Genomic DNA, 71,052 nt, shown 5'->3' on the forward strand with positions numbered 1-71,052 from the left:
CAAGTGAGGAGAGAGAAAATAAGTGTAGGGCAAAAATTCGGGTTTTAGGATATTTAAATAGGCTAATCCTATTGGGCTTAGGAAAAGGAAAGAATTCAATAATTAAAACAATAGGCTAATCCTATTGGGCTTAGGAAAAGGATTCAAAATTAAACTTTGATGACTAACAAGATGGGCTTGTTAGGACTTTAGTCATCAAAATTCCTTTCCCTTTTTATTTCTTTTGGGCTTTGATTCCATTAAGTTTCTTTTCAATATACTTTTAATAATTAAACTCTTATTTAAAACCGCTTAATTAAAATTTACAAACTTTATTAAGCTTAGAAAAATATTTTTAGTTGACTTTTAAAATAGTCAACCCTTTTTAAAAGTCAAATCATTTTCCAAACTCATTTGGATTTAATATAATTACATAAATAACTTAATATATTTATGAAAATCCTTTAAAAATGTGGGGGATTACAGTCTACCCCCTTAAAAGAAGTTTCGTCCCGAAACTTAACACAAAACCCTCTTGTTTTCGAAAGTCTGAACTCATCATTTCGAAAATCTTTGAGAAAATATAGTGCCTCTAGTGCACTTTCCCATTTTTAAACACTTGTGTTACGTACGAACACTTTTCTTATGCGGAGACTCTACTTCTTTTGCACTAACATGTGCAAATTGCCCAACATAGGCATACATATACATGAAAATGTCATAAAAATAGACAAAAAGCGCGAAATTTATCGCATTCTACCCCCTTAAAGAAAACGAGTTACGCCCTCGTAACTCACCTCAAGGAATAGGTCTGGATACTTTTTCTTCATATCCTCTTCGGCTTCCCACGTTGCCTCTTCTGACTCGTGGTTAGACCAAAGAACTTTGACAATATGCACATCCTTGTTACGCGTACTACGCACTTTCCTGTCGAGAATCTTGACAGGTCTTTCCTCATAAGTGAGGCTACTATCTATCTGCACTCGTTCAGGCTCTAACACATGGCGCTCATCAGGGATATAGCGCTTCAATTGGGATATGTGAAACACATCGTGCATCTTTTCAAACTCCATTGGCAATGCCAATCTATAAGCTACTTTCCCAATGCGCTCCAAAATTTCATATGGGCCTACATATTTGCACTCAGCTTGCCCTTTTTCCCAAATCGCATAACGCCTTTGGTGGGTGATACTTTTAGGAATACTTTATCACCTACAGCGAACTCATCTTCGCGCCGCTTTAAGTCTGCGTAACTCTTCTGCCTATCTTGCGCAGCTTGAATTCTAGCCTGAATCAATCTAACGTTCTTGACGGTCTCCTCAATGAATTCTGTCCCCAAAACTACATTCTCACTATAGTCGTTCCAGCAAATGGGACTTCTACACTTCCGACCATATAACGCCTCAAAAGGTGCCATCTTGATACTCGCATGGTAACTATTATTGTAAGAGAACTCAATCAAATCTAATTGGTCCTCCCAACTTCCTTGAAAATCTATAGCACAAGCTCGCAACATGTCTTCCATAGTTTGGTTAGTCCGCTCAGTCTGACCATCGGTCGCAGGGTGAAAGGCGGTACTCATCTTTAATGTTGTCCCAAGGTTTGCTTGTCCTTCTTCCAAAACTTAGATAGAAATCTAGAGTCACGGTCTGAAATAATGTCCTTTGGGACTCCGTGCAATCTCACTACATGCTTGATATAGGTTGTAGCGAGTTGCTTCTTCTTCCATGTCTCCTTAATAGGTATGAAAATAGCGGACTTGGTCAGTCTATCCACTATAACCCAAATGGTATCATTTCCACTCCTCGACTTGGGTAAGGCAGTCACAAAGTCCATAGAAATCGAATCCCACTTCCATCCAGGAACCTCTAGTGGTTGGACTGTCCCCATGGGCCTCTTATGGTCTATCTTCACTTTCTGACAGGTTAGACACTTAGACACATACTCGGCTACCTCTCGTTTCATGTTCGGCCACCAGTATATCACCTTAAGATCCTTATACAACTTGTCACCCCCAGGGTGCACAGAATAGGAGTGTTATGTCCCTCATCCATAAGACGTCTCTTTAGATCGTTACACTTCTGTGGTACACACCACCGTCCCTTAAACCTTAGACTCCCATCCTCATGAATCTTGAAGTCTCCTCTTACCTTGCTTCATTTTCTCTTTTATCTTATCTAGATGCTCATCCCCAACTTGACCCTCAATGATCTCATCGAAAATTGACACTCCCAAAGAAAGATTACTGAGTCTAGCCTCACTTTCCCCAGGATTTAAAATTTCTAGGTTCAACCTTTGCATATCTCTACACAACTCCTCAGGAACTATCAAAGTACTCAGGCTATGACTCGATTTCCTACTCAAGGCGTCAGCCACCACATTGGCTTTCCCTTCATGATACTGGATGTCTAGATCGTAATCCTTAATCAACTCTAGCCATCTCCTTTGTCTCATATTCAAGTCTTTTTGGGTAAATATGTATTTCAAGCTCTTATGGTCTGTGAATATCTTGCAGTTGCCCCATAAAGATAATGTCTCCAAATCTTCAATGCAAATACATGGCAGCTAACTCTAGATCATGGGTAGGGTAATTAGCCTCATAGGTTTCAGTTGACGCGATGCATAAGCTATTACCTTCCCATTCTGTTGCAATACACAACCCAAACCATTCTTCGAAGCATCACTATAGACCTCAAATCCCTCATTCCCATCAGGTAGGGTTAAGACAGGTGCAGTGGTTAAACGATCTTTCAAGATCTGGAAGGCTTCCTCACACTTCTCATTCCACTCAAACTTGGTCTCCTTTTTCATTAAATTCGTCATAGGTCTCGCTATCTTTGAGAAATCCCTCACAAATCTCCTATAATAGCCAGCTAAACCCAAGAAACTTCTAATGTCAGTCACACTCTTTGGAGTTGGCCACTCACTCACAGCTTGAATCTTAGCAGGATCTACAGATACTCCTTCCTTAGACACAAAATGACCCAAGAATGCTACTTTCTCCAAACGAAATTCACACTTAGAGAACTTGGCATATATTGGTTCTTCCTCAAGGTTTCTAAGATAATCCTCAAATGTTCATCGTGTTCGGTTTCATTCCTCGAATAAATCAAAATGTCATCGATGAAAACCACTACGAACTTATCTAAAAACTCATGAAAGATTCTATTCATCAAATCCATAAATATAGCAGGAGCATTGGTTAACCCAAATGGCATTACAGTGAACTCGTAGTGACCATAACGCGTTCTAAAGCAGTCTTAGGTACATCCTTATCAGCTACCCTCAACTGGTGATATCCTGAACGTAAGTCAATCTTCGAGAAACACTAGCTCCGTTCAATTGATCGAATAGGTCATCTATTCTAGGCAAAGGGTACTTGTTCTTGATGGTAACATTATTCAACTCCCTATATCATACATAACTCATACTCCCATCCTTTTTCTTCACGAACAAAACAGGAGCTCCCCAAGGCGATGCACTAGGTCTGATATAACCCTTATCCAAAAGTTCTTGCAATTGCGTCTTTAACTCACTCATCTCAGGAGGTGCCATTCTATAAGGTGCCTTAGATATAGGTGCAGTTCCAGGAACTAAGTCTATGGTAAACTCGACAGCTCTTGCAGGCGGCATACCTGAAATTTCACTCGGAAACGTCCATAAACTCATTCACTATTGGAACATCCTCAAGTTTTAACTCAGCTTCTTTACTCACATCTTGCACACTACAGAAAAACAGCTCACACCCCTTTCTCATCAACTTCTGCACTTGTAGAGCAGAGATCACCCCAAAGTTTTTAGGTTTCCCAAATCGTCTATATGAGGTAAATTTTCCCGAAGGGTTTCTCAACACTACTTTCTGGACTTCACAATCGATCCTGGCCTTGTAATGACTCAACCAGTTCATCCCAAGAATCACATCTAAATCTCCTAAGTTAAACTCGATAAATCGGATGGAAAGACACTCCCTCCTATCTTCAAAGGTAAGTTCTTAAAACAACTTAGTACACTTAACGACTTCCCCAGTAGGAATACTAACAGACAATCAATTGACTCATACTCCACCAATCCCAGACTCTTTAAAACAGAAGGCGAAATAAAAGAATAAGTAGCCCCCGAATCGAATAACGTTTTAACGAAAACTGAGTTGATAGAGAAATTACCAGTTACCACATCCGCAGATCTCTCTGCCTCGTTATGACTCATCACGAACACTTTTCCTGCAGGTTTGTTCTGGGTAGATTATCATTGGTATAGGCCTACTATGGTTTCCTTGGTTATTCTGACCTCCAGGCTTAGGACCCTGGTTCCCTATTTGATTAGACCCTGGCTAGCCTGATTACCTTCCCTGATTCTCAATCCTTTCCATGCTTGGCGTAGCACTCAACTCTCTTGACCCTTCTTCTGGCAGTAATGACAATCACCAGTCTCCTTACAGTCCCCCAGGATGGTTTTTGTGCACTTCTTACAATGGTAACCCCTTCAGGTCTACCCTGACTACGTTATCCTGGTTGTTCTTCCTTGGAAATTCCCATTCCCATTCCGGTTTTTCTTAAAGTTCTTTGGTTTCCCCAGTACTAACCTCCTTTCTCTTTCACCAACTATTCCAGCCTTCTTATCCTTCTCGATTGCAACCCATAAATATGAGAAGCTCTCCCATACACACATCTAAGATGTAAAGGTTCACCCCCTAACCCAACTGGATCTCATCAGTCAACCCCTGTTCGAACCTCTGAGCCTTAAGCTCTCAGTAGCTACAACCTCAGGTGCAAACCTAGACAAGGCTATGAACTTACTATAGTATTCAGAAATGGTCATACTACCCATTCTAAGGTTGATGAACTCTTGGGCTTTCTGCTTCCTCATGAAGGCAGGGTAAAACTTTCCTCTCAGCACAATCACAAAGGCTTCCCAATTGAATCCCTCAGCAGCACTCAATCTAGCCCCTTTTCTCTCCACCACAAGTCAGCCTCATCTTTAGGTATAAAACAGCTTGTCCTACTCTCATGTCAGCAGGGCAATTCACTACCTCAAACAACTTTTCAAATTCCCTAATCCAGTTTTCTAGGAAAGTAGGGTCAGCTTGTCCCTTAAAGTAAGGTGGTTTCACTTTGGACAGTCTTTCAAACATTTCTCCAGCAGTCTCTGGACGTTCAACCTTGTCCTGGTTCAGTTTCTCCGCCAAGAGGCGAATAGCGTCAGCTAGTTCAGTGTTGTTAGCCATTCTACTTCGGGACCTGAAAGTAATATAACTCTACTCAGGCTCCAGGAACTAGTATAGACATCTAAGCAAGACAATACTTGACTTGATCACTAAGGATCGCATCACATACAATTTCACTAAGTTTCAACATGGAATGTTCACTAATATTCATACAGTTGTTCACGTAAGTAAATTCATAGTCACATGAATTTAGGCAAGAAAAATTGAAATCACATAATGAAAATAAAAAAAATATTCCCCATTACGTGTCCAAAATAAATTTTTACTCCTTGAACTAAACAAACTAAAATTTATTCTTCCATAGAAGGGAAAAGAAAAATGTGAAATAAAATAACACACTAGTATATATATATTTCCTAAAATGCTAATCCTATAAACACCTTTTGTTTGTTGGCATATACCCAACCTTATTCTTTTAACTAAAACCTTATATACCTCTATATATATATAAAAAAAAATCTATAAGTTTATAACTTATGGCACTACACTGCCATCCTTGTCCTTATCTTCCTTATATTGTTGAGGTACAAAGTCTTCATCACTAACTTCGTCCTCTTCGTCAGTCTCATAGTAGTCAACGAATTTCCTCTTGATCTTAGACTGCCTAGTAGGTATGGTGTCCAAGTCTTCCTCAGGTTCAGATTCCACCCTCATACATGCATCATATATGTCTTCTCTGGTAGTTCCTCTAGCATGATCCATTTCTATGATGACTTCATCATCCCTAGCATAGTGTCTCCTCAAGATGCGACGCATTATCCAATGCAGTTCTTCATATTCTCTATGGTCAATGGGTGGATGATGGTCGTCGTCTTCATCGTCAGTCAGGACGATAGGGTTAAAGTAGTTTCCTAATTTGCAGCCATAATAGTAGAGCTACATCACAATAACCCAAAAGGTTTAGCACTCTTCCTTAACGTATTCCCACCAAGAATCAAAGAATAAGAAAACAAAGCATGTAAAATAACACTTTAATAGGCAAAAGGATATAACAATTAGCAGGAAAGAAAACATTCATGCATCGTTAGTAGGGAAGAAAAATAATAATGCACTTATTTGCAGGGAAGAAAATTTATAATGATGCTGAACTAAATTTTCAATGCAGCATATAATATTTTTATCCTATATGCCCTTCCTATACTACCCATTCTCACAATGTCATGTTGTAAACCCTTAAAGGTATGAAAATAATGCAGGCACTTTTTATAATAACATTACTTTTGTGCCTAAATAAATTTTCTAAAAAAAAATTTCGAACTCGAATACTTTCGGAAAAAGAATTTTACTCGACAATATTTTTTTTTTTTTTTTTTTTTATTCGGCTCATAGAAAATTTCCGAAAAAAACGAAAACGAAAACGAAAAAATTTCGAACCCCGACTTTCGGAAAACGAATTTCGAACCTAATTTCCGAAAAATTTCGGTTTTAAAAAAAAATTTGATCCTCAAAATATTTGTGTTCATCTTTCGAAATGAAACGTAGGAGCAATACTAAGGTTTCCTTCAAATAATCAATAAGCTAGGTAACTTAAGAAGCTAAAGTCACTTAATAAGCTAGTTAGTTAGGCGCCTATAAGTCTTAAACTAACCTAAAGCTCCCAGATACCACTTTGTAACACCCCGATAATTCTCTCTTTCTAGAAAATACTTTATATATAAAACTTAGAGAATTACCCAGGCATTATCGCCCGTGTGAAAACGTTTCGGCTTACTCAGAATTTTGCAGCGGAAAACATCTAAAAAAACAAACTTTATTAACTTATGAAATAAGAGTCAAACAATGTTTGAACTGAAACACACCAACTCAAAGCTAAAGTCTGAAATATAAACTCCTAGAAACAACTTAAATACTACTATCTCAAAAGCCTCTCCATTCCAGATTCCCCAATGTATGCATCTTCGAACCTGTAATGTCAATGCTTATTGACTCTGCTCCCCCGAAGGATCACCACAGGATCAATAGGCAAAGCCATGATCACAACACAAACAAGCACGTAATCAGCAAAGCTGAGTACTACATATCAGACAAAAAAATCCTAAACATGATACTACACATAAATTTGCAGGGATAAATAATAACTAATAAATAATACTCTGCAGACGACTTTTCTGAACTAAACTTAAATTAACTTTTTATCACTTTAATGGAATAGTTATTAGACGAGTTGTCCTGCCAATAAAAATGAAATGGGGCGCGACTCCGCATTTCAGAGTGACCTGCGATATCGAGGAACCTTTGAATAAAAAGGGATGGTGATCAACCCATCCTAGAAAAGCTATGGCACGCTCACCATAACCCCAACCCTTATGTCCAACTCTAGACGTGCACTAGTCTAAAGTCTATAACTTATTCTCGTTTCACTTTACGTTGCATTCTTTTTAATACTTGTGATGACACCACAACAATCCAAATAATACACAATTCACAATCACACAATCACAACAAAATTCTTTTTATCTTTAGATTAACAAGAGTTCACAACTTATCAATCAAGACTCCTTTTATTTCTTTTTATCCTTTGTTGAACCCAGCCAACAGAAATCCGTACCTTTACATAGGTATAAACCAAACTTACCAAATAAGATCCTCGGTTCTTATAAGATAAATTATAAACTCAAAGAATCCATGATTCCAATTTACTTACATTAATTCACTCACGAATTAATACCAAACCAAACTTATTGCTTGCATCAAACTTCCATACAAACAAGTCATACTTAAACATATTCTTAGTTTACATGTAGCATCAAGCAAATAACATGTAAAGCCATCTCAGTAAATCATATATATGAACTACAAGGTCCTATACATGATACTACAAATTAAAAACATCCCTAGAGCATGTTTCTAACCATTTAGCACGTAGACTATGTACGTACCTCGTATAAACGTACGGTAGGCCACTTTTAAGCACTAAAAGTCCCCTACAGTGAATTCTCCGCTAAAAAACCAAGAAATCGAAATAAATACTTGTACTAAAAAAAATACAGCAACTTTAAAATTTCCCAAACTCTTAAACTTCTTTAAAAATCGCTTTTATAATTTAAACTCTCACTATTTTTAATCCTAGCATAGATAAACTATTTAGTGATTAAAACTATTAAAAACCTTAAAATATTAACTTTCTGAATTTCCAGCAACTATAAAATTTTCTAAACCTTCTGAAAATATTTTAAATGAATTAAAAATCGTATTCCAATCAAAATCATATTCATACTCTAAATATGCGATTTCTAGTGATTTAAAACCCTAAAAATACATCTTTATGATTAAAACTAAAAATAATAATCTGAAAATTTTCTTTTATACATATGACTCGAAACATACATATTTCATAATAAAAATAATAATCAAATCGAAATCATGCAAATAATAATAAAATAATAATAAAAATTGACTTTAATGGAATTTAAAGGAGAAGTAAGAAAAAACCAAAATAAGAGGAGGAAGGTGGGCCGAGGCTGGGACAGCAGCTAGGCCGGCGGAAGTCACTTTTTGGCTCCAAGAAAAGGTTTGTGACGTTTCTTGTTCAAAAGAACGTTACTTAGCGAGAAGAAACGATTTTTGAGAGAAAAGATGAAATCAGCACAAGAGGAGGAGGAGAGAGAAAAAGTCGAGTGAGAGAGAGAGAATTTGAAACTCACGTGCAGAGGAGAGAGAAAATAAGTGTAGGGCAAAAATTCGGGTTTTAGGATATTTAAATAGGCTAATCCTATTGGGCTTAGGAAAAGGAAAGAATTCAATAATTAAACAATAGGCTAATCCTATTGGGCTTAGGAAAAGGATTTCAACAATTAAACTTTGATGACTAACAAGATGGGCTTGTTAGGACTTTAGTCATCAAATTCTTTCCCTTTTTATTTCATTTGGGCTTTTGATTCCATTAAGTTTCTTTTCGAATATACGTTTAATAATTAACTCTTATTTAAAACTCGCTTAATTAAAATTTTACAAACTTTATTAAGCTTAGAAAAATATTTTTGTTGACTTTTAAAATAGTCAACCCTTTTTAAAAGTCAAATCATTTTCCAAACTCCTTTGGATTTCATATAATTACATAAATAACTTAATATATTTATGAAAAATCCTTTAAAAATGTGGGGGATTACAGGGATAGCCCGTGGGATGTCATGGTCAGGGGGAACCCACCAACGGTTTTCGACGTTAGCTGGGAGGTCCCAAACGAAGTCGGGCCTATATGACAGTAAGGTCGCCCCCCACAAGCCAGATGCAGTTTTCCTTTTTATAGTTGCGAGAAATTTCATCTGCTGCAAGCTGGCACCATCCAATCTGTTGGACTGGCCAACAGTAGGCATGCTGGTTCCAAGCGGGCCAAGTCATCGGTCAAGTCAAGGTAAGATGCTAGCCGGGTGACCATGCCTCCACAAAGAATCTCCCAGTCACCGTTGTACCCCTGAATTTCCTGCAGTCGGTTGAGGAGGAGAGCAGCAAAGTTAATGCGGGCTCTATGGTGAGCCCCATCAGTGGCCAACCAGAGAACCAGCAGCTCGTCCTTCCGCAACTGCCCGACTTCCTGTTTAGGAAAGATGGTGTAAACCAACATCCTATGGAAGTAGCGGAGAGCAAGGTGGATGATCTCCGACGCTTTGGACGAGTTCGTTCGAAACGAAGTCGTACCGTTGGTGATCTTTGCCCACCACTCTTGCTCATTGTACCCCTGCCAGATGACGCCCAAAGGGGCATCGCAGGGGGCTTGAGGGTCCATCCCAAACGCCTCACAGAATTCGTCAAAAGACAGTGCTCTAGCTTGATTAAACATGCGAAATTGAATAGTTAGAGCACCTGTCACATTACTTACGTTCAACGTACTCAAAAACTCGAGAGTGAGTTGTTCGTAAGTAGGTTCACGAATACCGAGGAAGTCCGATAACCGACATTACTGCCATCTCCCTTATCATCGACTCGATGTTAAGGTAGTTGCAGGTAGTGAGGTCATAGAACTTAGTGGGACGAAACGTGCGCTCAGAAAGTTGTTGGAAAATTTGTTTATGAGCGGGGTTGGAAACTTTAGAGCATAAAGGGGAGGGGGATGCGAGCTAGATGAAGGTCCTTGGGAAGAAGACCCCGTCTTTGCTCGCTTAGATGGATGAGCCTTCACCACCACTTCTTCCCATGGTGAAAAGAATATTTGTTTGGCAAAAAGGGAAGGAGAAGTGATGATCTGCTGCAAAGACACAACCACAAAGCGGACTCTCTACACAAAGAAACACGCAAAAGAAAAAAACAAAAACACACAAAAAGAAAATCAAACCACACAAAAGGAAAACACACAAAAAAAAAAGAAAAATAAAACTAAGCCTAAGATCTACCAGCTAGCCATCCACAATTAGTAGCAACAAAGTTGCTAGCAATCAAGAATTTCACCACTCAAAGAGACTTTCAAGCCAATTTCGCCAAACCAACCACAATTATGCACATAAAGCAACACCTCACAATTTCAGCAATGTAGTTCTCACAAAGTAAGAATATTATGAATTTATCACAAACCACAAAATTGCATAGGTTCACCACATCACCAAACACAAAATGACAAAAGTTCATGAACAATCAAAAGAAATTAGGAAAAAAGAAGCATGCAATCTAAAAGAAAACACACTAGAAGTCCAATTTAGTAGATTATTGATGAAAAAGCAAAGATTAGAAGGGAGTTACCAACATGGAGATGAAAATCCCCAATTTTGAAACCCTAGAAATCGAATCCTTGCAAAACCCCCAATTTTTGTGCTTTGAATGTTGTAGAGAAGATGGTGATGAAGATTTTGGTGAGATTTGCCCTTGAAAGTCGCCGGAAAAGGGTGTAAAGTCGCCGGAATAGAGAGGAGGAAGAGAGAGAAAGTGAGTGAGTGTGAGAGAGAGTTTGAAAATATGAGGAAAAGAGGAGAGAGAGGCCCAAAAATAATGTGCCCAGCCGGTTTGGTGCGGGCGCACCTCGACCTGGTGCGGGCGCACCAACCGAAAATTTTTTCAAAAAATACAATCGGTGCGGGCGCACCAACAAGAGGTGCGGGCGCACCTCCCCCTTCTGTTTTTTTCCAAGAGATGTCGTAGGCTTTGGTGCGGGCGCACCACGTCGAGGTGCGGGCGCACCAAAGTCTACTGTAATTTGTCAATTTCAGTCGACAGAAGTGGTGCGGGCGCACCTGGTGTGTGTGCGGGCGCACCAGTTTCTTTCAAAAAAATTTTTTTAAAAGGTGCGGGCGCACATGGACTAGGTGCGGGCGCACCAAAGGCTTCTGTTTTTTCTGAAAATCGTTTGCAAAATTTGGTGCGGGCGCACCAAAGTTTTTTTCTCGAAAATTTTTCTCATGTGCGGGCGCACATTGATCAGGTGCGGGAGCACCTAACCCGTCTGATTTGTACATATTTCTTCTCCAAAACACTCAATTTACTCAACTTCTCATAAAAATTCAGATGTTCCAATGTACCTCTCATGGCTGACTGATAAATCAAAAGCGTAACTGACAAAGGAAAAATAAAAGAAATGAAGAGGGGAAAGAAGAGAAACGGGTTGCCTCCCGTGTAGCGCTTGTTTTAAGTCATTAGCTTGACTAAAAAGGATACATTCATCATGAGAGTCGCTCAGGTGAGCGAAGAATCAAGCAACCAATGGAGCCAACAGCATGCGAATCATGGTAGAGCTTTAATCGTTGACCGTTCACCCAGAATGGACCGTTCTCACCCATAACCTCATAAGCCCCATAAGGAGTAGTCTTCAACACGGAGAAGGGACCCGACCACTTTGACTTTAACTTTCCGGGGAAAAGCTTTAGTCTTGAGTTGAACAACAAGACTTTGTCCCCAACCCGGAAATCTCGTTGTTGAATCCGGTTGTCGTGCCATTTCTTCGTTTGCTCTTTGTATAGTCTAGAACTCTCATAAGCGTCAAAACGAAATTCCTCCAGTTCTACTAGCCTTTCTTTTCGAGCTTCTCCCGCCAAGTGTAGATCCATGTTGAGCTCCTTAACTGCCCACCAAGCCTTGTGCTCAAGCTCAACCGGCAAATGACATGCCTTGCCATACACAAGGCGATAGGGAGTGGTGCCTATGGGCGTCTTGAAAGCCGTGCGAAGAGCCCAAAGAGCGTCATCAAGTTTCAAAGACCAATCCTTTCGTGTCCTATTGACCACAGCTCAAGAACATTTTTAACCTCTCGATTCGAAACCTCAACTTGGCCTTGTGTTTGGGGGTGATAAGGAAGACCTACTTTGTGATTCACCCCGTATTTCTTCAATAATGCTTCTAATTGCTTTTTGGCGAAGTGTGAATCACCATCACTGATCAACACACGGGGCACCCCAAATCGAGGGAAGATGATCTTCTTCAGAAGCTTGGTGACTACCTTATGGTCATTGGTGGGAGAGGCAATGGCTTCCACCATTTGGTCACGTAGTCGACCGCAACAAGAATATATACATTCCCACAGGAAGGAACGAATGGGCCCATAAAATCGACCCCCAGACATCAAACGGCTCAACCTCAAGAATGTTCTGTTGAGGCATCTCGTGTCGCTTTGTGATGCCACCACTCCGTTGACATCTATCACAAGCCACCACAAATGTTCGGGCATCCTTATGCAATGTTGGCCAGAACATACCACATTGGAGCACCTTAGCAACAGTTTTGCTTGCTCCACCATGTCCTCCACATGCCAAAGTATGGCAATGATGCAAAACCGAGGCCATCTCATGATTAGGAAACACCTCCTAAACATGCCATCAGCACACTTCTTAAAAAGGAGCGGGTCATCCCAGTAGAACCTCGAAACTTCTTTAAAGAACCGCTTCCTTTGTTGGGAAGTAAAACCATGAGGTTCAATCCCACAAGCCAGATAATTTGCATAATCAGCGAACCATGGAACCTCATTGTTCAGAATGGCGAACAAGGCTTCTTCTCTCAAATCGTCCTCGATAGGAATCTCCTCCAGATTGTCAGGAGGGAGGCGTGAAAGATGGTCAGCTACCACATTCTCCGTCCCCTTCTTCTCTTTCATCTCAAAATCAAACTCCTGAAGAAGCAACACCCACTAATGAGCCTAGGCTTAGCATCCTTCTTACTCATCAAATACCGGACCGCAGAATGATCCGTATACACCACGCCTTATTACATGTCAAGTAGGAACGGAACTTGTCAAAAGCAAATACCACGGCCAACATTTCCTTTTCCGTAGTTGCATAGTTCCGTTGAGCATCATCCAGAGTCCTACTTGCATAGGCTATCACATGTAGCCTCCCTTCCTTGCGTTGCCCAAGAACAACTCCCACTGAAAAGTCACTAGCATCGCACATTAGTTCAAAAGGCAAGCTCCAATCCGGAGCTTGCACAATGGGGGCAGAAGTAAGGGCTTTCTTAAGAGTTTCAAAAGCCTTAGTACAAGACTCATCAAACGCAAAATCAACATCTTTCTGAAGTAGATTCGTCAATGGTTTGGCTATTTGAGAGAAATCCTTGATGAAACGTCGGTAAAAACCAGCATGTCCAAGGAAAGCGCGAACTCCCGTCACCGAGTTCGGTGGCGGAAGCTTCTCAATAACCGAAACCTTTGCCGGATCTACTTCAATACCCTTTTTCGACACTTTATGCCCAAGTACAATGCCTTCCTCGACCATAAAGTGACACTTTCCCAATTCAGTACAAGGTTCGTCTCTTGACACCTTTTTAACACAAATTCAAGATTAACCAGACATGTGTCAAAAGACGAACCACACACACTAAAGTCGTCCATGAAGACTTCAATGGAATCTTCTAGCATGTCAGAGAAGATTGCTGTCATACACCTTGAAAAGTGGATGGGGCATTACACAAACCAAAGGGCATCCTTCGATATGCAAATGTCCCATACGGACAAGTAAAGGTGGTTTTCTCTTGGTCATCCGGATGAATGGGGATTTGAAAGAATCCGGAATAACCATCAGAAAACAGAAGTGTGAATGACGAGCAAGCCTCTCCAACATTTGGTCAATGAAGGGAAGGGGGAAATGATCTTTCCGGGTGGATTTGTTCAGTTTTTTGTAATCAATACAGACTCTCCACCCAGTGACAGTCCTAGTTGAGATTGTTTCTCCTTTCTCATTCTCAACTATAGTCATGCCTCCTTTTTTTGGAACCACGTGAATCGGGCTCACCCACTTGCTATCTGAGATAGCATAAATGATTCCCGCGTCACGTAGTTTCAAGATCTCCTTTTTACAACCTCTTTGAGGTTGGGATTGAGCCTTCTCTGATGCTCGATGGAGGAGGCATTACTATCGATGAGATGGATACGATGCATAGCAAGAGAAGGGCTTATCCCCTTAAGGTCATCAATCGAATACCCAATGACATCTTTATATTTTTGCAAAATTCCAATCAGTTTTGATATAGAAATGTCATCAAGACTCGAATTGACAATAACAGGATAAGTACATGCATCATCAAGAAAAACATATCTAAGAGAGGAGGGAAGGGGTTTGAACTCTACCTTGGGAGGAGGCTTAGAACACTCCTCTTTTCAGTGGATGATGCAGCTAGAACCTCAAACGCCTCATCTTGCGTGTTCTTTCCATGTCCAAGTTAAGGGTGTCGGTAAGTGAGCATACAAATCGTCCCAGAATCATCCACACTCATGGTGTCCTCACCTCATCTTCCACTAGGCTTACCCGGCAAATTTTCTCCATCATAGGCTCTTCAGTGTCTTAGAGAACTCGAAACCACCCGCTCATTAGCTACCTCAACCGTGATTGTGTCGTTTTTGCAGTTTATCACGGCACCCAAAGTCTTCAGAGCTTCTCTTCCCAGAATAAGAGGAGTCTCAGGATCTTCCTCCATATCCATCACCACAAAGTCGCATGGTACAAACACATGCCCAACTTGAATCGGTATATCCTCCAACTCACCACAAGGGACTCTCACAGTGCGGTCGCCAATTGAATCGTTTTGCGCGTAGGATGAAGAGGAAATTTCAGGTGCTTTGCAATAGAAAGGGGTTCAAATTGACACTGGTCCCAGATCGGCCAGTGCACCCTTAGGTTCTAAGTCACCTATCTTCACTGGCAAGGTGAAACTCCCGGGATCTCTTTGCTTCTTGGGCATAGTTCGTTGCACAAGAGCACTCACTTGGTAAGGTAGGGAGATAAGCTCATCTTCAAGTTTTCGCTTATTGGAGAGGATCTCTTTCAAGAATTAGCATAAGCTGGCATTTGAGACATAGCCTCAAGGAATGGAATGTTGATTTGCAGGCTCTTCATCACATTCGAAATTTAGTGAACTTGTCACTCAACTTTCTCTCTACCAACCTTGAGGATAGGGAACCGGAGGCACATAGGATTTGGTTGGTGGAGGTGATGGCAATGTGTTTTTGTCACCAACTTGAACATGTGACTCATCTTTCCTCAACGTCCTCTTTCTCAGTTTCCTCAGCTCCACCTCCTTCTCAACAACCTCAGCTTCTCCATCCTGCTCTAACTCCCCATTCGGCATCTTAGGACCCGCATAACTTGTTCCCGACCTCAAATGAATGGCTTTGGCTTGATGGAGGTTGGGGTTAGGAATGGGTTGGCCTGGAAGTTGATTTGTGGGGGTGGAGGGATTCTTTTCAGCTACTTGGGCAATTTGGGTTTCAAGCATTTTGTTGTGGGCTTGTAGCTCTTGAAACCTTTGCTCATGGTTTTGGAGAATTTGGTTCATGGATTGGAGTTGTTGGAGAATTTGGAGAGAGGTGGATCGGAAGATGGTGTAGGTTCGGGATTTTGTTTGGGGAAAGGAAGTTGGAGGGAGGTTTTGGGTTGTTGGTCCTTTGATGTGGAGCTTGGTATGTGTTGGACCCTTGTGAGGAGGAACCACCTTGGTTATAGTTTTGGTTTTGGTTATACCCTTGCGCAAACCCTTGGTTGTGAGCTTGGTTGTACCCTTGTTGAGGTTGATTCCATCCTTGTTGAGGTTGGTTGAATCCTTGGGTGTAGTTTTGTTGAGGTTGTCTCCAACCTCCTTGTTGATTGTTCCTATACCCTTGATTCCTTGATATCCATCTCCTCTTGAATTATTGCCGCCACATGCTCCGAATGGGTACCTCCACAATAAGAAGTATCATGGTTAGTACCACCACAAATATCACAAGAAAAAGAGTTTACCTGTGAAGGAGTAGACGATGCAAGATTGATCTTGGAGAGCTTCTTATCGAGTTGGTCCATCTTAGCTTGAATTTGATCCATGGGGTCAATTTCAAACTTTCCGCTCTTCTTAGGTTGAGCACCTCTTCGTCTTCCACCCCATGAGTAGTTCTTGATCACCTCCTCAATTGTGGACTCAAGTTGTTCTTGCGGGATCTTAGATAGTTGACCTCCCGCTCCAGCATCAAGTTGGCCCGTGAAATCGGATCAAGACCATCATAGAAGAATCGCATGAGTAGATTCTTGTTGAACTCATGGTGTGGGCTGAACGGATCATCTCCTTGAACCGCTCCCAAGCTTCGGCAAGTGTCTCATCGTTCTCTTGCTCAAATGAGGAGATCTTCCTCCTTATGTCCGCAGTCTTCCACTCCGGGAAGTATTTCTTCAAGAATGCCATCGTGACTTCTTCCCATGTAGTGAGGGAATTAGCAGGCAAGCTCTTGAGCCATGACTTTGCTTTTCCGGTAAGAGAGGACCGGAACAGGTGCATCTTGATGTAGTCAGGAGAGACATCATTAGTTGTTATCATGGCACAGATCTCGAGACCTGTCGAGATGGTCTAGAGGATCTTCATCTGACCCCCACAAAACTGCTCTGCTTTCACCATCCGAGTATACTGAGGGTGAATGCTGAAATTTGTAGTGGTGGTAGGGAGTCGAATTCCACCTTGAAGAACATAGGAACCCGGATTTCCGAAATCCCTAAACAGTTGTGGATTTTCTTCACCCATTTCTATTCAACTTCACTTGATGTACTTGAGATTGGTGAAGAAGGCTCGGAACCCAAAGTCAGATTTCCCAAATTCTTCCGAAGCTTTCGCAACGTACGGTCGATTTCAAGATCTAGAGGCAATGTGGGTGAACCGTGAGTTCTTCTTCTCATGTAACACAACAAAGCTAAGCAGAGGATTAGCAAATAACAACCACAGTTAAAAAGAAAATAAAAGAAAAATCAACTAAGCAAACTAAACTAAAATATACTTCAATCAATAGCACAGATTCCCCGGCAACGGCGCCATTTTGATAAGAGGTTTTTAGTGTGTCGTTAAGGCACTAAGAACCGCTTTCCAAACAATATTTTAATCCTAACAAGCAATACTAAGGAATAGTAAGGGCAAGTCAAGGGTCGATCCACAGGGAAAATGGGATTGATTAGAGTCTATCTAGTCTAGACTACCTAATTGAAAGGTATTTGGGGTTTGAAAGATGTTTGGTAAAATTAAGACTATCTACACTAGAACAACAATATCACGAGTTTAAATATCAAATAAAAGACACTAGAGTTAAGGTTACTAGTATGAATAAGAACGGATGATGATTGTTAATGCGATTGCGAAGCAACAAGACGATTATGCAAGGTTTAGTTTCCCTCTAAATTACTTGAGTCCTCTCTCGAATGGTCCTCAAGAGTAATCATCAATCAATCAACTAAATCCTCTCTCGAATGGTCTTTAGTTAATTGATTAAGGATTCAGATAAGTTTGGAAAACCCTAATGAAGGATCCCCTTAATTTCCATCCAATATCTTGGTATAGAAATTAAGTTGATTCTTGGGGATGATAAAAGAGTTCAAAATCCGGTTTAAGAACGTTTGAAATCAAAATACCAAAGTATAGATGTGATCAATATCTATCCTAAGGTCTCAAAACACCAAGATCAATGCATAATTTTCTCTAAATAATCACAATCACATCAACATCATATTTAAACCCTAATTCATACTTTCACCCTAACCCTAGATTATGAAACTACTCACTAATCATGGAGTTAAAGCAATTAAACAATGAATCTATGACTAATCTAAGTTAAACATGATTAAGAAATGATTAAACTAATAGAAATCGCAATTATTAAACTAGAAATGAAGATCTTAAATAATATGAGAACATAAACAACACCAAAGAATGAAATAAAAACTAAAACTTTGAATTGAATTGAATAAAAAGTACCTTGAATGTAAATCGAATCACAAAACTATGATCTCTAATCTCAATTACCAATGAAAACTCAAGTGTTTTCTCTCTAATACAAAACCCTAAAAAGTTGTGTGAAAGATAGAATAAAGCGTAATCCCCAACTCCTCTCGAAAAGAGGGTTTAATGATCGATTGTTTTTTTCCGGATCGTGAGGTGCGGGCGCACCAAAAGGAGGTGCGGGCGCACCTTGCTCAGGTGCGGGCGCACCTGAGTCTTCTGCCTCAGGGTGGACTCTCTTCGTCAAAGGTGCGGGCGCACCAGATGAAGGTGCGGGCGCACCAGATGAAGGTGCGGGCGCACCAGATGAAGGTGCGGCGCACAATGAAGGTGCGGGCGCACCAATGTAGTCTGTTTTGTGCTCCAGAATTGGTCGATGGTGCGGGCGCACCAGTGGCTTGTGCGGGCGCACCATCGTGTGCGGGGCATACCAAGCGCACCTCAGGCTACCTTTCAGCCTCTAGCTCAATCCCTTATGCCATGTCTCGCATTTCTCGACCCCGAAGAGGGCAATACCTGCAATAGAAACACGAACAAACATGGTGAAAGCATATGTGCTAGAAATTCGATCGAAATAGATCGAAAATCTAGCAAAATGTCACTATGACCAAGTATGATCACGTGAATGAAATAGAAGGGAAAAGTGAGGAGAAAGAAGGAAGAAAAGGAGGAAAAGGGAGCTAAAACAAGCCAAAAGAAGGTCATAAAGTGCGTTAGAAACGCACTTATCAGTGGTGGTCAGGGGCGGATTTACAGGGGGTACAGTGGGTACAGCTGTACCCCCATTCACCAAAAAAACAAATTAAAGAAAAATAAAAGCTAAAAGGAAAAAAAAAAGTTACTGTATCCGTCGTTTGAGGTGACAACGCGTCCCTTTGTTTCTCAGTTTCTCCTCTACTCTCTCTCTCCTCTGGGCTTCTTTCTAACGTTCTTTTTTTCTTGCACTGGTTTTCTTGCATTGGCATTATGAAAATATGTTATCTTAGCCTTCTTTTTAAGGAGTGATTTCCTCTAATTTAACAAATTCTTTATTTCTTTTTTTTATGTTTGCCGGACGCACTGCCGCCAGCCGGATCCCCGAGGAGGAGCACGGCGGTCTTCCGAATGCCCGGAACGAACCACATATAAGGCCAGAACCACAAGTTCATCAATTCTAGGTATATTTTCCCGAATTTTTTTTCCGTTAATTTATAGACTTTCAAATTTAATTAATGGAACTTGGAGTGTGAATGGAAGTTCTGAAATTAAAATCAGATGTGAGTTGATATTTTGAATTAATATCAGAAATTATGAAAGGGAAATTAGATGTTGTGTAGTTATGAAATATGAAAATTGAGATTTCTTGAATTAAAGTTGGAGATTATAAATAGTGATTTTGAAATAGAGGTTGTGAAGCGAACTTAGTTGAATTCGGAATGAGATGTTATGTCTTGTGGAATGTAATTTGAAATTAAGGACTTTGGAATTAATATCTAATATTGTGTTTACTTTATACTAGATTTGGAAGATGAAAAATAAAAGTTTAGAACGTTTTTTTTTTTGAAGTGTGGTGGAGGAAAATCACAGAAGTTGAATTTTTAGTCATAGATTAACTCTAGCATTGTACTTTGTTTTATTTGATTTTATCTTATTTGTACCCCCATCCCGTAATTTCTGGATACGCCACTGGTGGTGGTGGTCGTGTTCAGTGGCTTTGTGGTTGTTGCGGTGGGTTGGTGGTGGTCGGTTGGCTGGTGGTCGTGTGAGGTGGTTTGGTAGTCACATACGATGGAATGGGATGGTGGTGGTGGTCGTGTTTTGTGGTTGTTGCGATGGGCTGGCTGGTGGTTGTGTGAGGTGGTGTCGGTGAAACGAGGTGGTGGTAGGATGGTGCTAGTGACAGTAGGTGGTGGTTTGGTGGAATGGGGGTGGTTAATGTTGGTCAAGGTGGGTATTGGAGAGATAGGAGGGTGAAGTTTTTGTAGATTAATGTTGGTTAGGTAATATTAAGGGGGATTTGATAAGTTTTAGTATGGGTATATGTGTGTAATTTCACACCCTAAATCTTTACCAAAAATAAAAAGAAGGAAATTGTTGCATTTAATTTGAAACATCCATTTTTAGAAATTGTTGCATTTAATTTGATACGGAGGAAGTATTGATTATCAAGAATAATTAATATTTATTAAAAAATACAATTAATTATCAAGAATAATTAATTGAGAATGAAAGTGGGCCGAAAAATTAATTATCATAAAGAATTAATTGGGCTCTTAAAACTGAGCTTGGAATAATTAAATAGACTTCATATTCTTAAAACCATTTGGACTTAGTTTTTGAGATCACTCTTCCATTGGACCTTACCAATTATTACGACGATTTATTTCATCATGCATACTAAAATAGAAGACATGATTATGTGTTTAAGGCATATTTATAGAGCTTTGAATCAGTCGTCTATAAGACTATAACAAGTTGCTTATAATTGGTAACTTGGTAAGTACGTTTTGCCTCTACTTTGTATTCTTTTGTCAATGGGCAAGAAGGAAAATTTATGTGCAACTTCGTATTTCCCCCTGATTTCAAGGGGGTTTGTTAATTATCGCTCCAAAATTACTTAAAATCGCCACAAATCTATTTTTTAGGACAATTTTACCCTTTCCTCTTTTACACACCACCAACCACCCCCACCACCCCCACCACCACCCCTACCTTTCCACTGTCACCTGTGACCCTCCACCGCCGTCACCTGTGTCCCTCTACCGCCGTCACCTACTTCCGCCAACCACCACCATCACCCACAAACGATTTCTGCGAAAAATTTTTAGGCTTGGGCGAACGTCCGCGGTGGACGTTCGCCCCATGGACGAGGCGTTTGGCCTGGACGTTCCGGCCATGGGGCGAACGTCCACCGCGGACGTTCGCCCAAGCCTAAAAAAATTTCGCAGAAATCGTTTGTGGGTCAACGGAGTCGGTCTTGGTCTCAGGTCGTCGGGAGTGGTGGACCTACGAGGCTGTCGAAATTCCGAGTACAGCGCACAGTAGGAGTGGCCGGCGATGAAGGAGAGAGAGAAGTCAGGGGTTAAGGGCTCGAGAAGGAGAGAGAGAGAACTCAGAGTTAAGGGTATGTCGTGGCAGGATCGGAGGTGGAGTGGTGGTTGCGGCAGTCTGTTAGGAGGTGGGTGGTGGTGGTAGTGGTGGGTGGTGATGATCTAAGGAAGAAAGAGAGAGAGGTTATAAAGGTAATTACAACTATTTTTAGGTGATTTTAAGTAAATGTTGGGCGATGTATAGAAGTTCAGGATTTAAAGTGATCCAATTTGGTCAGTAAAGAGGGGCAATACAACAACAACAACAACAAAATGACTTGGGATCGACGAACCTAAGTCATCATATAACCTCATTTTCTTGACAATATTATGACGGCAATAGAGAAAAAGACGGTTTTAACCAAAATTAGATAGTACTAGTAAAGCATATTACACAAGGAGAAATCTTAAACAACACAAAAATGGAGGCGTGAAAGATTCTTAAAAAACAAAGGGAGTATATATAGAAAAAATTACTTGTTTACATATTCCATAACCAATTTTCTGAATTTTCCATGAACGGTAGACGACCATGCAACATTTCATCAAAATCAACCGTAGATAAGCCATGGCCACCAATACCATCAACCACGCGGCTACTACAAACAACATGATTGCCTCCATCACTAACACCACCACAACTTTCAAGTCGTAGAACATCACTCCTCGGAGTAGAACGTGGCTTACGCTTCGTCGTCGAAGCGTAAGAAGGATCTTCAATCCATGCAAGTGAAGTGTTTTTTGCCGTTAAGCTTTGTACCGTAGTTTTGAACTGTTTAGGCTCAACTATGACATGACGAGTTTGAATGAGTGTTACCTTCATAGGCTCAACTTCTTTACCTCTATTATCCATAACACAAATTTTCTATTATGTGGTATACGAATGCTTGATTAGCTTCTTTTGTAATTTTGAAGTCTTTTTTTGTTGAGTATACGACTAGATATTTGCTATACCAATATAATTTTGAGGAGCTGGGGTTTTCATAACTTGGGGCTTAAAATGAGAGAAGATGTTGAAGATGCTACTTTATTGACCAAAATTAGTAATTAATGAAGACGAAATAGTCAATGATTTACGAAAAACAGTCCTTTATGGGTCAACTTCTTAGCACCCGCTCTAGCAAGTTGGAAGAGCTTCTAAATAAAACTGAAATTTCAAGGAATATTACGATATTGCGCAAGTGGTGTGAAACTCTCAAACTTATTAATGATGAGATGACAAATTAAACTCAATCGTTTTCATTTTGCAAAAATATATATGTTGTGATGCATAGAAACGTTAATGCATATAAACTTGGCAAAATTGACGTCAACATCACACACTATGGCGTGGTTGCACTAAACACCACAAACTATGACGCGATTGCATCCAACACAACCAACTTTGATTAATAGACAGAATACATAAAACTATTGGATTGGGTGCCGTTAGTGTCTTAAAGACGCCGGAGCTATTATTTCTTGTTGACGGCGGAGAATCCATCTTAATTTTCCTTTTCTATTTTTTTTTTCCTTTTCCTTTCATTTATCCTATTTTTTCATTGATTATAAGCCTCGGTTACATCAACATATGTCGAGAAAAGTGAGCTTCAGCGTCATATATGACATTAACTGCACCCAGACCAGTAGTTCATGGTGTTTTGGCTACTAGTCAAATTTAATGATGTTGGATGCACCAACGCTATAATTTATTATCGACCAATTTTGCATATAAAGTTTAGTTTTCAACTATTAAATACTATAAGCAAATTTGTCAAAATGTATATCATTATTTTGTAAAAAAACTACTATAATTTTTTTTATAAGAAACTACCTTATATAGTATTTTTATTTATTTATATAGCCCACTACTTTATATTGGATTTTGGATGGTTAACCTATTTTCCAGTGTTGACTCTTATGTGACTTGCACATGACGATAATTTTTCCTGTTTTGTCTTATTCCCTCATCTCTAAGACCCTAAAAAAAAATAGTGATATATTGGCCTAAATTATAATAGAGTGATTATTACAACATTTTCGATGCACAATATGAATAAATGACTTATAATTCTTTTGTTTTAACACCAAATTGATAACACATATAGATCGATCATAAAAATTATCACCTTCACCTGAAAACACAACAATTTCTTACCAATTGATAAAAGTTGGTCTGGGAGTGGGCACCTCAATCAAGGTATTGCTTGATCAAGTTACTCGCTAGTTCACTTTTAGAAAAATAATAATGTAAAAGTTGCTCCCTGGCCTCCAACCCACTCAATTCCTTATTACATTTAAAACTTAGATGATAAGTTGCTGGTTAATTATTAAATGTTATATTGTTCAAAATTTAGATGTGATATGAGTTACTTAAGTATTACTTTATATAAAGGAGAGGTGATGGAAGAGTAAAAAAGTATAAATAATAGCTAGTGAGTAATATTCAAAAATAAAAGTATATGGTCGAGCAAATGAATATATATGTTTAAAGAGCTAGTAATGTAGAACAAAGGATATGTAATTGTTTATAAATAATTATTCTTCCATTTCTATAAGTGTTACATTTACTTTTTACGTAATTCAATGTGCTTATCTATCATTCATATATATTAAATTGCGCACAAATAAAGATATAAAATGTTGATATATATTTTAAAAGTATATATTGAGACAAATTTAGCTAACAAGATCCCACTTGATACACTATGTTTTTCCTTACATAACAGCGAGCAAATAGAATCAAATTAATTAGTTGGTAAATAATATCAATTTACTCAACGTAATACTTACGTAAAAATGGAGTAACTATACATTAAGGAAAATACAGCATGTTGCATAATAAGATTTCTTTTCATACATTATTAATATAAGAATAATATCGGCGAAATGGAGCATAAGAATAAGCGTATGCATGTAGTAGCTAGTTGTTTATTACATCGTTTTGAGCCCAATTTTTTAACTCTTCCATGAGAGGTAATCCTCGTAACATCTCATCAAGATCAGCCGTCGACAAGCAAGTGAAGCCACCATCAACGTCGCCACTACAATCAACATAATCATTGTTTACATGGTTAACGCTGCCATCACTAGGTTGTCGTTGTGGTTGCAGCTCTAGCCCTGGATCTACCTTACGCTTGTTCCCGCTTAGAGAACAAGCGTAAGAAGGTCCTTCAACCCATGCAACAGAAGAGTTCTTTCCTGTTAAACTTTGCACCATAGACTTGAAGTCCTTAGCCTCAACTATAACATTACGGGTTCCAATAAACGTTACCTTTGTAGGCTTAACATTGTTACCCTTTTCATCCATATTGTATTATTGTATTAGTAATTGTTCTCTTGTTTGTCTTTGTAAATCTAATCTTTTATTGTTGTTGGTTTTTGCTTTCTTTGCGAAGTTTGAGGAGATGAAATATATACTTATATGGATTGGTGATCGGCTATCAATTATTGCGCACGTACGTTTGTGCGGGTCTGACTTAACATGAAATCAGCTACGTACGCACGCACGCCGATAAAGAGACGAAGTTGGAGTTGACCAACATCATAAAATCATGCAAAAACTAAGGTGTTCATGATTGACGAGGTGATGCGCTTGTTGGTCAGTTTCTTACAAGTTGAAGAAAGTTCAAGAGCTTCTAAACAAAATTGAAATTTCAAGGAATACGATTTTGCGCAAGTGGTATCAAACTCTCAAACTTATTAATGATACGACGGCAAACTCAATATTTTTCAATTTGCCATATTTGTTAGTAGTTGACTTGTCTATGTAGCGATGTATAGAAATGTACGCAATAATGCATGTAAAATTTAGTTTTCAACTTTTAAATACTATAAGGAAAATTTGTCAAAATTCATCTAGTCATATCAACTCAATATTTTTTGTTGTCGTAAATTACCTTATATATATTTTTTATTGCAAACTGGAGTACTACCTTATATTGGATTCTGGACTATTGATAACCTATTTTGCGGTGACCTGAACATTTTGTCCTATTCCCTCCTCTCTAAAACCCTATGAAAAGAATATTGATATTATTGGCATTCATTATAATAAAGTGATTAAGTTGCAACATTTTCAATGAACGATGTGAATAAATTTAAATGACTTATGATTCCTTTTTTTTACACAAATTAAAATTAACAACACATCTAAATTGATCTTAAATTCGTAATAATTCTAACCTTCATCACATGAAAAAAAATTTAACAATTTTGCACCACCTGACAAAAGTTTGGGACACAACAACTCAGGCCGGCATTGCTCAAGTCAGTCACTAATTTTTTTTTTTTTTTTGCTAAGTAATTGATAGAATGTATTAACACCAAAACTCATTTACATCCAAAACCCATTTAGGAGGAAATAACCAACTAGGCTGGACCCCTCCCTCTTAAACAAGCAACAAACTGATTACACCCCAACAAACAGCAAAAAACAACAAACAAAACAACAACTACAGAGAATAGAACCAATTAAGATCATTCCTCGATTCATTCAGTCACTAGTTTAGTTTTAGAAGATAATCTAAAACTAGCTTCCTTCATGCCACTTTAATCCTTATTACACTTATTAAGAAACTTAGTTCAATCACATAATAAGTTGTTTCATTATCAAATGCTATACTTCCTCCGCTTTTTAGAGAATGTAACATTTGCCTAGTACACGCTATCTAATACACTACTTTAACCCTTAAAATCTTTAATTTTGTATAAATAAAAATTTAAATAGTTGATATTATGAAAGTATGAATTGAGACGAATCAAATTAAATAAGACCCCACTTTACTATATATTTTTTTTCTTGTACATTTGTGATAGAATTAATATTAGATAAGGTTGATAGATGGACATTGGTGACGATGTAAATGTTGCATCCTTTAAAGTATGTAGGATGTATCATTCAATTAGTTTTAGATGTGATATGAGTTAATGGAGTATTACTTTCTTTAGAGGAGAGAATGGAAATTAGAAAGATTTAAACAATAATTAATGATTAATATCGAAAAATAGAAGTGTAAAGAATAATGTGATCTAGCAAATGAATATAAAAATCTAATAAAAGAGTAATGTAGAACGAAGTAACTATATTTATTTTATAAATATATATTTTGACAACTACAAAATTTTACATAATAACATTTCTTTTCATACATTAATAAAACAATATGGTCAAAATCTGGCATAAAGACAATGTATGCATGTAGAAGCTACGTGTTTACATCACTCATGAGCCCAATTATGTAACTCTTCCATGAGAGGCAATCCTCGTAACATTTCATCAAGATCATCCGTCGACAAGCAAGTGAAGCCACCATCAATGTCGCCGCTACAATCAACAAAATCATTCCCTCTATGGCTAACGCCGCCATCACCAGGTTGTCGTTGTGGTTGCAGCTCTAGCCCTGGATCTACCTTACGTTTCTTCCCACTTACAGAAAAAGCGTAAGAAGGCCCTTTAACCCATACAACAGAAGAGTTCTTTCCCGTTAAGCTTTGCACCATAGCCTTGAAGTCCTTAGCTTCAACTATAACATTACGGGTTCCAATAAACGTCACCTTTGTAGGCTTGACATTGTTACCGTTTTCATCCATATTGTATTGTATTAATAATTGTCTCTTAGCTTGTTTGTCTTTAATTTCTTTGTAAAACTAATCTTTATTGTTGTTGTTTTTTCTTTGGTTACCAAGTTTGAGGAGATGAGATATATATATATATATATGAATTGGTGGCAGGCTATCAATTATTGCGCACGTACGTTTGTGCGGGTCTGATTTATCATGAAATAAGCTAGTAAAGAGATGAAGTTGGAGTTGACCAACATAAGAAAATCATGCAAAACTAAGGTGTTCATGATTGACGAGATAACTGCTTTGTTGGTCAGTTTCTAACAAGTAGAAGAAACGTTGAAAAAGCCAGCCTTTTCGGCTTTTCCTAGCAACAAGTTGCACAAAGGCTTGAAAGGTACGACCGTACGAATATAGAGCCAAAACAAACTCCATATATATTGTCATTATTTCAACAACGAAGTAATCCTACTATGTAGGATTCAACTAACATCTAGTTAACTATGACTAACTGAACTTAACAATAGCATTCCAATTTTCAATATTTATATTTGGTCAGCATTATTTAGTTTACTATAATATGTCAGAACAAACGCTATTTGACCACCGGACTATCACAATAAACTCAACACATGCGATATCATTAAAATAAATTAGTCATGTCGTTGAGAAAACAATAATATTAAATATACAAATATTTCATGAGAATGCAATCTCATATTTAGGTTTTATCTTTTGTTTTAATTTTATATTATGTTTTCTATCTTTTCACATGGTACAACCGTGCAAGAATAAAAGGTTAGGGCACTTCTTTTAAGGAAATAACCTTAAAAAATCAATTGAGAAGAGTGAAATGATCTAAGGTAGGATCAACAATGTCAATCTTGGCAATAGAAATGGTGTAACCTTTATTTAAGAGATAGCTAGTTTGCTAATTTGTTGGTTTCTTAAAGATTGTGGTGAATGAACCAAACATTATTCAACAACGACCGGATGTCATCAATGAGAGTTTTAATAATATATGGACAAGAACAGGCCTTGGAGTTTCGAGACACAACCTGAGAGGTTTGGATGTTATAAAGTTGATCGAGCTACAAGGAACAAAGGAACCAATGACAGAGACCATATAGTGGGCTTGCCTGTTAAAATATCAACGCCATGGTCCAAAAATCCAAACTAAATGAATGTGAGGCTGTGAGCTACGGTGAGTTGTGGTCCATCCAAGCATTGTGAGGAGTAATAAGAGTGAAATAAGACTAATTCGTAATTCCCGCTAGTTTGCAAGACATACCAGCTCAGAGGTTGTGTACAATTCTAAACATCCTACAAGATAACAGGCCTAAAGATCCATTGCAACCACAAGTGAATGCTCCAACATATTTGTTGGGATAAGGAATCGAGGATTCGAACCTTGGGGCCCTGGAATTCGGGATGGTACTCCACTAAACTACCACCTTTCCCTCTGAGCGGAATAAATTTTATGCCAGTAAGAAAACAATACTATACATTCAAAAATAAACAAAATATCATTTTTATCTAACCTTGTAAGGAAATCCATTGGCATTTGTCTTCCAATAACAGTAGTAGTTAAATTTATGACAAAATCATGAGGCAAAAAGTATTAAATGTCTAATACTTCCTTCTTTAGGCACTTATATATAAGCTCTTTATTAGAGGAAACATAATCTTGATGCGACAAGTTAATTCACTTCAGCTACTTTCTCAACTATATATGTTTGCAAATTATAGCTTGATGATAATGACCAAACATAGTACTCTAAAGAGTTTGTCTTGTAAAAGACCGCCTACTTTTAATTAAAATTAGTCAATGATAAACTCAATATTAGAAAGAGAATTAGCCCAATAGTGACTAGATTAATTTCTTTTGGTAACTAGTTTAATCCATTTAGTGATTAGGTCTACTTTTATATTGAAATTAGACCGTGTCTTTTAATAATTTTTGAATACTAAAGATTATCAATTGCGAAGAAAAAAGAGCTATGGATCTTATGTCCCACATTACATCTTATCTCGCATTTTTAAGATATCTCATTATATTATTTAAGGTACTTGTGATTATATATTGACGACATAGCAAGGTTAAAAGGTAGTGAAACACAAGTAAGACATTATATGAGGCATATGATCTCGTCCGAAAAACAATATGCATGTTTGATTAAGATATCATAAAAATTATATAGACAAAAATTGCAAAACATTGAAACGATCATATCTTATAAAACAAATGGAGTAAAAACAATTACAAGTATATGTAAGTATGTAATGACAAGTCCACAATTAATTTCCTACCAACATCATGTGACAATATGCATCTGTTCATAAACTCAAAGCTTGCTATGCACAAAGAAGTTAAAAACTTTTAAAACAAAGAAAACTTACTTGGTGAGATCGTACCATCATCCACTCAGTATATTTTCATTAGCCCGCAAAACTCCCACATCAAAAGGCCAAACGCAGTCAATTAATATCATCAAGTTACAGCAGAAAAGAGTCAAAAGACCACTGCACTGATCTGTACATTTGTACATGAGGTACCTCCCTAACATTTTGGTTACAAAAATAGGAGCAGTCAGCAGAGCAAACAAAAGGAGAGCCTCGAGCCTCTGCGAAGAAGATGGATCCTACTCAAGTAAATTACTTAAATACTGTCTATCTCATACTGTGATCAGACATATATATATCTCTACTTGATTGTTATGTAGCGATTGGTACCATGTTTTGACCAGTGGTCCTTCATATCCACAGGAATAGAGAAATCAAAACCTTCCAATGCCAGCCGACTCAGCAACTTAGAGAACACACTTCCGCTCATTTTCCGACCACCCAGACGAGCATAACGCTTGTTTGGAGCAGGTGGGAGAGGATAAACCGATATGGTGGTCGTGCAACAAGATGACTGCCAACCCCCGGTCCCCCATTTGTAACACTGCCGGAAAATTCCAGTACATGAGCAACCAGGAGCTGGCATAATAGAGTCATCATAATCAACTCGGTTTAAGCCCAAACTTTCACCATATAAGTTGTTCCTCACCTTCAAGTGATCAGAAGTCTGTTTCTCTCTCCTTGACTTCGATGCACATCCCTTGCTCTCTTTCATCTTCTTTGGCTGTGGTGACTTGTTACATCCAGAAGCAACTGCAGTTCTACAAAAAGCATCAAGAAAATGCATTTCATGCGTGACATAAGATTGATCAGCCAGCCTATTGGTTCCATGTTGAACTCCACAACTTAAGGGTTGTTGCTTCATAGAATTTTGAAGGGCATTCAAAACATTATCTCTTTCCATTACAGCATCATCACGTTCTTTGATAGCCAAATTTCTCTGTGAAATTGCTGTTTCTCGCTCTTCCAAGGCCCTTCTTTTTTCATGCAAAGCTCTGTTCATTTCTTCAATTGCATCATCTCTCTCAGCTATGATGTTCAAAAGCTTTCTGTTCATATGCAAAGCATTCTGCTCCTTGGCCTGATGCTGGTACGCCACCATATTCCACTAGAACAAAACACGATAGCAACATCATTTTGCATAATTTTAATTCATTCAACTCCTGTATCAAGGAGGGAAGATTTATAAACAAGAGAAATCTCACGCTATCTACATTATAATTTCTTACCGGACAACTCTCCCTGATATTATCACACTTATGCCTTGCACCTCCTCGATGCCCCCCAACATCCATAGCGTATCAAAGTTGATCCTAACCAGAAGTAGAGTTTGTTTCGAGCAAGAAACTAAACTGAAATTGCAGGTTACTGGTATACATATATCTAAGAAAAACACACACAGTAAAAGGTGACTTAGCTTCAAATACAATATTATTAGTACACGAAAAAAGAGCACCACAAATTATGCTGAATAGCCTAAAAAAGTTAAACCCTTATGGTGAGGAATCAATAATTTAATTTCCACAGTTAGGTGTGCAAGCATTATTTATCTACGCACATCTTACTCAATCATGCTTCTATAAGGCATGCCATTCTTTACTGAAGTGATAAAGGTCGTTCACTCGTGCTTCATCAGTTTAACAGCTCATGCTCATCTGATAAGCACCTTACAGCTCTCTTAGCTGAGTTTTTGGTAAAGCAAATCATGAGGCAACAATATTATGGATTGTCACCATGCAGAACTTTAGCTCCAATCTACTGTAGACTCCGAAATACAAAGGCGGTGATAAAATGAACGCAGAATCTTGAGTCCCTTATGTCAACCTTGATCCCTAGACTTTGCTGGCACAAGCAATAAATGTCGTATAATTTTGAGACAAGGAGGAAGAATAAGGCAACAAATATGGCTTCATGGTAAGATACAGAGCTCATGCTGATTGCTGACTTTGCATAACGATTTTTTTTTTGTCTAAAGGTACACAAGCAAGGACCGCAGTTTCCAGAAAATAACGTTACAAACAACTTGACCCTACATGTTAAAAACAATGTTCCACTAACAACTCATTCTTCTCCCCTCAAAAAAACAACTCATTCTTCTAAACTAATATCAGCCTTCTGTAACTAAGTTTCAGACCATTGTAACAGTGACTTTACACGATTGGCTACGAAAGATTCTAGGGAACTTTAACAGCGGAAACCATCACTGTAATAACCCGGCTTAAAGAAAGCATGTCAGTTTATGAATAGATACATTAAGCTACACATAAGTCTCATTACACATAGCTAGAAACCAAAACAGCTCAGAGGAAGACCAGATAAAATAACTTTAGCACAAAGGCGCAGTTATCAGAAACTGTTACGCGTCCTTGTGAGACTCAAGAAATCAGGTATGTGTCTCTAAAAGAATATAAGCTACCAGAAGCAAGATGAAGTATTGAAGCTTGCAGTCATATTAAAGAAACATGTCAATTCAAACTCAACTCCAGGAAAACAACGTGTTTGCGATCAATGCCCAACAATATCCCTAAGGCTATGCTCTCCTCGCCATAGTACCACTTATTTGAGAAATAATAAGTTCCCGCAAGTTAAGTTCAAGGCAAATAAGTTCAATTTGAGGCCAATTACAGCTACCCAAGTTCAATTCAAAACGACCATAAGTTCTAAAAAGTTTGAATAAGTTCAAAACAGTTAAGTTCATGGCCAATAAGTTTAGATAAGCGACAATCAGCTCAAGAAAATGCCCCTAAATATCCTAGGAAACACTAAAGAAACCAGTCAAAGACATACAATTCCAACTAAGAGAGAAAACACAGGCACTCTACTTGTCTCAAATTTGTAATTTCCATTCTCAACTCTAATCAACAAGACCACAGACGCGAAGGCTGAGTAGTACATCAAACGCTGTTAACCTTTCACGCAATGAATTATAGAAAATCAAGGGTTAAACTTACAATTACCCTCATACACATAGAGAGAAGAAATTAACCCAGTTTTCACATGAAAAATTACTCCTTTAATAATCTTACACTAAATAGAAACAAATGTCCTATGTAGTATAGGCTATAACATCAAATTAACAAGCAAAAAAACACCCTCTTTTGTTCATATAATCCACATCCTTTTATCAAACCCACATTGCATTACAGCTTGTAGTAATTAATCAAAGATGAAACCACAAAACCCTCAAAATTACAGTTTTTGGACAAACAAAATCATAAACTAAAATCTGGGTCATGTAAAGGGTATCAGTGTCAACTTAGTGCTAAAAAGGAAAGTAGTGTAAAAAATCTGAAAATGTGAAAAAACACATGCAAAGCAAAAAGTAGAGATTGAAAAGGACATACATAATCATTCAATAAAAAGGTGGAAAGAAAGCGATATTATACAGTGGACAGAAGATTCAGTGAAAAAGTAATGGTAGAGAAGAGAAGAGAAGAGAAGAGACTAACCAAAAATTGATTAAGATGGTATGATCGGCCTAATTATTCCATCTGAGAACTTCACAAATATAGCAGACTAGCAGTTCAAGCCTTTGGGCTGAGAGAACAAGAGAGAAATTTCGTTACTTTTTTTTTTTTTTTTTTTTTGTGACAAGAAAAGTGGCATTTTATTAAGGTGAAAAAATCAATCTCGAGTCCACTATAGCAATTGATAGATGGTGGACTCGTGGGCAAAAACACAGTCCAAAAAACATAAAACGTGTGAAACTAATATATATCAATGTTCTCTAATGGAAATTAATATACATCAACTATCTTCCAACGAACATCGATCTCAACGATTCTCCTTTATTAACCTATATCTTTATGTTTTTTAGTTTGTTTATCGCAGATATTTTTTTGTTCATTGTGTTTTCTTTGTCTGTTCATTAGGTCGAGTAGTTGACTAAATAATTTGAAATTCTTTTTTCTAAATTTAATGTTAATCCTTACTTAATGTTATAATATTATTTATGAATCTTAGTGAAAATTATCTTAAAGAATACCATCTCTGGTTTTTATATTTACATCGTTTGTCTTTTACACTTGCCAACACATAACTTTAATCATTAATATATTTAATTTCTTATAAGTAAAATTTTTACAAAGTTGATATTTTGAAACTTGAAAGTATAGGTCGAGATGAATCTAACAAGATCCATATAATTAAATTTTTCCTTCCATTAATTTTTACAAATTATGGTCAAACAGAAGTGAGTGAATAGTGTAAATATCAAAACGTTCCAGGATTTTGAAACATAATAAATATTTTGGACCTTTTTTTTTTGGGAAAAACCAATAACGTTCAATTTACCCCCTGTACCAAAACCTATACCGTATATATCAAAACTATTTTTTAAGCATTTATTATTTACTCATTGGAGTCCTATAAGTTGTAGTAAAAAAATTTGGAGTTGACTCTAATGATAAATTTTTCTAGCTCTCATAGTAAACTCTAGATTCAATTCCTACCTAATCAATTTGCTCCTGCTAAGGGCCTTGTGAGGGAGGAATTTTTTTTCTTAACTATTTTTGGAAAAAGTTATAGTAAAAAGAAAGCCTTAAATTGCAACAAGGCCCTTGTATCATTATCCCTTGCTCACTAAAAATAACAATTAAAAAAATAATAATTTTGCTGAATTGGACTTCACTTAATATTAATGTCTATTTTTATTAGGTAGATTACTTGGTGGATCGCCAAAGTTTTTTTCTTATCCCTTCGACTTAGAGGTAATTAACATGAACCTCTCTCGAAAATGGGCGAGTTTTGGGCACCACATTTAAACACGTGGTAGTGCGGTGCGCCCGATTATTGGGAGCAAAAACCTGGGCCACGAACGACTTAAATATGAAAACTTGGCTATTTTTACCGGTCAAAAATAACCCGAAAAACCCACATGACCCGGCATAAATCAATGGCTTTAGCTCAAAATGGGACACTAAAAGCCCGACCCAACCCTAATCACCCCTAGTTTGAATCCTTCCCATCCCACAAACAAGTGCTCGAATATCAAAATTGCATTTTTGCCTCCCCTTCTCAGTTCTCAATTCTCGTTTCCTCTTGCTAGTATCTTAAAAAATAAAATTAACAACTTGGGGTCTTTTTTGGTCCACTGGTACTTTTTAGAGCAAATCATTAGGTGGGTTTTTAATTTTTGGGTTTTTCGGTAAATAGAGAGATTGATGGTAAAAATGGAGATTGAAAGATTACTGAGAGTGACATGGGTAGCTGCAATTCTACCCATATTAATCGCTTCTTTCCCATCTTCATATCTCAATTCTTTCCATCACACTCTTCTTGTTTTTGCTGGTCGTGGCAAGATCTTGCAGTCTTCGTCTCGTTTCAGTGTAATTCTTCTCTCTTCTCTCTATTTTTCTTTTATATGAATGTTATGATACATTTTCAATCTGGGTTTTATAAAGTTTATACATTTGAAAATTGCAATAATTATACAACACTTATAAACTTAAAATACAACATTTTTATATTGTATGCGTTTTTCATGTATAAACCATTCGAGATTTGGCATTTCTATGTATGGTAGTGCTTGAAGTTGTTAAATTTTTACATGTGATAGTTTTTTGGTATACTATCGAGGAAATTTTGTTTGTGGGGGTCTTTATTTGGATTTTATTTGCTTTAGTTGTTGACTCGTTGTTAGTAAGATGCATTATATCAGTATAGCATTGAAAGTTCTATTCCCATCAAATAAGAAAGTTGATTTTGTTTACTAGTCCCTTAAGTAAGTGGAACTTCAATGTACACCTTTCTATGTTGGAGACCATACAAATTTTGGCACTTCCTAAGAAATATATTTTAACGGGCATTGCAACTTCTTGGGAAGTACAAAGTGCTGCATCTAACCAAATGACCACTTATGGAGTTATGGTGTGTTATTTTAACTTTGTTTTAGTAAAAAGATCATTCAAGAAAAATAAGTTCAGATGAGTTTCATTAAGTTCAAATTTTAGATAAGTTTAGCAAAATATGGTGAAGAGAAGGCACGCGAAGTTTAATTTGATACTAATTGAGTGTTTTTGTTTTTAAGTTGGCTTAAAAAGTCTCTTTTGATTACCTTGATCTTGATGACTAGATGCAGAGGAGTTTGATCATATGCAAATTTGTTAAGCCAGTATTTGGACCTTGAATTAGGGAGGAAGTTAAGTTGCTGACCTTTTTTTCCCCTATATTGTTGAAAAAACAAAATTGATGATAGGTTTTGAGTTTGAGAGCTGCTAAGTGGAACACTTACACGTTGTTTGGATGGGAGGAAATGAAGAGAAAGGGAAGGGAGGGGAACAAGTTCCCTTGTTTGTATAAGGGTTTGGGGGAAGGAAGGGGAGGGAAAGGGAATGATCCATTTTTCCCTCCTTTAATAAACATCAACTCTCCCAAATGGGAGAGATTTAGAGGAAATTGGAGCTCTATCTTCCCCCTTGCCTTCCTCTTCTATCCCTCCCATTCGTTTCCCTCCGATAATCCTATCCAAATAAAGTGTTATTGTTGAGGAAAATGTAAATGACATAGGATCAGTGACGGATATGGTGAGCTGATGAAATATGGAAAATTCCAGGTGAATAAGGAAGAAGATCATGTCCTTTTGTGCGTTAATCATATTCTTGGAGAACAAGCTGCATTTCTTGGATGGGATTATCACCTTTGGAGCTCGATTTGATAACTCCTGTAGTTAATAGTGGACCTTATCTCAGTTAGACTCATAAGTTGAATGGTAGAGCATTGAATCATATTAACTTGATCTTGGCATGAGGCTTGTGCTGGATGATATAGACTTAAGCTTCCAAATTTCTGATAAGCAAATATGTCTGCCATTTTAGCAAGCATAATTAGATGCAGCAACATGTTATATACTTTTATCACAGGGATTGGCTTAACTATTTCTATTTCATGCACGAGTCCTCTATAGAATTTGTTGCTCCTGGTCTTGACTTGATATGCCTCCTCTTCTCTGGAAAATCATATATACTTATAAATTGATCCATTTTTTTCAAGGAAAATATCATCTTGCTGACATGCACCATTCTGTTGATTGTAGAAACTCACAGTTCCCCAGAGATTCTTCTCTCATTTTTATGTGTTGGCTGTGGTATGGACCTCATTATTGCTTCTCACTACTTGGGCATATGCACATAAAATCGGAACATTGGTTTCTGAGTCAACATCCCACTCTAGTGTTGCCAGTTACTTGACTGGAGGCTCACATATTTTATCCATTCATAAAGCACATTCAACTGCATTGGAGCACAACTTCAGCGTTTGGCGATCAGTCTTTCTTCTTTTATTGATGGAAGCTCAAGTATTTCTTCGCCTATACGAGTCACTACGCGTATTTAATTACAGTGGTACAGCTCGTATGCATATCTTGGGATATTTGACGGGTTTCTTGTAAGATACTTTTTTTTGCTTCCCAATTTCCCCGATATGAGTTACTATTACTATTAATACTATGTATGTTTACTGAGATATATGTTGATCTAAAATCTTTTAGCCCTTATAAATAATGAATTTGTCCCTAGCAAATATGTCTGATTGCAATTGTGTCTCTATGCCTGATAAGGGTACATAAAGAAACAAATGAAAAAGATACTGTGATATCCCCTTGTAAATGATGATTTTTTTGCTCCTTTTTTTTGTTTTAAAATTTTCATGCACACTTTCATTCCCTTCAAAATGTTCCAAATTCACTCTTTGGTTCGACTATAGAAGCTGGATTATTCACCTTTGTTCAGTGATGACTTAACTACTATTATACACTTAACAGGTTTAAGGACACCGTCTGAGTTGTATATGAGGCTTGAGTTGCTTGCTAGATGGGGAGTTCGCTCTGGCTAATATAGGATTATTATGGCATCGAGCATGCTATGACTTCTTGTAGGACATCGTTGCACATCTTTATTTTTCATTTCAGGATTCAGACACAAAAGTCTTTGCAATGATTGTTATGCTGATCACTTTTTATGAAGCAAAAATTGAAATATGTTTTCGAGTACTTTCTATTGCATGTCAATTTCTTCTCACTTTTTGGCTTTTCCCTTGTATGTTTGTATCTTGTAACTTTAGCTTCTACACGGCAGCACCACTGTCCCTTTCCTGCAATTGTGCACCAGAGGCGTATTCCTTTGTAGCAAACAGAGTTTCTGAATTCATTGTGAATGGAAAGAATCACATGCCGCCTCTTGAATTTCATTGGTTGGAATATCTCAGTCCTCTTCTGAAGCTTGGTTGGCTCCAATGGATAGGAGCAGTCATTTTTTTCTTTGGTTGGCTTCATCAGCGTCGCTGTCATGCCATTCTTGTGAGTATAACTCCTTGCAATCAATATTTCAGTTGACTTGAAGTAGAGATCTTGTTATTTGTGAACAAATTACTTACAGCGCTACAATAATACTGAATTAGGGAAATTTGCGGGAAGTGAAGGAACAAGCTAATGATTACCGAATCCCTCATGGTGACTGGTTCGAGATTGTTTCTTGTCCACATTATCTTGCTGAGATTGTAATGCTCCTTCTCCCCCATTGACCCCCGCCCTTCCTTAAAAATAGTCACTTAAGATAAGGTTTATATTTCAATGTTTTCTCCGTGGTTATGATTGTTGATTATTAACCATGAAGGTTATATATGCCGGGCTTGTGGTTGCTAGCGGAGGCCTAGATCTGACACTGTGGTTAATATTTGCATTTGTGGTAATCTTCTTTTCTTAGCTAAGTGTACTTGGAAAAGCAATTGGATGCTAACTGCTATTCTATAATGGTTTGTTGCAGGTGGTCAATCTTGTATTTGCAGCAGCAGAGACGCACAGGTGGTATCGGCAAAAATTTGACAACTACCCAAACAATCGCTATGCTATTATACCCTTTGTTTATTGACAATCATAATGTTACATTTGTTTTTTGATCCATATGAGCCACGAAGGCAGTACATAATGTTACATTTGTGCTGATAAACTACTGAAGAATGTTTATGAAATCAGGTTGTAACTCTCATTTTAAGAGAAATAGTGTATAGAAATATGCTCACAGTTTATGAACTTCTTTGTATGCATTTTGGCCTGCAGTTCACAATGAACTTAATATACCTTACCTATCAAAACGTAAACAAGTAGTCTTTTGTTCTTATACAATCAATAGAAACTACTCTGTTCGAATTTGAATTAAATATACCAAACCAACTCGATTCCAGATTGGGAATCAAAATTCTTAAACATTCTCTTAAGTGTGAATTCTCGATTCTAAGAAATATGAGATGTTGAAGTCTGGAATATTACCCCTTACACCATTCCACTAGTGAATTCATAAGTCATTACTTACTCATGGAGAAGTATTATTGCTGCTCTCTGATAGTTGTTCCACCTCTTTTTTAAGGTTAAAGGTTGTAAATTTTGAATGAACTTTTGTTGACGTATTGAAACCCTGGATCTTATTATAGTTTAAAACATCAACATGTTATTGTTCTATTAAAAACTCTCCCACTTTCTCTATATAACATCTAAAGTATATAGCTAAAGATATTGATGATTGAACATGTGCATTGTAAAGCATAGAGTTATTAGAGCATGAATGGGAGTATAATATAACGCGAACATATTACAGTTTTGGTACCATAAATTGAAGTCTTAAAGTCCTGCAGGCCAAAAGCATACTGCGCTAAGATACACTCAGTTCTACAGAATCAGATGAGTGTCAAGCTCTAAGTTTTTAAGATACATATGCAATTATGCATCCAGGCACTGAAGCAGTAGAAAATCTTGTTTTAAATTCATCTTTAAGCAGAGGTCCTAAATTCTTATCCTTGATTGAGCTTTCAAGCATACAAATCTATTCCCCAAAACTTGGCTGGTTGATTGGTCCGGTACTTGCGATCTATGCTTTTAATCTGTTCCATGTCTTCTTCAGTCAGTTCGAAATCAAAAATGTGGAAGTTCTCCTTCAATCTATCTAACTTGGACGACTTTGGTATGACAACTGTATTGCGCTGAATCCCCCATCGCAGAGCAATCTGTGCCGCAGTCTTTTTGTGTTTCGCTGCAAGACCCTGATCATAGGAACAGGAGCAGATGAACAGTAGACAAAATTGTAATTTTGTTAATGAAGCACGGTTTGGACTTGATTCTAAATTGTCTTGAATGTCAATTATCAGTGATGTTTTTGATATTTTGCATAAAATGGAAATGTAATATAGTGATAAATAAGGTTAGTTTGGGCGTGGTCTTAAAAGCTCAAGGTTATTTGGGAATTCTCAATCATTCTGCGTTATTTTGGGAAAAAACCGGAAGTTAAGGGTGATAATTTTGCCCAACAATGAATAGAATTAGGCATAGGTTTCGGTTCTGCTTGATGCTAGTAGATTAGATCAATATTTACATAAAGAAAAGATGGAAACAATTACCTGAAGAACTGTATCATCCAAGCAAGATACTGTCCCAAACCATTCAGTATTAGCAGCAGCACCTCCTAGAGGAGTATGGGCAGTAACACAGATCCCGTACTTCTGACAGAATTTCACTAGTGAATCACGTTGGAAATAAGGATGTGTTTCAATCTGGTTCACAGCAGGCTTGATTTTGGAATATGCTAAGCAATCTCTTGTCAGAAAGACATCATAGTTGCTGCACGTAATTTGTTTAGTAATTAGTTTAATGTTAATCAGAATGCTATAAATTAGCACTAGAGGATGAATGTAACCTTGACAAATAGTGTTCACACTCGAAGCTTCATTAAGCAGTGAACACCAAAGTTCAATGGCAGAAGATCTAAAGCATCATGGACTTCATCTCTTTTCAGTTTATCGGAAAAAGCAAGCATATGGACATAGAATTGGCACCACGAAGTAAATCACAATCCCCGGGTGTGTGTGTGTGTGTGTGTGTGTGTGTGTGTGTGTGTGTGTGTGTGTGGAGGGTGAGGATTATTGCTCTCCTAAAGTAGTCAGCAGAACACACTTCCCACATCAGACGTGTTTACACTAACGGGGTTGTTTGGTTGACATTGAAAAAACAAGGGAAGTGGAAAATTGTTATGTTGTCTAGTTGGCAAGAGCACGTACTTCCCACAAATGAAGTAGCTTACTTAGTCCCCCCTCATTAAGTAAATACTCCTCAGGGAAGTGCTAGTGTCTACATCCTAGTGTCCTACCATCAACCAACAAAAAATTCACATCTTTGGGATTGCAATTTCTAGGTAAGAGCAATTTCCTACGTTCAACTAAACGACCACTAAGATTTGAATAGCTTCATCTAAGTTACCTTATACCAATGCTGCGAACTAAACCCATAGAAACAAGTTCTTCCATCGCATGCCAGGTGGTCTCCAAGGATATGGTTGTGTCAATTTCCAGCATACCATCTTTATCCAGCGTACTCGCTGTAGTACCAACTCCTGTGAGATCATTGCATAGGAAAAAATATAAGCTTTGCATCACCAATAATAAGAGTTGATAAGTTAACTCAAATGACCCCTCTGAAAAAGCTAAGTGAAGGATGTTTCATTAACAAAATTTACTGAACTTGAGGTTGGCTAAAGCTTCAAAATGCACTACACTTTAAACACAACTTCACAACAAATTCTGGCTCAAAGATCATTATCTAAATTTGGACAAATTATTGATGTTTCATACTAGACATGCACGGTTCTTGACAATTTTATATCATTTGCTAGACTAAAATTATACAAGTCTAAGCAATCTTATAGTATAAGAGTTACGACTGTTAATACTGCTCCCGTCCATCTCAAAACACCACACAAAAGCCTTTTTACAATCCTACTGTCAGCCGTCAGTTAACCCTACTATAGCAATTTAATCAAATTGAAAATTCATAATTCAAGAGTTAAGAATTTCAATTTTACCAGTATGCTTTATGGCTACAGGAAAGTGAACCAAGTACAGATCCAAATAATCAAGTCGAAGTTTCTTTAGACTGTCTTTACAGGCTTCAAGTACATGTCCATGGTCTGAGTTCCATAACTGCAATCAAGATTTTATGATAAAATACATGAGCATTAATTATCATCCGAAGATCAAGATATCTCCACATGTAGAAAGTTTGACCTTTTTTCATCCATAGCAAACATACTGACCTTAGTTGTTATGAAGAGATCCTCCCTCTTAACAAGCCCAGTCTGAAATGCTTCAGCAAGTGCCTCCCCAACCTCAGCTTCATTCTGGTAATCAGCTGCAAGCAACCATACCCCGTTACATAACATAATCCAATGAAAAAAATCTAGGATACTGCATGGTAATGAACACAAAAGTTCTCTGTTAATCGATCCAAAGCTCCTGCATAGAAGATAGTTACAAGGCAAACTAATCCTAAATTCCAATCAGTGTATATTTATTCTAGGATAATTAAGAAAAGAAGTGATAAACCATATGGAATCATAAATCATGCAGCAATAACAACAAAACCTGTATGTACCTATTGAAAAGGATCTCAACACCTGAATAATAATATCATGAGATGAGCAAGCTCAAGCTTAGAGTAGCCCGATTAGGCACAGAATGACAGAACTTAAAACCGAGCTCAATGATTTCGAGCTTAACCCAGCTCATAACTCAACTAAAGCTTGAGTAACGAGTTCCACCAAAACACATGCTCTCAGATTATAACATTCCTACTTCCAACTTTTTGCCAATATGTTGAAATCCTCTTGACTATCCTATACTATATTGATACTCATTGGCATAACCCGTCGAATTCTATTTGATAAGATGTTCAAGTATAATTGTCCTTACTCCTTAGCTTGGCTAATCGTCGAGCTCGCCCTCACTTAAGTCGACGAAGCCAATCTAAGGATACTGCAATGCTTCAACAAAGGCACTTGAGATATTGCATCCAAAACATTAGTTCTCAATATTCTAAAATCTAAATTTCAACCCAACAAAACCCCTGGTAAATAGACATCAACTCAAAAGATTAGCTTCATGATTATAAGTTATCTTTCAAATGCAACTAATTTCACTATAATCTAGCACCAATCTGTATGATTATCAAAACTTGCAAAAGCTCAAACAACAATAAATCAACTATAAACACGCTTAAAAATGACACCCATAAAATATTATTATTATTGTTATTTATACCAGAGTCCACAGTGTACTTGTACACAAAATCTAAAGAACCCACCATACAAAAATTTAAGAAAAAAATTACTCGAAGAAAGTAGAAATTTTAATCTGTGTATTTTTCTACTGAATAAGAAGTGCATCAAAAAAGACTTCTAACGAAGAAACTAGTAAAAAAAGAAAAAGAAAATACCAGCACAATCAAAGTGACGATATCCAATTTTAATGGAGTTAATGATGAGATCTTTGATGTCGTTCTTTTCCATACGCCAAACTCCAAGCCCAATAATCGGCATTTTGAATCCATTGTTCAGTGTTATCGCCATTTTCTCTCTCTTCTCTTCTCTTTCTCAGTGGTATTGATAAACAAGATTTTCAGCGGTGAGAACAGTAGAAGAAGGTGAAGCACGTAATTTGCTACGGTGTCGTTTCCCAATTTTTTTTTTTTTTTTTGATAAGACATACTCCAAGGCTCCGTTTGGTAGGGCGTAAAATATTTTCAGTGTAAAATGATTTTCATGGAAAACAATTTACAATGGAAAACACAATTCCAAAATTAGTTTTCCGTTGTTTGGTTCGATGTAAAAAAAATGATGAAATGAAAGGAAAATGAAAGGGAAAGTAAGGAGGTAGTGAGAGGAGTGTACAAGAGAGAGAAGGAAAATAGTTTTCCCTTCATTTTGAAAGGAAAATGGTTTTCCATCCTTGGGAGAGTAATTTTACCCCAAGGGAAAATGGTTTTACACTCTTTTGCCAACCAAACAATGTAAAACTGAAAATAGAGGAAAACAGTTTTCCGGGAAAACGTTTTACGCCCTACCAAACGGAGCCCAAATGTTTCTCTAATAAGACATATGCCAAATATTAGGTTACTCTATCAAGTATCACCCATTGATGCTTATTTCGTTTTTTTTTTGGTTTAGGGTTAATTCAGATCTTGAAACTGTCTTATCGGATCAAAATCTCACCTATTCGAGATAATTATGAGGGAATTTCACTCCCAAAGTGTATCTACTTTTAATCTTATTTCAATTTCAAGGTTGGATTTCAATCCCTCACTAGGGGTACTTTGGGAGAGAAAATCCACTTATTGTTTCCCCCACTTTCAAGTTTTAAAGTGTTTGTCCGCGAACTTAAGTCGGATTAACCTGCGAGAGATTGCGGTCTAGTAGGACTTTTTTGTATGTGAACATGGTATGTTAAGTTTTTAGGTAAAATTCAAACCATGTGGCTGATGTATATTCATATGACTCTAGTACTAGAATTCTAATCTAATATTAATAAATTCCATAGTATCAAGTGAGATGAGTTTCATGATCAATAAATTATCTCTCATTTGTTAATTTTGTTTACTAAGTGCTATGAGAACAAATTGATTTAGGTACTTGTTACATTATTTTACTTGACAGAGAATACGAGTCTAGATTATAAGATCCGTTATTTTACTTGACAAAAGTATTCATTATAAGATCTAAACTACACATTAATTAAACTGGATCTAATTGCACTTCTAATATTTGCTTGATAGTTGATGTGTGATAATTGGGAAATGATGGATTTATTTTTATGTCCAAGCATTTGTGTTTTTTGTGATGTCGAATTAGCTTTCCTTCGAATCTTAAATAATAATAGAATAATAAATAGATAAAATAGACTCGATCATTGTTTGATCTCATACCAAAACAAATACTACTTCATAAACAAAATCATAAGACGATACTTTGTTTCCAGATATTCTTCGTATGATCATATCATAAAATTGCAACTTCCTGTAAACCTAATTTTTCAAATACCAAACTTTTTATTTTGCATTTGCCGGTAAATTGGGATTTGGAATACACCAATATGAGCCCTTGATTTTCAAAATATACGAATCAGATACAACTCTACCTTCTAGAGTTTTTAGACTCTTGCAACATCAACTGAAATTCGCATCCACCAAAAGTTACCAGTTGGTAGTACTGTAGTAGTTATGCCTTAGATGTGAGATTTTCTAGGGTTGCGCTTAGGCTTATTTATGGCACAAAGCAAAAACAATTTCAGTACATCTTTAGGAGGCATATGCATAATTTTTACGTTTTCATCAAGTTCAAATAAGCTCTACTGTTCCAATAAAAGCCTACAAGTTCAATTCATGATCACAAAATAAGTAGATAAATTCAATTTAAAAGTCACATATTTAATAAATTTCAATAAGCAAGGAAATAGAACAATGTGAGATGAAGAAACACAGAATATTTTCAACCATTCAGAAGCTCACAAGTGATGGAGTAGAATAAAGAGTAGACACAGACCACAATAAAGCTCATCATGTACAGGCTACAGCAATTCTGTTATCAGATCCGCAACATCTTCCTTACAACAGAAAGCAAGGGTTCTATAGAATTCATCTCCTCTATCTATTTCAGAAAAATTCTACATTTTCTACAGGGGTATTCTAATCATGTAACTACAAAACTGAAGTTAATCAATCAACAGCATACTAGTGTCTTTTTTTTTTTTTTTAAGGAAAGTAGTATACTAGTATTAAGACATGGAATCAGAGTGGGAGACTAATAAACCCTTCATTTCTTCTCTGCTGCCATTCTTTTACGTATCTCATGAGCTGTATTGAAGATTCCTAGCGTAGGCTGGTCGCACACAAAACACTTTTTGCTCTTCGAATGATGCTGCATTCAAGAGGAAAGTTCATATTAGTTAACAAGTCAGCATTTAAAAGGAAACATCAACAACACGAATAAGAGGGTTTGGAGGGGACAATCTATATATGTAACATTAATCCCTGACAAGCAAAAGCCAATAAAAGACGGTCTCTTACTGAAGTACACGCAAGAAAAGAAAAATCATTTGTGCCAATATTAAGTGGAAATTACATACATAGTAAAATTGACCTTTAAAGGAAAGTTTCATAGACCACACCACCACCACCCTCCATCGAGTTGGTTATAGCCAGTTAAGTTACACAGACTGTACCCGCATTTGTGGATGGAAGCTTCTAGTAAATGTATATAACTATTTGGTTTCTACCCCTAATTTGTAGAAATGAACTACCCTGACCAACAACCACCACAAATTTAAGAGGGAAGACTAGGTTAATTAGTTAAAATCAAACACAAACATGTTAAAATCAAACACAAACATTATGTTGATGCCATTGTAAAACATAGGCCGCCAACTCCTTTTTTCTTCCTTTTTTGTTGGGGGTTAATGCAGAAAAAATAATCTTCAGTGTGTGGGATAAATAGGCAGCAGAATTAGATGCAAGGTTTTCTATCTTCCAATGAGGCTGTGAAACAAAACCACCAAAGGGACATGCCTATCTCTGTTAACCTTGCTTGATCATTTCTCCATCCACCCAATATGAGGAACTCAATGTTTCTAAAGAGTTATAACAGTAAATATACCTAATTACCTACTCCCCTGCCGCTGTTTTTACCCTCTTCTCAAAACACCCACTATTTTCCCCCAGGACTTCCCAAATCTCCCATGTTAAAACTCAAGTTAGGAATTTGGAAAGCCTCACCGAATACTGTACCAATGCATAAACATGACCAAGCCCATGTCATCTTCGGAGCTTTAACATATTTTAGGGACCCAACAATCGTGTACACAAAGTGCCTGAAATAAAAAATCCAGCTACATATTGCTCATAACACGGACTTAACTTCTTTGAAAGACTTGAGAGACTCCAAAACTTTCCGTTAGCCAAACAAAATATTCATTTGGAAGGTTGGTAATACACTTCACAAACTAGGTGAAGATAAGGATTGAACCAAGCACCACTGATGCTTGCACTTGTCATTTGGAAGGCATTTGCACTTTGCCAACTCCAAGTTTGAACCCTCTTATAAAATAAGTCTAAAAGTCATCAGAAGAAGATAAATTCCTACCCATGACAACACATGTTACACATAAAACTTGTGGGAAAACATACCGTCAATAGAACGAAAAATGAATATTAGCACTGACCTTTAGAGCACAATGTTCACAGAAGTAGTGCTTGCACTTCGTCATTACTGGATCGACAAAAGGTTGCCTACAGATATAGCAGGCAAATGGCAAAGAATCTTCGTCATCTTCCTCCTCATGCTCAGCATTGTCTTCATCACTATGGCCTCCCAAAGCTAGATTTCTTTTTCTTAATTTTTCCGCATCATCCCATTCCTTCTCCATTTGCCATCCAGATTTGTAGTCACCTCGATCATGCATGAACTTACATGAGTCACCATAGCCACAATAGCCCGTTTCTTTGTAATCCTTACAGATGTCAGGTTGGTAGTCAAATCTAGCAGATACTCTAATATGAGCTGAGGCCCTGAGTGGTCCATGAGCCCCACCAGCTTTCTCGGCGGCAAGAGTTTGTTCACGACGGAAACCCGCTCTGTAATCAGTGTAACTATTGATACCCTTATAGACCTTTCCATCACCAGATGTCTTACTCTTGCCCTTTAAGGCTTCCTCTGCTTTCTTGAGAGCTCTCTCCCGAATAGCCCTGGCATCTCTTGAGAAGTCTGTCTCAGTTTCAAGAGTGGCTGTTGCTTTGCTATCATTTTGTACCTGAATCTCTTTAGAAGACTCGTACTGAAACAGGACATTTTTTGAGTCCTTGGTTGATTCAGCAGAAGCTGATCGTTTGGATGTCCCGGAAGAAAAGTATAATTTGTTGTCCGACATATCAGCCCTTTTAGTAGTATGTAACACGGAACTCTCCTTATCATCATCTTCAACTTCATCTAGAGCTGAAGGTCGTTTCCTTATGTTCTTGTTCTTCATTGGTTTTCTAACAAAGTTGCATACTGCCCAACAGAAAGAAGTTCAGCTACAATTAGAGCATAAAACATGAAAATAACCGATGGAACTCATGAAATACTAAAAATTAAAAAAAAAAAGCCACACTATGGACACAAATCAAACCTTGCTCCACCGATTCCTGCTCACTTGCCTCCGACATTTTGATAAGGAAAACAAATTGGCTTATGCAAAGTGATCTGAACTTGTCAGCAACTGCCACACTCCAGAAACTGCAAAGAATTAAACTCTGAAGTTAAAATAGAGAAACAAAATGAATCTATATCAATGTCAAATATTGTATACACTTGTGGCTCCTTGAACCCAATCTACATGATGTTAATAACATTCAAAAACTTGGAATTTTAACATTCAAATGAAGCAAGGAAATTCAAAATTCTCGATTCCATTCAGTGGCGGAAGCAGGAATTTAAATCCGGGGTTAAAATAATTTAGTTATGATCGCTTAACTAATTTGTAATTTTTCATGCTCGCAGCTTTTACTTCGACGAGAAAAAAGTTGATAAAATTGTTCAATTTCAATAAGCAAACCCTAACTAATTAATCAACAATATCCACATTCAGCAATTTACATCTAAGTATTCAATTAATCTAAAAATCTAACATATATAAACTTATAAAAGTTGGAAAATATGAAATTAAAACACAAAAATGAAAACTTTTTACTTCTAGATAGAAATTAAGAACATAATATGTGCAATGGGGTTTTTTAACTAGTTTCCCAAAGAGAGAGAAAATGAATAGCTACCTCTTAATTTCATAATTCACAATTGCACAACATATTAATTCTGAATTCATATCAAAATGAGAAATCTATCATTTATAAATTATCAGAAAAAAATTTAAAAAACAGAAAGTGGGGCTTACACTGTGGCGTTCAACTGTTCAAGATTGAGTTCTGCTTTTTAGTTCTTACTGGCTACTGCCGTTCGACGGTTCGAGTGTGGCCGGCGGTGGCGGGTGGCGTCTCTTGGGCTCGTCGCGACAACAACGGACAACGTCTACAAGTCGGCTCCGGCACCGGGTGCAAAAAGGCGACAACAACCGACAACGTCTACAAGTCGGCTCACGAAAAAGAAAAAGAAAGAAAAAATCCGGCAGCCCTAATACTGCTCCGGCAGGCAAAAAAAAAAGAAAGAGAGAGAAAAGAAAAAAGAGCGTGCTTTTAGACCTGACCAGAGGAGAGAGAAAGAAGGAGTAGCATTAGGGAGAATAGGGACGTTTTGGTTTTATTTCCTTCACATTTTTTTTTAAATGGGGGTACAGCTGTACGGTCGTGAGTAGAATTTGGGGTTCGAGCTCGGCTCATGAGCTCGTTTAAGCTCGTTTAGAATTTGTTTTTTTTTTTTTTTTATTTGTTTTTACCTTTTCTTTTTTTCTTTCTTCTATTATATACTTTAGTTAACATCTTAAAAGAAATACATAATATAATTTTTAATATATATAAATAATTTTTTTAATATACTTCCTCCGTTTCTTTTTACTCGCTACACTTTCCATTATGGGAAGTTTCACATTACTTGCTACACTTCTTTTTTGGGCAATAAATTCTCTCTATCTCTCTCCTCCCACATGGGTCCCTTTTCTTTTTACTCTCTACCTCTTTCTTCTCCAAAAATTGCCTAGGAGTCCGTGAAATGAGAAGTGTAGCGAGTAAAAAGAAACGGAGGAAGTATAAACAATTTTTAATATAAAAAATATTTTTTAATATAAAATAATTTTTTAATAGTATAATTTTTTTCATATAAAATAATTATCAAGTTGTTTACGAGCCGAGATTTTCCTATCTCGGCTCGGCTCGTTTAAGTCTCGAGCCGAGGTCGAGTCGAGCGTCAACGAGTCGAGCTTTGACTGAGTCGAGCCCGAGCTGCTCGCGAGCTTGTCAGGCTCATTATCACCTCCTAGTTATACCCTATGTACCTCTCTAGATCCGCCACTGCATATGGAGGAGTAGCCATAACTTCACTTCACTCAAATTATCGAGTTTTATCAACATCATATGTGTCTTCTGATTTATGTAGGTTGATTGTGGTTTTTTTCCCAAGTGTTTGAATCTAATTGCTTCATGACACATGATTACTCCTATTGTTAACAACATCCTTTAGAAAGACATTCTTAGGTGGAGGTAAACTAGCGCCAAGGTTGTTCGGAGTAATATAGTATCAAGCTCCATCACATCTCCATCCTCAACTTGTTTTGTGAGAGTTTAAGCCACTAATTTAAGGTTTTCTTTTTTACTACAAATTCATAAGTTGCTAGAAATTCGTGCATTGTTATATCATATGTCAGTACTTCTCCTACAATCAATTAAATGAAATCAATTTATACTTGAAACTAATACAAGTCGATAACATCCTTTTATGGAAGGTTGTATCAACGACAATATGAAAAATGATTTGCAGAAGTATAGATCTCATCAAATATTGTACTTCTGTTGATTATATTTTCTTCTTTATAATTATTTTTAGCGTAGTCGGTCTCTTTTTCTTTTCCTTACCATAGTGTACGTTGTTTAAACCAAGCTGAAATGTATTTTGAATTGTATTATTGTAGTTGGAGACCATGATCAAGACTATCATCAGGTACATGTTACTTCTATAATTTGCAATAATACACCAAAACATGAATGAGGGGTGAACAAATATCCAACTAAAACTAGTTCCTAAAACTATGGAACTGAAATCACTTACTGTTTTCTCATCATCTACATTCTACAGCTATCTATATAATCTACAACGATTTACTAGGAACACAGAGCAAGAACTCTGTAGAACTCACCCCAAACTACACGACATGATACATCTCTATCAAAAAAAAACTCATCATCAATTTGAAGTTAAAACTTCCAGCACTATACTATGGAATCAAAGTGGGAGACTGGCAAATTCTTCATTTCTTCTCTGCTGCCATTTTCATGAACAGTATTGAAGATTCCTAGGGTAGGTTGGTCGCACACAAAGCACTTTTTGTGCCTAGCATGATGCTGCATTCGAGAGAAAAACTCGTATTAGTTAACGATACAGCATATAAGAAGTGGAAATTGAAAACATGGTAAAATGGACCTTTTAATAAACCAGAACACCACTGAGTTGTGTATAGCCAGTTAAGTTGCACAGATTGTTCCGGTGATCCCTCATTTTTCGATGTAACCTTCGGTTTCTACCCCTTCTGTTTCCTAATTACTAATTAGTTAGACAATATGTTTAAGCCCCTGTGAAACATAGGCCGCAAACTCCCTCTTTTTTATATTGGGATTACAGAAGAGACAGACTTAACTTCTTTGAAAGAATAGGATTGAAAACCAAGCACCACTGCCCACCGGTGCTTGCACTTTGTAAGTCTAAAAGTCATCGGCACAATATAAGTTCTGGTAGCAGCACATATTATACATAAACTTGAGGCAAAGCTTTATTATCGACACAAAGAAAAATGAATTTTAGAACTAACCTTTAGAGCACAATATTCACAGAAGTAGTGCTTGCACTTTGTCATTACTGGATTCAGAAAAGGTCGCCTACAAATAAATCTTCCTCCTTGTGCTCAACATTGTCTTCATCATGGCCTCCCAAAGCCAAATTTCTCTTTTCGTCCCATTCGATATCCATCTCCCATCCAGATCTGTAGTCACCTCGATCATGCATAAAGTTACATGAGTCACCATAACCACAGTAGCCTGTTTCTTTGAAATCCTTACAAATGTCTGGTTGGTAGTCAAATCCAGCAGATACTCTTTCATGAACTGAGGCCCTGAGAGGTCCATAATCCCCACCAGCTTTCTCGGCAGCAAGAGTTTGCTGATGGTGTAAACCAGCTCTGTAATCAGTGTAGCTGTTGATACCCTTATATAGCTTTACATCACCAGATGTCATATTTTGACCCTCTAAGGCTTCATCTGCTTTCTTGAGAGCTCTCTCTTGAATAGCCCTGGCATCTCTTGAGAAGTCTGTCTCAGTTTCGAGAGTAGCTGTCGCTTTGCTATCATTCTGTACCTGAATCTCTTTAGAAGACTCATATTGAAACACCACATTCTTTGAGTCCATGTGTTCGGATGTTCCACCAGTTGAAAAGTATAATCTGTTGTCTGATTTGGCCGGCCTTTTACCATTATGTGACATGTAACTCCCTGTCTTCGTATCTTTACCATCATCTTCAGCTTCGCCGAGAGGTGAAGGTCGTTTTCTGGTGTTCTTGTTGTTCATTGGTAATCTAACAAAACGGCAATACTGCACAAGTACACAAAAGAAAGATAATCAGATACAATTAGAACAAAGAAACATGAACAGAACCAATAAAACTAGCCACTAGCCCACTAGCCACACAATGGGACACAAATCCAAACCTTTTTCAGACGGGTTCGGCACTTTCATAGCAAAGAAAATTGGCTTATGCAAAGTGATCTGAACTTGTCAGCAACTGCCACACTCCAAAAACTGCCAAATTGCAAAGAACCATCAACTTGATGCCCAACGCTGTATAGTGAATTACAATTTAGTCTACTGATCAAGGTTGAACAACGTATAATTTTGATGTTTCTATGCCTAAAAAATGCCAAACACGACAATGTAGGATGCTAAATTTAAACTAGTACAAAACAAACCTTTAACTAAATTAAAGGGGGTTTAGTAGGTTCAAGTCTCAATTTTTTTAACACGTAAGAAGAAAGAAAATGTAGATCATTCATAAACTAAATTATGATGCAACATATCAACCTTAATGATGCTACATTTTAAACTAGTACAAAACAAACCTTTAACTTCTTGGATGATTCGAGTCTCCAATCTTGTTGAGAAAACCGTAAAGCGCCAGCAAACCTTTAACTTTCTTGGATGATTCGATTTTTGGATGATTTTTTTTTTAACGGGTAATGGATGAATTCAAGAGTAGCGAGCTGCAATCGACGTTTAAGGCTTATTTGGTAGAAAAAATTTGGAATGAGAAGAAAGGAAGCCGAAGGAATCTTGTTAGTCTTTAATGTTTGGTTCATTAAAAAAAAATACTAAGGAAATGGAACGAAAGACTATTTAATGAAATTTCAATTTCTTTTCCTCCCAAAAGTGGGAAAATTGGGAAGAAAAGAGAAAATTTATACCAAATAGAGGAAGTTAAGGTTTTTTTTCCTTTCTCTTCCCTTCATTTCTCTTATGTTCCTTTTCTTTAAAAAAAAAATGAACCAAACATAGTGTTAGAGATCTCTTCAATTGCATTGAGAATATTGATAATTTGATATCAGATCTAGAGTCTAGACCCAACTAAATTAGTTCCTAACATTAATGAACCAATATCAACTTAGATCAGTTACGGTAGATAGTCGACCAATCTTGTAATTAATTAGTTAGTCTTAGTGGATATATGGGCGATTGTGATATTATTTGATCTTCTTTTTCTAAAATAAAAGGATATAAATTACAATTGAATACAACAAGAGCAACTTTTTTTTTCTTTTCAAACGAAGATAATAAGTCCTAGAAAAAGGGTCCAAAAATAAATAAAATATAACTAAAACAAAATAAGGGAAAGAAATACTAATAAGGAATGAGGAGTAGGAGAACCACAACTCTATTATCCTAGATTAAAAGTTCTACTTAAACTTTGGAGAGAAAAGGTAATAATAAAGAGAAGATTTTTACGTAACTCCATAATTTTTGTTGCTCGTTGCCTGTCCAATAGACATGGACAATTTTGAAATTTCAATATGAGTTATCTAGCATCTAGAAGCAATGATTCGATAGATGGGAGCATTCGTCTCTTCCATTCTCTCTAATTTTAAGAATTTGGACATGAGGCAATTTACCAAGTTGCACATACAACTTCCTCAGTTAGATATCTTTTAAAAGACAAACAATCATTATACTTGAATGCTTTAAAAGAAGAACAATTATATTGATTTTGCCATCAAACCCACTTATATTGGTTATCTAACCCATTTTAGTTCATAAATGTTGAGTTTCACAACTGATTTTCATTTTATGTACCATGAGCCGATGACCGAAAAACTGGTGGTTCCTAATTGGTTTCGAATTCACAATCGAGGACCCAACTAGTTTAGTCACCCCTAAAGATGAATATGATAAAACCTTGAGGTGGGCTTTGGCTAAAATAAGTCCCACCAAGCCCAAATCCTAGGCTCCCAAAAGAATTAAAAAAAAAAAAAAAAACAACCCCAAAACCACGAAATTTCCTGGTACTATTCCAAAACAAAAACAAACACCTCCTGATCAAACTAGAAAAAATAAAACATTATTTTTGTTTTCTCCCAAATTTTCATTTTAATTTATCACGGGAAAGTACACAATAATTCAATCAAGGGTAAAAAAAAATAAAAATAAAAGAAAAGATAAGTATAAACAAAAGAAATTAGTCTTCTCTACATCCGCATATTTCATCCACGCTCTCTTCTTCCTCTCCTCTCATCTCCTTTTTCAATTCCCAGATCGGATCAAGCAATTCATCGAACACCTTCCGATCACCATCAAAAAAAAAAATGTCAACAGTCTTTAACGGCGATGAAACGGCGCCGTTTTTCGGCTTTCTGGGTGCTGCTGCAGCCCTAGTTTTCTCCTGTAAGCACTCTTTTAGATTCAGTTTTTTCAATATTGATCAATCTAGATTGAATTTTCCCTTTAAATTTTCAATTTTCTGATCTGGGTTGTTGATATTCTTTATGGGTTCTCGTTAATTTTGCTGGGTTTTCGATGATTCATCTAGGTTTTTGATAATTTATGTGGGTTTTCGATAATTTGTCTGGGTTTTTGATAATTTATGTGGGTTTTTGATGTGTAGGTATGGGAGCAGCATATGGGACAGCAAAAAGTGGGGTGGGAGTAGCATCAATGGGAGTAATGAGGCCAGAACTTGTAATGAAGTCAATAGTACCAGTTGTTATGGCTGGAGTTTTGGGTATTTATGGTTTGATTATTGCTGTGATTATTAGTACTGGAATTAACCCAAAAGCTAAATCTTATTACTTATTTGATGGTTATGCCCATCTTTCATCTGGACTTGCTTGTGGTCTTGCTGGTTTATCTGCTGGTATGGCTATTGGTATTGTTGGTGATGCTGGTGTTAGGTAATTACTTTTATTACTCTTCATCTCTCTCTCCCTCTCCTTTGACTGTTTGTTTGACTTTGTGTTTAGTGTTTGTTTGACTTTGTGTTTAGTGTTTGTTTGATTGTTGATTTGGATTTGTGATTTGGGATTTAGTTAATTTGGTTGATGATGATCTGTATATGGAAGGATGTTTATAGTTGATGTTAAGATCTTAGTTTTATTGCAGCTGGTTCTTGGTTGTTTTGGCTTGCTTTGCTGAATGGTGATTAGTGCGGAAGTATGCATGAATTTTTGTGATGATTGTTTGGAAATGATGGTGATGTATTCGATGTTTGATGCTTCAAGCTGGCTTTGTAGCATTGAGGAAGTTCATTTGTGTAAATTAATAGTTTCCATGATGGGGTTTTGCATACAAATTTTATGATGCATCGAATATATCGTGAGCATGGTACATCCAAGGCTATATTTTTACTCATTGTTCATTTGAAATTAGCCAAATAACCAAAATGTACTAGAAAGGAGAGTTTCAAATAAGCAATTGAGCAAAAATTAGTTTTGCATGGTAAACCCGGGTGTATGATGAATGAACTCGAGTTTTGCAGTGTTGATCCACTTTAGTTGGATTAAAACTGTTCGCAGTTTCTAGATTCTTGTCGCATTTGTTGAGTTTGTAGTTGGTACATGGCTAGACAAGGGCAAGGTTGCCTAAATCTTGACTTGCTGAAACCCTACTAGCAAGGTATTGTTGTTGTAGTAAGTAGTAATTATCTTGACTCGGCAGCAAGTCAGTGACGTTTTCTTCATTTCAGGGATCAATAGGAATTGTTGCTTATTTTGTTCTTTTGGTTTCCAGTTATGTACTGCAGCCTGGTTTTTGAGGACTGATTCCTGTGGCAGTTTATACATCATTCTCAGTGTTGAATTATTTGTTATACGTCAGGAGGTTCAATTAGTTCTGTTGAATGCCTTTGTAGATTTGCATATAAAGAGTTTTAGCATGCTGGGAGTCTTTTACACTGAGTCGGTTCAGGCTTTAAAGTCTTATTGTTGAATCTGTCTGGAGAAAATTTGCTAGTATGCTATTCTTGCCAGAGATATACATAACATAGAGACAAAGCTGGAAAAATTTGTGTTCCCTCAACACCTTCCTCAAAAGGTTACATCAGTGTCTCAAATAGACTTTTACTGGGTTTTATTGGGTTTGCTATAAAGATTTTCTAAGTCAAACTCTTAAGCAGTATGCTTCTTTCAATGCTGAAATGTTTATATACTAATTGGAGATTCTAGTGAAAATTAAAATTATTTAAGGGCATCTTATATTAGTGTTGGCTGTGAATTACCCTGGGAATCTCATATAACAAACTTAGTACCATGTAATTTCAGCTTTACACTTGGATCATTGGAAATTTGGTAGCGAGCTATTTTGAGTTCAACCCTAATAGGGATAGTGTCATAGCTGAATATGTCACCTTAGGCTCTTAGTTGGAATATTTACTATTATCTGGAAGAATCTCTGAGATGATATGGCTGTATTTCCTGGTGGTAGAGGATCATTGTGCTGGATGAATTGGATGTGTTGGTATTACTTTTTCTGTTCCATAGGGACATTCTGTTAGACTGAGCTTCACTGAAGATATTTCGAATATGAAAATTCTCTGATGGATTCAATTTTTTTTTCTCTTGATGAAGTTACATATCAAGGGAAGAGCAATGCTCATTTTTTTTTGTTAAAGTGGAAAATGTATTCTTAATACATCATTTTCTCAAGTGGGTTGGTGATAGATCCTTTCATTTCAACATGTATTTCCTTTTTCAAATTTTCCCCAAAAACAATATGTTTTCGTCAAAGTGTAAAATGTGGACATATATTCCCTTCTTTTTAAAAAACTTTTGTAATGTCGACTCCCTTTTATCACTAATAAAGTGTATCCTTAATGAAGTAGTAGGGAAGTATCAACTCCTAGGCATGGATTTTACTCTTTTAGCATCCATGTCGTTATATCTGGTTGCATTTTCTTTTAGCTCTTTGTAAGGGCTGTTGCTGGTGGGATAGTGGTTTTGTTCAGTGTCCTCTGATCTCGTGTGTGTATTTTATGCTCACTCTCATATCAAAGTGAGAGGCATGTCTATTTATGTTGTGCACAAAGGCAACTTTACTTCCCGTTTTCAACTTAACGAGCAGTCTCCTCTTTTTACCGCCTCTTCGTTTTTGTATGCTACAGGAGAACGGGTTTGTTTGGGGATATTTGGGTTACCAGCCAAACCTTTCTCTCCCTCCCACCTCATCCTTTACATAATTCTTTTTTACCTATTTTTCTTTGACATTCTTTATCCTCCATGTTTTCTCCTACTTTGCTCTATATGTTGAATGCCTGAGATTAGTGCAATAGTAGAGGTTGGATTAGGAAGGTTTTATAGTCCCTAATGAATCTCTTGCTAGCTGCATTTTTCGGTAGTTTGCATGTTATAAAATTCTTCTTTTCTTGTATTGACTAGCTAGATGAGCCTGTCATTGATACATTTACTCCTTGTGTTTGACAGAGCCAATGCACAGCAGCCAAAGCTTTTCGTCGGGATGATCCTTATTCTCATCTTTGCTGAAGCACTTGCTCTCTACGGTCTCATTGTGGGCATCATCTTGTCCTCTAGAGCTGGACAGTCAAGAGCTGATTAAGTACAGTACTGGACTTCTTGTTCAGTCATGCTGTGTATTGTTGAATGCGGAGTGAAGCAACGTTGCCCTTTCGCCTTGCTTTTCTCTTCCATTTTTCCCCTGCAGTGAAGGGCAGAGATATTCAGGTTTAAATATATTGCTGTTAGGTTAAGTGTGGTGAGACTCTGGTTTAATGTTTTTCTTGAGATACATAATGGTGGAAGATAATAATTTCTACTGTATTCAATTTATACTCTGCTGCTATTTTTAGCACTAGGCTCTTGCATAATAAAATTGCTTGTGAAGTTCTTTTCTACTGTATGTGCTGTTGCCGTATGTTATTGGATAATCTTGTTAGGTTATGGTCTCCTTGTTATTAGTTTGATTTTCTGCTACTGGAATTTGTGGCTTCATATGTGATGCATCTTTTTTACTAGATGATACAAGATCCATATGGGTTTTTTTGAAAAAAAAAACCTTCACCATTTACAGTATCTGTTATGGACAGTTTTGAAGTGCAGACTTTACAAGATATGGTTTCATAAATCAAATCATGCATGTAAAATACCATCTTTTGTGAGAAGTAAATCTCTGACACTTAGTTTTGAGCAATATAGTGCATAGAAAATTGTCTATCGAGTGGGTGAACTACCCATTAGAAATAGTTATACGTCGAGAGGGATATGTGAACCTCAGTGGACAGTGGGTCATGAGGAGGCGAATGGGGAGAATGATTCGCCGGATACAGTTTCGAATGATCGTTTCACCTGGTGGAAATAGTGATGTGAACCGTGAAGCGGTGTCTCTAATTAATCCAGTATGTCGAAGCTGGGATAGCATATCATTGTTTTGGGGGATTTGCATTTGGCATTTGCCTGGTTTATTAGAATCAACATGACATGGAATGGAACTATAGAAAGGATAAGCTACTCGGTTTCTCAAAGCACCATCTTGATCAATCGTGAGTCTCCCAAGTATTCCTCTTCCCTATCCTTAAAGGAAGTGCCCAAGCCCTCTCACTATATACTTACTTTGTGTCTGCCTCTGCCACAATCCAAACACATTGGCTTAAACGCCAACCCGAAGCTCACAGGTGGCATAGTTTTGGGTCTTTTTAATTTAGGTATCGAATGAGATAATTTGGAGGTCAATTCAATCATAAGGCTTTGGAAAGATTCGTCATACTACAAGATAATTGTCTTTTTGGTGAGTTTATTAAAATAATCAAATGTTGCATCTAAAAAAGAAATAGAAAAAACAGTGCTAGTATTCACAAGATTTATTTAAATGTCGAGGGGGATCTTCTTTAATCTGACTTGAACTCAGTCGTGTACTATTTTGATGAACAACTAAAGCCATGGACTTCAAGGCAAACTACGGCCGAAGTGAACTTACTCAAATCATTAACTCAATATAAGCCTAAGCTTCTGTATTGGCTCGCCATGCTTTCTTCTATTATATGAAAGGATGAATTATGTAGAACTTGCTCAAAGCATTAACCTGTAATTTTTTCTTTTTCAAAAAATTTAGTTCAAAAATTAATCTTTTTATAATCTCCTTGAGATAATTTGGGCTGATGAAAAGCAAGCCCAAATGGCCAATTATTTAGGCAATTTGAATAAAATCAAGTGAACGTGATGTGTAGCCATAGGAGCATACAAATGCTACTATATATCACAAGAACATTAAAGATTTATACGCTAAATTTATAATCATTATGAGTAAGAATGTTCACAAGAACAAAAATACGACATAACAATGCGGTACAAATTGGATATCAAAAAAGGGTTAGTATTAAGGATCTCCTACACGTTTTATCAAATGGGTCAACATGACACTACACAACGCGATATAATGGGTTAGTTTAGTGTTGAGAAATCTAGCACAAAAATGACACACTTGAATGCATTTGACCCAAATTTATTACACAATTAAGATATCTGTTAACACGACAACACGACTTAAACTAAACACGAAAAAAGTGGATTATTATTGAGAATTTCAACACATTTACTTAAACAAGTCTACAAAATACAACACATTATTATATGAGTCAGCCAGTCAGGTTAGTATCAAAGATTTTCCTGTCGGTTTATAAGTGGTATGAACATGACATGGACACTAAATTTTGGCATTTTTAATATTTTTCCTTGGAGGATTGGGGATGGAGATGGAGATGGAGTGAGGCTTTGGGCTTTATCTGGGTTGGGAAGTATCCTAGTAGTACGACTTTGGTCTATAATCAAATAAAAGAACACAAAAGAAACAAATATTACAAGTAATAATCAGACAATCAGTCAACGTATTACGTAAACAACGAGTCTACGACGTGTTTCTTAAGATGATGAAACTTGACCATTTATCATTGTCATTGAATATTAATCATGTCTTCAAACTTATTAGTAGTAGTTAGTATGTACTTCTTGACCTTTATTTTGATTATTACTAGAATTTTAGTACTCCCTCCGTCTTAAAATATAGTTCCCATTTTTTCCTTTTTTCACGGTAATTTATGCAAGTAGAATTTAAGAGGGATAGTAAAGATTTTTTGTTTATTTAAATAAATGTTGTATGGGAAAAGATGATTTTAGGAGAGAGAATGAAGAATAATTGGTGAAAGAGTATTAATTGTAACACTTAGGTTGAATAAACAAAGCAAAAAACAAAATTCAAGAAGCAAATAAATGACGGGACACAGTTTTTCTAGACAAATTACGGAAAAATGTAAAACTAAATATGAAAATGGGAACTATATTTTGAGACACCCAAAATGGAAATGAGAACTATATTTTAGGACGGAGGGAGTAATATGTAACTACTTGGACCGTTATTCAAGTAACTACTTTTTCGGTCTTGCAGATAAATATTCATATTCAATCAATTGTATGAAGTAGTACACATTTACACCCATATTTGATATTAGTAATCATAATGTGAAGTTATATTTAAGAGTTCATACAATATCATTATTGCTATTTATCGTCTATATTTACTTGAAATTATTTTGTCACTTGTGTATTCTTTAGTTGTATCATTTGTTATTTAGGCCTTTTCCTTTAGTTGTATTGCCGTTTTTATTTTTGACAAAGATTATAATGTTATTTAAGCTATTTACCTTCAACTACCCTATCTCCTCCTCTAATAAGATAACTAATGAGATGGGCAAAATGTTCCAATTTTCTTTTCTCCTCCTTTAATAAAATTCGTGCAAAAACAAGTGGTGTAGCTAAAATAATAAAGGATGTATAATTTAGAAAGATAAGAAGATTATATGGAGATTCTATTGACAAAAAAATTATGGGAGATGATTAAGTTGAGATAATTGATGATAACTTTTAATAGAGAACGTATTGTGTCGGACTCGTCCGACCATAATTTTGGTCGGACGACTTTCAGGTGGTTCCAATTTTTTTTCAGGTAGTCTTCATTTTTTTTCAGGTGGTTCCAATTTTTTTTCAGGTAGTCTTCATTTTGTTTTCAGTTAGTTCTTTGTTTTTCAGTGGGTTTTTGTGCTTCAGTTAGACTTACTTGGGTTTCAGTTGGTCTTTATTCTTTTTCAGGTAGTCTACATTTTTCTTCAGGTAGTCTTCATTTTGTTTCAGTTAGTCCATTATTTCTTTCAGTTGGCCCATTATTTCTTTCAGTTGGTCCAACTGAAAGAAAAGAAAGTCCAACTGAAAGAAAAGAAAGTCCAACTGAAAGAAACTGAAAGAAAAGAAAGTCCAACTGAAAGAAAAGAAAGTCTAACTGAAAGAAAACAAAGTCCACCTGAAAGAAAACAAAGTCCAAATGAAAGAACACAAGAGACCAAATGAAAGAAAAACAACACAAGCTGAAAGAAATTAAACACCAACTGAAAGAACACAAAGACCAAATGAAAGAAAAGTCATATCACTTACTTGTATCTTTCTTAAGTCTTCTGGTTGTATCAGCAGGTGGAGTGACCTCACTTTTGGAGATGTCCTGGATCAAATCAATAGGGTATTATGGCAATTGTTTACCGGTTAAAATCCCTTCTTTCTTATAGATTTTTGGATGGTTAGTATTGGGAACAGGTTCAAATCTTTTCTGTATGAAGTGCATTTGTCTAAAGACTTGAAGTTTATTGTCCTATGTGAAAATGATTCCATTGTGCCTTTGTCCATCTGGTGTACATTTATGCTCAGATTTATTAGTTTCATTATGTGTCTTTGCTTCATGTTGTCCCACTGTTTCTACTGAGAGAGATAGGAGGGGAAGAAATCATTAAGATCTGAATATATTCGAAGTTGAAGAAGAAGTAGCAGCGGAGGAGAGAGAAAAAGAAGGAGCTGATGATATTGGTGATGCGGCGCTGAAAGAGAGAGATGGTGAAGGTGAAGCTGAAGAGGTGGCGCCGAAACTTTAATTTGAGTTGAGGGTCATGTCGTCTGACGAGAATATTGGGTCAGACGGTCTGACCCAATACTTTCACCTTTTAATATGCTCATCAATTGTTTATAATTGTTGTACCAATATACTTATTAACTAAAGTACTATAAAAACTATTTAATGTTGATAATATTTTATTATTAACTAGTTATTAGGCCCGGGCTATGCCCCGGGTAAGAAAATTTTCATTTATTAATATTGTACTTTGATATGATATCACACTAAGTAGAACTTGGTCTAGTGGTTAAAACTTTAGTACATGAACTTGAGGTCATGGGATCAAAACTTATCCCATGCAATTTCTAATTTTTTTTATTGTACATGGATTACATGAACTAAAACTCAAGAGCGCCACGTGGCATCGTTCCTGGTTTGCGCACACCTTTTAATATATTAGTACTAGCTTTTAACCCGTGCAAAAATGCACGGAAAGTGTTATATAGATATGATTTGGACTTGCACATAGTGTACGAAATTGTTTTATTTATTAAATTGTTGTTTTTGTTCAAAAATTATATTTTATGATATATAAAAAATTCTTTATTACAACATTTTAAACTTTAAAAATCTTATACATCTATAAATATGTAAATGAAACAAAAAAAAAATACACCAAAATGCACGGGAATACTTTATTTTATAAACTCAAGATTATATGATGTTTCTCTTAAAATCATGTTCTGGATGTTAGTTCATGACTTAAGTTTTTATAACTATATCATGTATTAAAAATATTTTTTAGAACTGGCTCATGACCCGTGCGTTTAGTAACTGATGTAGCTAATGTCATGATAAAGTGCATGAAAAGTTTTTTGTTGATTAGAACTGGCTTATGACCCGTATGTATTATTTATTAGTACTATTTTATGAAAAGTTACTGAATAGGAAAATGGTACATGTATAGTGAAAATTTCCATAGTGGAAAATGGTGCATTTATATGGTAGCACATGAAGTATTACATTTATAAACTTTATAAGATTCATAGTTAACTCATTTCCAACAACAAAGATATAAATCACTACATTTTTATTTAATTTTAAATAATACTCGATATCGTTATCAAGGTATGAGGATTTCAATAGTATTTACGCCCATCAAATTTTTTTTCTTATAAAACGTTCGAGTCTAGCTACAAAATGGGCTATACTTTGAAAAAAAAATTGAATTATTAAAAACTAAATATTTGAAAAAAAAAACTAACCATGTTCCACATGAATTTTCAAATAAGTTCCTAACCGCTTATATACACCCAAATTACATATTCTCATCGTTTCACCTAGACCAAAACCGCCGTATATAGTATCTTACCCATACATTTCGCAAAACTAATCGATTTGAATTTTTCGACCCAAACTGCCTTGTCCTTAATCTCGATCACCCCAACTGCCGAACCAAAAGCCTACTTACCCAAATATGATTTGCATCATATAGACCCATAATTGAAATACTATCACTTGCATTTGACCCAATAAAAGAAAAGGGATTGAAGTTGCTAGTGCTCAAATAATGACTCATCTAGAAAACTTACTACATTAACTGTGTGTAATGATCAGGTTTGTAGACGAAGGGATGACATTAACTCATATTCTATTTCATCATTAGGTAGTATAAGTATATTTTTTAATTGATTGATCATTTATTTTAGATCATTAAGATCAATTTAGCATTCATATCACTACTTTCTTCTAATACTATCTAACTAAAGCGAAAGATTGCATACATGCTAAAACGTTGTATAATTGATCGTTAGGCAATATAATAAGAAGAAACTACTCTAAATAATACATGATTGATCTTTGTATGATGATCATTGTTGATTTTTCTTTCTTAATTATTGAGTGACTGCTCTTGGAATTAGTTTATGATATGCCCTTAGCCATATTGAATGAGAATGAAGTTACGGGTTCGTAGTTTTCGTTTCCTCTTCCTATAAATATATGGGTAGATACTTAGATTGATTCCATATTTTTTATTTGGTTGGGTTAGGAGTGAGAAGCTATGCAAATGGAGTGAAAAAGTTGCAATATGATGAAAGTTTCTGGAATCAAGAACAACACCCTCCCAATTAACTGATATCAATTTTGGCGATTCTTAGAATTTAAATATGTGCATTGATCAAAAGTATATTATGAATATTTACACTATGAATTTAAATATACGAAGACTAAGCATTTGACAACCAAAAGTATATTATGAATATTTACACTACGAATTTATAGAAGGATTTGATTTCATTACCTATAATAATTCAGTCTTTTGACGTTAAGTGAGGGGCTAATTATGGCATTGTGCAATCAAGGGAAGTGAGAATCACCAAGCGACACATGGACATTCATTCTGAATTTCTTACATGTGGCAGTTTTTTTTTTGGGAGGATGACACGTAGCAAATTTAATGGCAGCTCGACACGTAGGCAAATATGACTTAGGGCCTGTTCTCCCCAGCTTATTTTCAGTTCAGTTCAGTTCAGTTCAGTTCAGCTCTAATAAGTTCAGTTCAGTTCAGTTCAGCTCCAATAAGTTCAGTTCAGTTCAGCTCCAATAAGTTCAGTTCAGTTCAGCTCTATTCTTTATAACCATTTTGTTAAATATTATTATTATTATGTTGGTATAATTTATTTTACTAATTACTATTATTATTATTATTATTTAAATATATATCATTACTATTAAGTATTATTATTATTATTATTATTATTATTATTATTATTATTATTATTATTATTATTATTGTTGTTGTTGTTGTTTCTATATTTTTTTTTATTATAGCTTTACTAAATATTATTACTATTATTATTAGGAGGAACATGGTTTAGGTCAAAGCACAAATAAACCCACTTTTTTTAGCCCATAAACCAATCAAATCGCGTCAAGACGGTTTATGATGTAATTTTCGCGGTCCAACCCAATCATTATTTTTATTACTAAATATTTTTAAATTATTAAATCTAATTATTAAAATAGTAATATTAATTTACTTCTTAGATATTATTGTTATTATATATCATCGTCAAGTATTAATATATTAATACAAATAATATAAAATAATTATTATTAATTATCATTATTATCATTAATTATTATTATTATTATTATTATTATTATTAATTTATGATTATTAATATTATTTATTTATATCTATCATTTAAAAATATTCAAAATACTACTATTATTATTATTCATTATTATTACTTATCATTATAATTATTATTATTTAATATTCATATTATTATTGTTTAAAATATTATTTATATATTTATTACATTCAATTTATTTCAATGTAATATAATTCAATTCAATTCAATTTAATTCAATTCAGTTCAGTTCAGTTCAGCTCCGATAAGTTCAGTTCAGCTTTGATAAGTTCAGTTCAGTTCAGCTGTTTTATGCCGAAGAGAACAGACCTTTAACTTTATATACATATATATATATATATATATATATATATATATATATATATATTCCTTAAATTTGTTAATTAGAATTTAAATTGGTCAATAAGTTAATTATATATACAGAAACAAAATCATTCAAGATGATTGCAATACTACCTAATCTATATTTGTATGCTATATGATCATACGCTGATTGCATACCATATATAATCATCATATTTCCTTCTACAATTCAGCCTAAATCTTTCAATCCAATGCATACAAATCAAACGAAATCAATTGGTATAAGAATGTGGCATATGGACAAAGCCATGACACGTGGCAAAATAAAATGAAGAATGATTGTGGGCATGACACATGGCATTGATGTCTAAATAGATGACAACTCAACTCATTTTTCTAGGTTTATATAGATATATAGATAGATAGATTTGGAATATAATTCAAATTTAAGTCGCAACTCTATTTATCTCTTTTAGTTTGCTCCATTAGAATAAGCCAGTTTTATAATATTAAATTGGGTAAAATTGATAAAAGCCAAAATTGTTGTTATCAGATATGGTGGGTTTGAGAGTAAAATGGTGACCACTAATGGTATAGAGCAATCTTCTCAAAATGTTCAAAGAGATAATAAATGGGATAAATTAAAATACATAAATGGATTACAATATTAGATTTCTGAGATGATAATAGTAATACAACATTTTTACCTTATTCTTAAAATAAAATTATAATTAGAAGTAACACTTTTTATGTACATTCTAATTTGTCCATCCCCAATTATTTAGGGTAATTTACATATTCTTTAATTATGAATGTCAACTCTTTCCCAATCCATCTCATCATATTTGTATTTATATAAAATAGTTCCTATATCTTGTACTTATAAATTGTACTGAAGCAATAATACATGAAATATTTGAACTTTTCACCATAATAATAAATCTATATAACATCTATTCACACATAATCCAAACCAATCGCGCATCTACTAAACTAACATTGTTGCAATCCTTCTAGAGCAATCTAGTTTATCTCTATACACATTGTCGTCGCCTACTTCCGGCAACGATATATCTTATAATCATGTCAATTATTACTTTTTATTTCAATTTGATTGCGACATTTATTTTTAAAAATAAGGTCAAAAATGATGATTTATTTTATCCGTAAAATAGCAAGTGTTAAATTTAATTTGAAATAGAGAAAATGTTAATTTTACCCTTGGATTTTAAGGTCTTCTCACTTAGATTTTGAAATTGTGAAGAAGACTGTTGAGTATTTTTTTAACTAATTACTTCCTCTGTTCTTTTATATTGCAACATTCTTATTCTGGAAATTTAATATTAATTGCAACATTACTAAATTTGACTGTGTTTTCTCTCTATTTCTCTGGGTCCCTTTTTTCATCTCTCTATTTCTCTCATCTCCTTAAAAAATATGCAATCTCTATATATTGCAATTAAAGAACGAAAGAAGTATATCTTTTTAGGCTATATGGAGCAAATTATAAGTTGGCCATGAATCCATGTGGATGATACACATGATGGAATCCTAAGATACCAAATTGCAAAAATCGTTAAAGTTCCTAACCTATGAAAGTGATGAAACAACTCAGTGGCGGAGCCACCAAGTCACAAGGGGTAGCACCTGCTACCCCTGTTTTTTCAAAAAAAAAAAAAAAATTCTGAAAAGAAACCAAGAGGAGGCGAAAAGCATGGAGGTTGAAGCTGAGCTCTAGCCAGTTGCTTCCTCTCTCTCTCAACACTCAAGTCCTTTTCTTCATCCGAAACTTTGTCGTTGTCTACTGCGATGGCCGCCATTAGTCCAATTGCCTCCCCTCTCCCTCCTTAGTCCAGTTAATTACTTCACTTAATTTCTGGAAAAAAAAACCCAAAAACGTTTGTGCTTTTTGATGATTGGCACCCAACTGGTAAAGTGAAGTTTAATGGTAGAGTGAAGTTTAATAACAACTGCTAAAGTGAAGTTACTTGAAGATGCGTTTTGAAACTAAATTGTAATTTGGCACTAAAAATAACACTAGTAGCACTAAAACTAAATATTGAAGCCCTAAAAGTCTAAATTTTGCAGATTGGTTGTATCAACTAAATTGTTTCAACTTCACTTGCCTAATTCTTCAAAACGCACAAAGATGATGGTTCCTCAAAACGTATCCAAATTTGCCCATAAATAATTGCAATTCCTTGAGTCACTAAATTATACGTTAGCGATTCTGAGTAATGGATTTTACTTATTCCACAGAAGAGAAGAAGCAGAGTATAAGAAGAATAGGAAAAAATAAGTCGAAGAGTTTGTTTTGAATGGCCATTAACTAGTTGGTTGGTGAGGCAGTAAATGGGTATTAGTTTAGGTTAACTATGATTTATTACGTGGTTAGTATAATTACCTTGTTTTGAAGGGAAATAGGCTGACTTAACAGAAGAAAAACACTCAGAATGTCACTTTTAAGGAGTGTCTGAGTGATTAAAAGCTGAAGTTTATTTGTGATAATTTAAAATATAGAGGCAACCATTGATAAAATCCCTTATAACTTTCAGTTATTAAAGTACTCTAAGGTTTTATTTGGATTTTGATATTCAATAGTATTACAAAATTACGCTACCCCTGACTCGAAACTCTGGATCCGCCCTTGAAACAACTTACATTTGCATTTGCACAAGTTGATGCGAGATAGTAGTTGTACCAAAGAAAATTAGGTTACTGTCCATGTACTTTTTCATCCATCATCACTCATCAGCCATCAATCAAGGGATAATGTTAATTGTCGTCGACGGATATGATTTTACGTGTGCATTTCAGTCTCATACTTGCACCATTGGGTTTTTAATCCTTAATTGTTAGGTCATATTTTATTTATCATTATCTGGCCAAAGAAAGGTACTACAATGCTTTTTCATGTTCCAGTATTAAGACAATCAGAGTTTAGTTTTATTTTATCTAACTTAATTTTCTGTTTTTTGCCTTCTATAAAATATTAGACATGACAATTTAAAATCGAATGCATCTTAATGGAACATATTATACCACAGCTTATTATGTAATATTTGAATGACATATACTTTAACAATAATGACATGGATTATACAAACGTAAATGTCATATCATTTTGTCATTTATTTAATGTCATTTGACTTATTTTACAAAAAAAAAAAACTGTAATTTTTAGGTTGTTATACCATACACTGTGGTGTAACAGTGAATCCCAAGATCAAGAATTTGTGTTAAAAATTAAATTATGAATCAACGAGGAGCTCAGTGATAAAATCTTCGTCTTTTCACCTTGACGCGAATTGATCAAATGAAATTCTTACCATGCATCCTTCACGTCACGATTTCTGATCCATTAGATGTCTCTCCTAATGTCCAAATTATCTAACATTAAGCCACATATATATAACAACTGTACCATTAACCTCATACTATAGTTGGATGCTATTTCGAGTTCATTAGCCTTTACACGTCTCAATCTCATAGTTGTATTGTACCCTCCAATATTAATTAAATTACTGCGGATAAAAAATAAGTGACTTAATATAGTATAAGTTGAAAGCAAGATGCAAATTAAAATGTAGGTAATTAAACCAATATTCATATTCTTATATTTGAATGTGAAATTAGGATATAACAATATAAATTAGATAGATATACCAATATACTAATAAAACCTAATTATCTACACTTTTAGAAGTTAACATTAACTCTTAACATAAGTTAGCACATTGCACTCTCATGTTTCGTGTACACGCAACATTAAAAAATGCTACAGTCTACACTTTTAGCAAGATAAAATGATTTGTACTTTGTTATGACAACGCACCACCATCACCTAACTCCTTACGTATTAGAAGCCTTGTACCAAGAAACCAGGATACAGTTGTTACTTAAATATTAAGTGGCGTCAATAAATTCACTTGATTACTATTTATAAATTATGATGCCTTTGCATATTACATGAAGTCATGAACAAACAAAATAAATCTTCATGATATGTTAACGTTTGATGTGCTAGTAGCCCATGATACCAAGTGGGAAAGTATTAATAGTTTTAGAGAACCTTTAATTTACAAAAGTACCCTAATTTAATCCACACGAGGAAATACTCGTCACTTTATAAAATTAGAAAACTGTTGTGAGAAAATAGAGAGAGAAGTTATGCAAATATATCAGAGAGTATTGTATTGCATTGATGTGAAGAACTGATTTCTTACATCGGTATTTATAGGCAAAAGTATACTGTTTTTAACATTACATTTTCAACAATTTCTGCGCGGAAGAAAACTTTCCTAACATGCAGTAATGACATTCACTATGCTTGAACAGTGAAATTTTCTATTTCACTGTTTCTCAACACTCCCCCTTGAATGTCTATTTATAATTCATAATAGACGTTATCTTATTAAGAATCTTGGTTAGGAAAAATCCTGTGGGAATAATCCATAACTAGGGAAAGAGTATAACTATTATGTATCTTTATATGCTTAAAATCAACTGCCTCATTAAAAACCTTGTCAGGAAAAACCCAGTGGGATAAAAACCTGATCGAAGGGAAAAAGAGTGCAGCGCATATAATACTCCCCCTGAATCTAGCATATATCATGAAGATGACGCATTCCAATTTTTCGGACTAATTCTTCAAATTTCTTCGCGGAAGGGATTTGGTGAATAAATCTGCAAGATTCTCACATGATTGGATTTGTCGATGTTGATCGTCCCTTCCTTTTGGAGGTCATGAGTGAAGAAGAGCTTTGGTGATAAATGTTTAGTTCTGTCTCCTTTGATGTACCCTTCGCTTACTTGGGTGATGCATGCAGTATTGTCTTCGTAGATGATAGTTGGATTTGTTGTTATTGTTTCCATCCCGCATTCTTCTTGGATATTCTTGATCATTGACCTTAGCCATACACATTCCCTTCCAGCTTCATAAAGAGCAATTAATTCCGCATGATTTGATGATGTGGCCGTCAAAGTCTGCTTTGTAGATTTCCAAGATATTGCAGTACCTCCATAAGTGAATACATATCCGGATTGAGACTTAGCCTTTTGTGGGTCTGAGAGGTAGCCAGCATCTGCATATCCAATGAGTGACGCATTGGGTCTTGACTGATAGAATAATCCGAGATCTTGTGTTCCTCGAAGATAACGTAATAAGTGTCTGACTCCATTCCAATGTCTCTTGGTTGGTGCATTGCTGTATCTAGCTAACAAGTTTACTGAAAAAGCTATGTCAGGTCGAGTATTGTTAGCCAAGTACATTAAAGCCCAATTGCACTTAGATATGGTACTTCAGGACCAAGAACTCCTCGTTCTCTTCTCGTGGTCTGAATGGATCATCTTTCTCATTCAGGGAACGCACTACCATTGGAGAACTTATTGGGTGGGCTTTGTCCATGAAAAAACGTTTCAGGATTTTTTCTGTATAGTTTGATTGATGGACAAAAATCCCATTTCTTAGATGTTCCATTTGCAGGCCAAGGCAAAATTTTGTCTTCCCGAGATCTTTCATCTCAAATTCTTTCATCAAGTATTTTGCAGTCGCTTCAAGTTCTCTAGGAGTTCCGATAATGTTCAAATCATCGACATATACAGCAATGATCGCGAATCCTGATTTAGATCGCTTAATGAAAACACAGGGACTGATTTGATTATTTTTGAATCCTTCTTTCAATAGGTATTCACTAAGACGATTATACCACATTCTTCCAGATTGTTTTAACCCATAGAGTGATTTTCTCAATTTTATTGAGAACATCTCTTTGGGCATGCAATTTTCTGGTAGTTTTAGTCCTTCAGGAACTTTCATATAAATATCTGTGTCAAGTGAGCCATACAAATATGCGGTCACTACATCCATCAATCTCATTTGCAATCCTTTCGAAACTGATAAACTTACCAGAAATCTTAGTGTAGTTGCATCGACTACTGGAGAATATGTCTCATCATAATCAATCCCTGGCATTTGCGAGAAGCCTTGGGCTACTAATCTTGCCTTATATCTAGTAACCTCATTTTTCTCATTTCGTTTTCTCACGAATACCCATTTGTACCCAACTGGTTTTACACCTTTTGGTATTTGGGTTATTTGACCGAATACTTCACGTTTTTCAAGTGATCTCAATTCTGCTTGAATTGCCTCTTTCCATTTTGGCCAATCTTTTCTACGGCGACATTCATCAACTGTATTTGGCTCTACATCATTTTCATCGTATGTCATTTCAACCGCTATCGAGTAAGCAAAAATTTCATTCAAGACAACATCTTTTCGATTCCATTGTCTCTTTGTAGAAACATAATTAATTGAAGTTTCA

General features: G+C 36.1%; 7 protein-coding genes, 1 non-coding gene and 1 pseudogene across 11 annotated transcripts; 3 read left to right on the top strand and 6 right to left on the bottom strand.

Annotated features, from left to right (window-relative positions):
• Positions 1–16,617: 16,617 nt before the first annotated feature.
• LOC125493873 (small nucleolar RNA R71) lies at positions 16,618–16,723 on the top strand. Its single transcript, XR_007270200.2, has one exon. It is a non-coding gene; the product is annotated as a small nucleolar RNA R71 (small nucleolar RNA).
• Positions 16,724–21,889: 5,166 nt separating this feature from the next.
• On the bottom strand, positions 21,890–22,261 carry LOC104884745 (VQ motif-containing protein 10-like). Its single transcript, XM_010669433.2, has one exon. It carries the CDS (start codon positions 22,259–22,261, stop codon positions 21,890–21,892), a length of 372 nt encoding a protein of 123 aa, XP_010667735.2.
• A 2,049-nt stretch (positions 22,262–24,310) lies between these two features.
• Positions 24,311–24,697, bottom strand: LOC104884746 (VQ motif-containing protein 10-like). The gene has a single exon (XM_010669434.2). The coding sequence runs from the start codon at positions 24,695–24,697 to the stop codon at positions 24,311–24,313; it is 387 nt and encodes a 128-aa protein (XP_010667736.1).
• A 4,717-nt stretch (positions 24,698–29,414) lies between these two features.
• LOC104884738 (protein BASIC PENTACYSTEINE4) lies at positions 29,415–32,932 on the bottom strand. 3 transcript variants are annotated; one of them, XM_048636517.2, is made up of 4 exons: positions 32,805–32,916; positions 30,921–31,197; positions 30,585–30,738; positions 29,415–30,463 (listed from the first exon to the last, which is right to left on the bottom strand). In XM_048636517.2, the coding sequence occupies exons 3-4, from the start codon at positions 30,648–30,650 to the stop codon at positions 29,657–29,659; spliced, it is 873 nt and encodes a 290-aa protein (XP_048492474.1). In that variant the 5' UTR covers positions 30,651–30,738; positions 30,921–31,197; positions 32,805–32,916; the 3' UTR covers positions 29,415–29,656. The 3 variants fall into 3 exon arrangements, with proteins under 3 accessions (XP_048492474.1, XP_010667727.1, XP_048492473.1); XM_010669425.4 differs by lacking the exon at positions 30,921–31,197 and having other exon boundaries at positions 32,805–32,932; XM_048636516.2 differs by lacking the exon at positions 32,805–32,916 and having other exon boundaries at positions 30,921–32,761.
• Positions 32,933–34,260: 1,328 nt separating this feature from the next.
• Positions 34,261–38,384, top strand: LOC104884739 (polyprenol reductase 2). Of its 2 annotated transcripts, none has more exons than XM_010669427.4 (6): positions 34,261–34,682; positions 36,399–36,738; positions 37,414–37,648; positions 37,750–37,848; positions 37,965–38,036; positions 38,115–38,384. In XM_010669427.4, the coding sequence occupies exons 1-6, from the start codon at positions 34,556–34,558 to the stop codon at positions 38,217–38,219; spliced, it is 978 nt and encodes a 325-aa protein (XP_010667729.1). In that variant the 5' UTR covers positions 34,261–34,555; the 3' UTR covers positions 38,220–38,384. The 2 variants fall into 2 exon arrangements, with proteins under 2 accessions (XP_010667729.1, XP_010667728.1); XM_010669426.4 differs by having other exon boundaries at positions 34,269–34,682; positions 36,389–36,738.
• A 511-nt stretch (positions 38,385–38,895) lies between these two features.
• On the bottom strand, positions 38,896–42,780 carry LOC104884740 (NADP-dependent D-sorbitol-6-phosphate dehydrogenase). The gene is made up of 6 exons (XM_010669428.4): positions 42,605–42,780; positions 41,427–41,521; positions 41,196–41,313; positions 40,595–40,727; positions 39,739–39,958; positions 38,896–39,384 (listed from the first exon to the last, which is right to left on the bottom strand). The coding sequence occupies exons 1-6, from the start codon at positions 42,735–42,737 to the stop codon at positions 39,154–39,156; spliced, it is 930 nt and encodes a 309-aa protein (XP_010667730.1). The 5' UTR covers positions 42,738–42,780; the 3' UTR covers positions 38,896–39,153.
• Positions 42,781–44,631: 1,851 nt separating this feature from the next.
• Positions 44,632–48,334, bottom strand: LOC104884741 (zinc finger CCCH domain-containing protein 1). The gene is made up of 4 exons (XM_010669429.4): positions 48,088–48,334; positions 47,326–47,432; positions 46,381–47,207; positions 44,632–45,080 (listed from the first exon to the last, which is right to left on the bottom strand). The coding sequence occupies exons 2-4, from the start codon at positions 47,360–47,362 to the stop codon at positions 44,976–44,978; spliced, it is 969 nt and encodes a 322-aa protein (XP_010667731.2). The 5' UTR covers positions 47,363–47,432; positions 48,088–48,334; the 3' UTR covers positions 44,632–44,975.
• Positions 48,335–49,858: 1,524 nt separating this feature from the next.
• Positions 49,859–51,656, bottom strand: LOC104884748 (zinc finger CCCH domain-containing protein 1-like; annotated as a pseudogene).
• Positions 51,657–53,563: 1,907 nt separating this feature from the next.
• On the top strand, positions 53,564–57,237 carry LOC104884742 (V-type proton ATPase 16 kDa proteolipid subunit). Its single transcript, XM_010669431.4, has 3 exons — positions 53,564–53,780; positions 54,001–54,286; positions 56,810–57,237. The coding sequence occupies exons 1-3, from the start codon at positions 53,702–53,704 to the stop codon at positions 56,940–56,942; spliced, it is 498 nt and encodes a 165-aa protein (XP_010667733.1). The 5' UTR covers positions 53,564–53,701; the 3' UTR covers positions 56,943–57,237.
• Positions 57,238–71,052: the final 13,815 nt, after the last annotated feature.

Source organism: Beta vulgaris, chromosome 9 (genome assembly GCF_026745355.1).
Source record: "Beta vulgaris subsp. vulgaris cultivar EL10 chromosome 9, EL10.2, whole genome shotgun sequence".
Taxonomy (NCBI): domain Eukaryota; kingdom Viridiplantae; phylum Streptophyta; class Magnoliopsida; order Caryophyllales; family Amaranthaceae; genus Beta; species Beta vulgaris.

Coding starts and splice junctions, on each gene's coding strand:
- LOC104884745 (XM_010669433.2), bottom strand. CDS start 22,261: ATGGATAATAGAGGTAAAGAAGTTGAGCCTATGAAGGTAACACTCATT.
- LOC104884746 (XM_010669434.2), bottom strand. CDS start 24,697: ATGGATGAAAAGGGTAACAATGTTAAGCCTACAAAGGTAACGTTTATT.
- LOC104884738 (XM_010669425.4), bottom strand. CDS start 30,650: ATGGATGTTGGGGGGCATCGAGGAGGTGCAAGGCATAAGTGTGATAAT. Junction 30,464..30,584: donor ATATCAGGGAGAGTTGTCCG/GTAAGAAATTAT, acceptor GTTTTGTTCTAG/TGGAATATGGTGGCGTACCA.
- LOC104884739 (XM_010669426.4), top strand. CDS start 34,518: ATGGTAAAAATGGAGATTGAAAGATTACTGAGAGTGACATGGGTAGCT. Junction 34,683..36,388: donor AGTCTTCGTCTCGTTTCAGT/GTAATTCTTCTC, acceptor TGTTGATTGTAG/AAACTCACAGTTCCCCAGAG. Junction 37,649..37,749: donor GTCGCTGTCATGCCATTCTT/GTGAGTATAACT, acceptor ATACTGAATTAG/GGAAATTTGCGGGAAGTGAA.
- LOC104884740 (XM_010669428.4), bottom strand. CDS start 42,737: ATGGCGATAACACTGAACAATGGATTCAAAATGCCGATTATTGGGCTT. Junction 39,959..40,594: donor GTTCGCAGCATTGGTATAAG/GTAACTTAGATG, acceptor AATTACGTGCAG/CAACTATGATGTCTTTCTGA. Junction 39,385..39,738: donor TGGATGATACAGTTCTTCAG/GTAATTGTTTCC, acceptor TCCTATGATCAG/GGTCTTGCAGCGAAACACAA.
- LOC104884741 (XM_010669429.4), bottom strand. CDS start 47,362: ATGTCGGAGGCAAGTGAGCAGGAATCGGTGGAGCAAG. Junction 47,208..47,325: donor GCAGGAATCGGTGGAGCAAG/GTTTGATTTGTG, acceptor TCTGTTGGGCAG/TATGCAACTTTGTTAGAAAA. Junction 45,081..46,380: donor GTGAACATTGTGCTCTAAAG/GTCAGTGCTAAT, acceptor TCTTGAATGCAG/CATCATTCGAAGAGCAAAAA.
- LOC104884742 (XM_010669431.4), top strand. CDS start 53,702: ATGTCAACAGTCTTTAACGGCGATGAAACGGCGCCGTTTTTCGGCTTT. Junction 53,781..54,000: donor TGCAGCCCTAGTTTTCTCCT/GTAAGCACTCTT, acceptor TTTGATGTGTAG/GTATGGGAGCAGCATATGGG. Junction 54,287..56,809: donor GTTGGTGATGCTGGTGTTAG/GTAATTACTTTT, acceptor TGTGTTTGACAG/AGCCAATGCACAGCAGCCAA.